Here is a 72,089-nt window from a genome sequence, read left to right as displayed (position 1 = left end):
GTGATTAAGACAGTCTGGTACCATCCCGTGATTTAGTCAGTCTCTGGTACCATCTAGTGATTAAGACAGTCTGGTACCATCTCGTGAATTAGACAGAAGGTACCAGACATCTAGTGAATTAGATGGTCACGTGTCCCTCTTGTTTTCAAATGTCTGGACAAGACCAATGTCAGTCAGCATGCTCTGCTAATGTACTTTATAGTATGAATATATATTGAATAGTATACTTGGCCATTGTATCCCTTCGTAGTTTATACGGTGATATATACAAGTATGTATATTGGGAAACAATTTCACTACAATACCTTATACAGTTAAGTAGTGTCCTAGCAGCAGCTCAAAAACCTCATCAAGGATGCTTGGCTCAGCACGTCTCGCTCAGAGCCACCATGTCACCAGTGTGTGCTGTGCCAGGTCTTTGCTGACCAGGTGACTCCACAAAGGCTCTGATCTGATTTAGACATCAAATGTAATTGGATGCAGGACGTACTCAGCTCTGGTTTCCGTTCAGGGAATACAACTGCGGTGCTACCCAGCTGGTATGGATCTGGATAACAGAACTGTAACTGAGGTGGTAGGGGGGGGGGGGGGGGGGGGTGCTACCCAGCTGGTATGGATCTGGATAACAGAACTGTGACTGAGGTGGTAGGGGGGGGGGGGTGCTACTGTTAACAGTGGTTGTTTGGAAGCAACGGAGGTGGCTTGGTGAGTGGCTTAACCTTACCCAGAGACCCCAAGACTTGTGTTAATGCCTCAAGGCTATAGTTCAGCGGGCTAACAGTCCTGTGGGACCAGGATTCATTATCTGACCTTTGTAATACCCATGTGTGTGTTGTGCTATCTAAAATTACACTGAACATGGGGATGAAAGTAGAAAAATACCATAGGAAGAGAGAATAATTTGAGAACTTTACATGGCTTTTAAATCATTTTCATACAAAAAAAAAGGTCAATTATTCAAAGTCTTCATCATATAACCATACCAACCAAATACCGATCACAATCAAAAACACACATTATCTTCATAGTTCAAAACACAACGGAATTCTTGCACCGAACAAACTAAAACAGCACATGCAAAATAACTAATTCAACAGAACAGCAAACGTAGAATTATAAAATAATTCAGTCCTTACACTTATTTTTGGCATAAAAAAAAAAGGTTTTGTGAAAGTCCAAATGGCACCCTATTCCCTATAGGACCCTGGTCTAAAGTAGTGCACCCTATTCCCTATAGGACCCTGGTCTAAAGTAGTGCACCCTATTCCCTATAGGACCCTGGTCTAAAGTAGTGCACCCTATTCCCTATAGGACCCTGGTCTAAAGTAGTGCACCCTATTCCCTATAGGGCCTTGGTCTAAAGTAGTGCACCCTATTCCCTATAGGACCCTGGTCTAAAGTAGTGCACCCTATTCCCTATAGGACCCTGGTCTAAAGTAGTGCACCCTATTCCCTATAGGACCCTGGTCTAAAGTAGTGCACCCTATTCCCTATAGGGCCTTGGTCTAAAGTAGTGCACCCTATTCCCAATAGGGCCATGGTCTAAAGTAGTGCACCCTATTCCCAATAGGGCCTTGGTCTAAAGTAGTGCACTATATAGGGAATAGGGCTCTGGTCTAAAGTAGTGCACTATATAGGGAATAGGGCTCTGGTCTAAAGTAGTGCACTATATAGGGAATAGGGCTCTGGTCTAAAGTAGTGCACTATATAGGGAATAGGGCTCTGGTCTAAAGTAGTGCACTATATAGGGAATAGGGTTCCATGTGGGACTCATACTAAACGTCAGTGGCGACATCCAAGATCACTAGATAGACAAGCTGGACTGTCAGCACCCCGGGAACGGTCATCATGTTCTCTTGATGGCGTCGTCGATCGCTGACATCTGATCCTTCAGCTGGGTCCACTGCTCCGGGTTTAAGGAGATGCCTGGAGGGGAAAAAATAAAATAAAAAATATTTTTTATAATATCAACAAAAATACACTTTAATAAAAAACCAGCCACAATAAAGACATTAGTCTTTAAGTTTTATTCAAAACCTCCGGAGACACACACAGGGGTTAGAGCACAATCAAATGTATTTATAAAGCCCTTCTTACATCAGCTGATATCTCAAAGTGCTGTACAGAAACCCAGCCTAAAACCCCAAACAGCTAGAATGCAGGTGTAGAAGCACGGTGGCTAGGAAAAACTCCCTAGAAAGACGAAAACCTAGGAAGAAACCTAGAGAGGAACCAGGCTATGAGAGGTGGCCAGTCCTCTTCTGGCTGTGCCGGGTGGAGATTATAACAGAAATGGTAATATTACAGAAGAGGGTGACTAGGACAATGTAATTAAAGGGCTTGAATATCAGTGTGACAGACAGGATGTTGGCATGTACAGTACCTCAGCAGCCTATTAAAAATGACAACAATTCAGTTTCCATGACTACCGTTTGAAGTGAGGGACAGCAGTTCTCTGGGTGTCGTACCTTTTTTGCCGGGCTTCATTTCACCGTCCTGGTTCATCCAGTACTCTCGTATGTCAACTAGACACTTCCCTTTGAACTCCCTCACGCTGACGTATCGCATTCTCCCAATCTGGAAGACACACAAACGGACCAATCAGCTCACTCTTTTCTTCCAGGGACACGTGTTCCGGGAACAGTCGGACTGTACCACAGTGAAGATCGTACCGTAAGTTCACTCCACAGCTTGAAGTGTCTCCAAATCGTTTTGCCGTATTGCTAGCTTTTCGGTGGAGCGACTGGCTAGTACGTTGTCAAGCTAGAAGTCACGTGTGTTTTTGCGAAGGCAGAGGGCTCAGCTGTACAGACAGTGTGTCTAGAAAGGGACGACACTACACTACTAAGGAGGAACAGTGATGACATCACATGTAGCCGTAACAGCATTATCTGCGTCTGTAACAGGCCGATAATGTAGCTGTAACGGCATTGCCCGCGCCCGTAACAGTCCGACCATGTAGCTGTAACAGCATTGCCCGTGCCTGTAACAGTCCGATAATGTAGCTGTAACAGCATTGTCCGTGCCTGTAACAGTCCGATAATGTAACTGTAACAGCATTATCCGCGTATGTAACAGTCCAAGAATGTAGCAGCATTATCTGAATCTGCAACAGTCTGATAATGTAGCCGTAGCAGCCGTAGCGTCGGTAGCAGCAGTAGTATCTGCGTCGGTAGCAGCAGTAGTATCTGCGTCGGTAGCAGCAGTAGTATCTGCGTCGGTAGCAGCAGTAGTATCTGCGTCGGTAGCAGCAGCAGTATCTGCGTCGGTAGCACCAGTAGTATCTGCGTCGGTAGCAGCAGTAGTATCTGCGTCGGTAGCAGCAGTAGTATCTGCGTCGGTAGCAGCAGTAGTATCTGCGTCGGTAGCACCAGTAGTATCTGCGTCGGTAGCAGCAGTAGTATCTGCGTCGGTAGCAGCAGTAGTATCTGCGTCGGTAGCAGCAGTAGTATCTGCGTCGGTAGCAGCAGTAGTATCTGCGTCGGTAGCAGCAGTAGTATCTGCGTCGGTAGCACCAGTAGTATCTGCGTCGGTAGCACCAGTAGTATCTGCGTCGGTAGCACCAGTAGTATCTGCGTCGGTAGCACCAGTAGTATCTGCGTCGGTAGCACCAGTAGTATCTGCGTCGGTAGCACCAGTAGTATCTGCGTCGGTAGCACCAGTAGTATCTGCGTCGGTAGCACCAGTAGTATCTGCGTCGGTAGCAGCAGTAGTATCTGCGTCGGTAGCAGCAGTAGTATCTGCGTCGGTAGCAGCAGTAGTATCTGCGTCGGTAGCAGCAGTAGTATCTGCGTCGGTAGCACCAGTAGTATCTGCGTCGGTAGCAGCAGTAGTATCTGCGTCGGTAGCACCAGTAGTATCTGCGTCGGTAGCACCAGTAGTATCTGCGTCGGTAGCAGCAGCAGTATCTGCGTCGGTAGCAGCAGTAGTATCTGCGTCGGTAGCACCAGTAGTATCTGCGTCGGTAGCACCAGTAGTATCTGCGTCGGTAGCACCAGTAGTATCTGCGTCGGTAGCACCAGTAGTATCTGCGTCGGTAGCACCAGTAGTATCTGCGTCGGTAGCACCAGTAGTATCTGCGTCGGTAGCAGCAGTAGTATCTGCGTCGGTAGCAGCAGCAGTATCTGCGTCGGTAGCACCAGTAGTATCTGCGTCGGTAGCACCAGTAGTATCTGCGTCGGTAGCAGCAGTAGTATCTGCGTCGGTAGCAGCAGCAGTATCTGCGTCGGTAGCAGCAGTAGTATCTGCGTCGGTAGCACCAGTAGTATCTGCGTCGGTAGCACCAGTAGTATCTGCGTCGGTAGCAGCAGCAGTATCTGCGTCGGTAGCACCAGTAGTATCTGCGTCGGTAGCACCAGTAGTATCTGCGTCGGTAGCAGCAGCAGTATCTGCGTCGGTAGCACCAGTAGTATCTGCGTCGGTAGCACCAGTATCTGCGTCGGTAGCAGCATTATCTGCGTCTGTAGCAGCAGTATCTGCGTCTGTAGCAGCATTATCTGCGTCGGTAGCACCAGTAGTATCTGCGTCGGTAGCAGCATTATCTGCGTCGGTAGCAGCAGTATCTGCGTCGGTAGCAGCATTATCTGCGTCGGTAGCAGCAGTATCTGCGTCGGTAGCAGCAGTATCTGCGTCTGTAGCAGCATTATCTGTGTCTGTAGCAGCATTATCTGCGTCGGTGGCAGCAGTATCTGCGTCGGTAGCAGCAGTATCTGCGTCGGTAGCAGCAGTATCTGCGTCTGTAGCAGCATTATCTGTGTCTGTAGCAGCATTATCTGCGTCGGTGGCAGCATTATCTGCGTCGGTGGCAGCATTATCTGCGTCGGTGGCAGCATTATCTGCGTCGGTAGCAGCATTATCTGCGTCTGTAGCAGTATTATCTGACCTGAAACATGCCATCCTCCGTTTTGCTGTCTGCGGCCTTAGAGGACCCTCCTGCGCCAGGTCTAGAGCCCTCTCCACTCAGCTTCGGTTTCTTGGCCTCCGGCTTCTCTGGTGGAGCACTGGACATCTTTCTCTTGGCCTGAAATACATGTTCAGTTAGGGAGAAGGGGCTTCAGCAGTCACAGGACAAGACACCATTTGTTTCACCTCAACCCCCTCCAAGACACACACACACACCTTGGTCTTCTCCACCTCACTGTCAGAGTCACTGCCAGATGTGGATGACACCACTTCCCTTGATTTGGGCATTCTGCTAGGAAACAAAGGACATCACCATTACAGTAGCAGCCACGTCAAGTTCAACACCGCCACATAGAGTACTGTGTATACCAACACTAAAAACACTTCATAGACACAGTGGTCTATAGCAGTATAGTTTGTAATGGGCCGTCCATCAGTACATTACAGACTTATCAATCATATGACCGGCAAAAAGGTTTGGGGTTTTCATGCCATAGGAAGAAGTTAAAATTTCCATTGCCTTGTTACTGCAGGTGAACGCTTCAATCTAGACTAACCTCCAATATATTGGTGTTAAGTGTGACAGACTGGGTTCAGACCCACGTCACCTGAGCACTGCAAACCATTAGCTCCCTGAGCTGAAACCTGAACCCTGAGCACTGCAACCCATCAGCTCCCTGAGCTGAAACCTGAACCCTGAGCACTGCAACCCATCAGCTCCCTGAGCTAAAACCTGAACCCAGGTCACCTGAGCACTGCAACCCATCAGCTCCCTGAGCTGAAACCTGAACCCTGGTCACCTGAGCACTGCAGCCCATCAGCCCCCTGAGCTGAAACCTGAACCCTGGTCACCTGAGCACTGCAACCCATCAGCTCCCTGAGCTGAAACCTGAACCCTGAGCACTGCAACCCATCAGCTCCCTGAGCTGTAGCCTAAACCCTGAGCACTGCAACCCATCAGCTCCCTGAGCTGAAACCTGAACCCTGAGCCCTGCAACCCATCAGCTCCCTGAGCTGAACCCTGAACCCTGCAACCCATCAGCTCCCTGAGCTGTAGCCTGAACCCTGAGCACTGCAACCCATCAGCTCCCTGAGCTGTAGCCTAAACCCTGAGCACTGCAACCCATCAGCTCCCTGAGCTGAAACCTGAACCCTGGTCACCTGAGCACTGCAACCCATCAGCCCCCTGAGCTGAAACCTGAACCCTGAGCACTGCAACCCATCAGCTCCCTGAGCTGAAACTTGAACCCTGAGCACTGCAACCCATCAGCTCCCTGAGCTGAAACCTGAACCCTGAGCACTGCAACCCATCAGCCCCCTGAGCTGTAGCCTGAACCCTGAGCACTGCAACCCATCAGCTCCCTGAGCTGAAACCTGAACCCTGCAACCCATCAGCTCCCTGAGCTGAAACCTAGGCCCAAGTGCCGTGGCTCCATCACAAGCCTTCAGATCCACCTCTACGTCAGATCCACCTCTACGTCAGATCCACCTCTACGTCAGATCCACCTCTACGTCAGATCCACCTCTACGTCAGATCCACCTCTACGTCAGATCCACCTCTACGTCAGATCCACCTCTACGTCAGATCCACCTCTACGTCAGATCCACCTCTACGTCAGATCCACCTCTACGTCAGATCCACCTCTACGTCAGATCCACCTCTACGTCAGATCCACCTCTACGTCAGATCCACCTCTACGTCAGATCCACCTCTACGTCAGATCCACCTCTACGTCAGACACACAAACAAGTGTTGCACCGATATGACATTTTTGGCCAATACTGATATCCAATAAAAACTGATACTGATATTACATTTTAGCGGCCTTTTAATGCATTGCTATTACAGTTAAATAGTTAACACACACACACGGACGCAGCAGTCTAAGGCACTGCATCTCAGTGCAAGAGGCGTCACTACAGTCCCTGGTTCAAATCCAGGCTGTATCATATCCGGCCGTGATTGGGAGTCCCATAGTGCGGCGCACAATTGGCCCAGCGTCGTCCGGGTTTGGCCGTCATTGTAAATAAGAATTTGTTCTTTAACTGACTTGCCTAGTTAAATAAAGGTCACACACACAAAAAAAGTTATTTTTGTTGCCATTTACTTAAAATATCTAAACCTATTTATTTCACTTACTTGCTGTGCAGTTTCGTTGTTTATTTGTTCAGTCGTTTCGTTCTCAACCAGGATTTCATCAAACATGTCAAGCAGTGAAGTTTCCGCTCTGTCTGTCCGTGGCCTCTCTTCTTCGCTGCGCACTGTCACTGTGTCCGTTTCCATCTTGTCCAGCTGTGTCTGTAACCTTTCACGTAAACCCTGTTTCTTGTCTGCATCGTCCTTGTACCTAGCGTCGAACACGGTGGCTACACAGTAGAGAGAGAATGCCCCTGAATTGCTTGTTCACAGCCTGCGTCGGCAGGTTTGTTGAGCAGGCGTTTCAATGCCACGACAGAGGGGTATCCCGTCTGCTGCAGACGCAGTTGATGAGCTTATTTCTCCAGTCAGTTGTTCGAATGGAGTCAGGTAGTGTGTTCATGTTTCCAACATGTTCTCAAATACCGCCATTGAAATGGCAGCAGCGGTATGAGAACCAGCACATTCATGAGAATGCAATACGACTTCCCTCAGTACGAAATCCTCGACGACCCACTGTGCTGTCAGACTCATCATGCTCATGGGGCGGACATCGCTGGTCCAAATGTCAGTCGTGAAGCTAATAGCAGTGATGCTATTACTGTGTAACTCCAGTAGGGCAACATCTGAAAAATAGCGACTACTTGGTAGTGTGTAAGGGTGCTCGACCAGTCGGCGAAAGCCAACGTCAGCCACGACAGAGAACGGTTGATTGTCAAGGGCAATGAATTCCATTATCTTGGCTTTAATGGATTTCACCTTTGAGTTGTCTCTCTGAAATGTTCTTACTCTTTCAAATGACTGCTGGACTTGTTGACTGCTCGGTCCACACAGCAGACATTGTGGGCTAGGTTAGGAATGCTGTGTTGCACGTGTAGGGCAAACTTTAACGTGGCGTCATATAGGTGCGCACGTTAGCTTTGACATCGGTTTTGCAAATCGGCGTTAAACTAGACATTGGGCCAATGCCGATGTTGGCATTTCTGGCTAATGTCGGCCGATTCCCATATGTTCATCGATATATCGTGCACCCCTAACACAAATGCATACAAAGCTCTCCCTCATCTGGCCATTACTACCCTGCTAATTCCTGCTTACAAGCAAAAACAAAACAGGAAGTACCCATATGGAAGTGGTCCGATGAAAGTTAGTTACACCTAAAAGCGAGACCGAGTCAAGACCAAAACCGGCGCAAAATCAAGTCAGAGTCAAGAGCAAGAGCGGAGGGAGGAGGGTGAGACCGAGTCGGGACAAGGGGTTCGAGACAGTCAAGACCAGAAAGATGTGAGTCCAATTCAAGACCAATATTGTAATTTCACCACCATAAGAGTTCAAAATGTCCAGGATTTCAGTGTTCATATTTCAGAACATATGGATTCTTCAGACTTTCAGAATAGTGATAAAAATACACAGAGGTAAAATGGAGCCACTCTATAAAATTATTACTAACCCAAACACAATGGGAAACAATTGGCCTTCAAAACCTTCAGAGAAGTGCTAATGATTTATAAAATAATGATTATAATAATTATAATTAATCTTTTCCGTTTTTGTTGGGAAGTAAAAGGGTTAACACGAAAGCTAAATCGTGATTGGATATATTTTTTAAAATCTTTACTTGTCTCCGGGGAGATAAATCTAGCTAGCGAAGTCAGCCATTGGCTAGGCCATCAGAAGCTAGATAAAAATGAATCTGCTATTCAACTTTTTTTGGGCAACATTTTGGAGTGACAGTGGAATTAACCAATCACACTGACTTAATGAGTGGGACTGTGTTTTTAACAAAAAAAAGTATTGAAACAGGTTACTGCGCAATAGCGAGCACTAGTTTCCCCACAGACTAGCTAGCTTTTGTTGTCGGCTAGCTTGCAGCAGGTGTTATCAACGAGGATTTGTTAGTTTCTCCCTTTTCAAGAATAACTTTCAACAAGAAGCTAAGTTTCAAATGATCATGATCTGGGTAGTGAAACAGTTTATTGCAGTGCACTTCCTGTTGTTAACCATCTCTTTCAAAATAACGTGTGTGTGAAACCTAGTAAACTCATCAGGTCATATTCAGTGGGTGTTGCGCGTTAGTAAACTCATCAGTTCTGCGCTCTGGCACACTCAGACGAGAGTGCTCCGAAACCTTTTCAAAAAGTCACATTTCTGCCCTGCTAGAGCTGCCCCCGGTCAACTGTAAGTGCTGTTATTGTGAGCAACAAAGGCTCAGCCGCTAAGTGGCAGGCCACACAAGCTCACAAAACGGGACCGCCAAGTGCTGAAGCGCGTAAAAAAAAAAATCTGTCCTCAGTTGCAACACTCACTACCGAGTTCCAAACTGCCTCTGGAAGCAACGTCAGCACAAGAACTGTTCATCGGGAGCTTCATAAAACAGGTTTCCATGGCCGAGCAGCCGCACACAAGCCTAAGATCACCATGCGCAATGCCAAGCATCGGCTGGAGTGGTGTAAAGCTCGCCGCCATTGGACTCTGGAGCAGTGGCAACACATTCTCTGGAGTGATGAATCACGCATCACCATCTGGCAGTCCGACTGGGTTTGGCGGATGCCAGGATAACGCTACCTGCCCCAATGCATAGTGCCAACTGTAAAGTTTGGTGGAGGAGGAATAATGGTCTGGGGCTGTTTTTCATGGTTCGGGCGCCTTAGTTCCAGTGAAGGGAAATCTTAACACTACACCATACAATTACATTCTAGATGATTCTGTGCTTCCAACTTTGTGGCAACAGTTTGGGGAAGTCCCTTTCCTGTTTCAGCATGACAAAGCCCCCGTGCACAAAACGAGGTCCATACAGAAATGGTTTGTCGAGATCAGTGTGGAAGAACTTGACTGGCCTGCACAGAGCCCTGACCTCAACCCAATCGAACACCTTTGGGATGAATTGGAATGCTGACTGCGAGCCAGGCCTAACTGCCCCACCTCACTAATGTTCTTGTGGCTGAATGAAAGTCCCCACAGCAATGTTCCAACATCTAGTGGAAAGCCTTCCCAGAAGAATGGAGGCTGTTATACCAGCAAAAGGGGGGAGACCAACTCCATATGAATGCCCATGGTTTTGGAATGAGTTGTATGGCAAGGTGTCCACATACTTTTGGTCATGTAATACATAGAGCTCAATTACCTCGTACTCCTGCACAATGACTCCGTACTGGTACCCCGTGTATATAACCAAGTTATTGATCCTCAGTGTGTATTTATTATTACTTGAGTACTATTTCTCTATTGTATTTCCGAGTTGTTGGATAGGACCGTTAGTAAGCATTTCCCTGTTAGTCTACACCTGTTGTTTCCCAAGCATGTGACGAATACCATTTGATTTCAATATATTAGTTACACTTCCCTCTGAGTTGAATGCATGCATCTAGTTAGTTAGGTCTCAGTAGGGCAGATTACTCATACGTGAAATAACAAGCTAACCTAGTTAGCTTTTTTAATTATCTAACACGCTAACTAGCTAGTTAACGGAATATAACTAAGCAACTCAACACATGCATGAATTACCAGCTAGCTAGAGAACTAACGTTAGTGCCAGCTGCCACCTCGCTTGCGGTTCGCTAGCATAGCTTCCACGACAGGACACGTTAGCTAGCCAAAGACTTGAGCAGGTGTGCCTGTGGATTGTAATTTCTTTACCCAGTACAAAGACAATTTACCTGTTTTTTTTTTTTATGAATTAGAAGGATCAGTTGATACAGGCAGCGTGGAGAGATGCTAAAGATTTATGGTTGTTAATTTAGCAAGCGAGGTCCGGCAGCTTGTGCTTTTGATTAGCGCGAACCGACGCAAATCTGGGAAATGTAGTTTCATTTTTTCCAAAGCACGGACGCATTGACTCTGATCGAAGAGGATTCAATTCTGAATGGTCAAACTCACATCATGTATCTGCACCATATGATCATAAATATATAATATATATATATTAATATTTAAACCGTCAACATAATATATATATTTTTTTCAATCATATTTGGATAGATTGTATGTATGTAGTGCAGTTACATAATATAGAATATAATTGAATATAATACTTTATTGTCAATTTGAAGACAACTTGTCTTCTGCCTTTTCCAAACACACCCAGACACAGACAATGGCTTAAACCAGCACCATTCTGGCTGCTGAACCACCTATTTAGCTGCCTGTTCAAACAATGCCTTGGTTCAAACCTTAGTTTTCCTGAGCTCTACTGAACTAACGCCTTGGCACTCATCACATGAGTTCATGAGTTAGACTTCACCCCCCCCCCCCCCGTTGATCTCCACCTCACAGAGACCCATCAAATTCACAACACTCATGTGACCAAGAGGGGTTGGTGCGTTCAGTTCGATTCAACATTTGCTACAGTGCGTGATAGTTTGTACTGAATGACACGTTTCCCCAAAAACTGTTCACACCGTTCTTCAACCGCTGGTGAGGTATTTTATACCATTCCCACCTATTCCGCTCCAGCCGTTACCACGAGCCCGTCCTCCCCAATTAAGGTGCCACCAACCTCCTGTGCTGTACAAACCATTCTTAGCTGATTTTGTGTAAATTATCCGGGTGTATATATACGTATAGATTGTACAAATTGGATGCAGTCTATCACAGTGCCATCCGTTTCGTCACCAAAGCCCCATATACTACCCACCACTGCAACCTGTATGCTCTCGTTGGCTGGCCCTCGCTTCATATTCGTCGCCAAACCCACTGGCTCCAGGTAATCTATAAGTCTTTGCTAGGTAAAGCCCCGCCTTATCTCATCTCACTGGTCACCATAGCAGCACCCACCCGTAGCACACGCTCCAGCAGGTATATCTCACTGGTCACCCCCAAAGCCAATTCCTACTTTGGTCGCCTTTCCTTCCAGTTCTCTGCTGCCAATGACTGGAACGAATTGCAAAATTACTGAAGCTGGAGACTCATATCTCCCTCACTAACTTTAAGCATCAGCTATCAGAGCAGCTCACAGATCACTGCACCTGTACATAGCCCATCTGTAAATAGCCCATCCAACTACCTCATCCCCATATTGTTATTTATTTTATTTATTTATTTTTTGCTCCTTTGCATCCCAGTATCTCTACTTGCACATTAATCTTCTGCACATCTATCACTCCAGTGTTTAATTGATAAATTGTAATTATTTCACCACTACGGCCTATTTTCCTTACCTCCCCAGTCTTACCTCATTTGCACACACTGTATATAGACTTTTCTATTGTCTTATTGACTGTACGTTTGTTTATTCCATGTGTAACTCTGTGTTGTTGTTGTTTGTGTCGCACTGCTTTGCTTTATCTTGGTCAGGTCACAGTTGTAAATGAGAACTTGTTCTCAACTGGCCTACCTGGTTAAATAAAGGTGTTCTCAACTGGCCTACCTGGTTAAATAAAGGTGTTCTCAACTGGCCTACCTGGTTAAATAAAGGTGTTCTCAACTGGCCTACCTGGTTAAATAAAGGTGTTCTCAACTGGCCTACCTGGTTAAATAAAGGTGTTCTCAACTGGCCTAAATGGTTAAATAAAGGTGTTCTCAACTGGCCTACCTGGTTAAATAAAGGTGTTCTCAACTGTCCTACCTGGTTAAATAAAGGTGTTCTCAACTGGCCTACCTGGTTAAATAAAGGTGTTCTCAACTGTCCTACCTGGTTAAATAAAGGTGTTGTCAACTGGCCTACCTGGTTAAATAAAGGTGTTCTCAACTGGCCTACCTGGTTAAATAAAGGTGTTCTCAACTGGCCTACCTGGTTAAATAAAGGTGTTCTCAACTGGCCTACCTGGTTAAATAAAGGTGTTCTCAACTGGCCTACCTGGTTAAATAAAGGTGTTCTCAACTGGCCTACCTGGTTAAATAAAGGTGTTCTCAACTAGCCTACCTGGTTAAATAAAGGTGTTCTCCACTAGTCTACCTGGTTAAATAAAGGTGTTCTCAACTGGCCTACCTGGTTAAATAAAGGTGTTCTCAACTGGCCTACCTGGTTAAATAAAGGTGTTCTCAACTGGCCTACCTGGTTAAATAAAGGTGTTCTCAACTGGCCTACCTGGTTAAATAAAGGTGTTCTCAACTGGCCTACCTGGTTAAATAAAGGTGTTCTCAACTGGCCTACCTGGTTAAATAAAGGTGTTCTCAACTAGCCTACCTGGTTAAATAAAGGTGTTCTCAACTAGTCTACCTGGTTAAATAAAGGTGTTCTCCACTGGCCTACCTGGTTAAATAAAGGTGTTCTCAACTGGCCTAAATGGTTAAATAAAGGTGTTCTCAACTGGCCTACCTGGTTAAATAAAGGTGTTCTCAACTGTCCTACCTGGTTAAATAAAGGTGTTCTCAACTGGCCTACCTGGTTAAATAAAGGTGTTCTCAACTGGCCTACCTGGTTAAATAAAGGTGTTCTCAACTGGCCTACCTGGTTAAATAAAGGTGTTCTCCACTAGCCTACCTGGTTAAATAAAGGTGTTCTCAACTGGCCTACCTGGTTAAATAAAGGTGTTCTCAACTGTCCTACCTGGTTAAATAAAGGTGAACAAAAAATAAATAATAATAAGGTGCCACCAACCTCCTATGCTGTACATATCATTCTTAGCTGATCTTGTGTAAATGTTTCTGATGTACATATATATATATACGTATAGATTGTACATATGCATTTTCATTACTGCTACATTGCTATTTGTGTTGTTAATTGGATTCGTCCTGATGTTCTGATATATTTTTGTTTTTTTAAAACCTTTTTTACATTTAAATTATTTGCGTACTTGTTTGACATTTTACTACATTGTTAGGAGCCAGTAACAGAAGCATTTCGCTGATCCCGCTATAACTTCTGCTAAACTGTGTACGTGATCAATAAACTTTGATTTGTTTTGATAGGGCTTTAGTGGAGCCGCTTGAGAGCTTCACGCTCCTCGGTGTCCACATCACTATGGATCTATCACGCTCCTCGGTGTCCACATCACTAAGGAACTATCATGCTCCTCGGTGTCCACATCACTATGGAACTATCATGCTCCTCGGTGTCCACATCACTATGGAACTATCACGCTCCTCGGTGTCCACATCACTAAGGATCTATCACGCTCCTCGGTGTCCACATCACTAAGGATCTATCACGCTCCTCGGTGTCCACATCACTAAGGATCTATCACGCTCCTCGGTGTCCACATCACTATGGAACTATCACGCTCCTCGGTGTCCACATCACTAAGGATCTATCGTAGTCCTCTGTGACCATATCACTATGGAACTATCACGCTCCTCGGTGTCCACATCACTAAGGATCTATCGTAGTCCTCTGTGACCACATCACTATGGAACTATCACGCTCCTCGGTGTCCACATCACTAAGGATCTATCACGCTCCTCGGTGTCCACATCACTAAGGATCTATCACGCTCCTCGGTGTCCACATCACTAAGGATCTATCACGCTCCTCGGTGTCCACATCACTAAGGATCTATCACGCTCCTCGGTGTCCACATCACTATGGAACTATCACGCTCCTCGGTGTCCACATCACTAAGGATCTATCACGCTCCTCGGTGTCCACATCACTAAGGATCTATCACGCTCCTCGGTGTCCACATCACTATGGAACTATCACGCTCCTCGGTGTCCACATCACTATGGAACTATCACGCTCCTCGGTGACCATATCACTAAGGAACTATCACGCTCCTCGGTGTCCACATCACTATGGATCTATCACGCTCCTCGGTGTCCACATCACTAAGGAACTATCACGCTCCTCGGTGTCCACATCACTAAGGATCTATCACGCTCCTCGGTGTCCACATCACTATGGAACTATCACGCTCCTCGGTGTCCACATCACTATGGAACTATCACGCTCCTCGGTGTCCACATCACTATGGAACTATCACGCTCCTCGGTGTCCACATCACTATGGAACTATCACGCTCCTCGGTGTCCACATCACTAAGGATCTATCGTAGTCCTCTGTGACCATATCACTATGGAACTATCACGCTCCTCGGTGTCCACATCACTAAGGAACTATCACGCTCCTCGGTGTCCACATCACTAAGGATCTATCGTAGTCCTCTGTGACCATATCACTAAGGACCTATCATGTTCCTCGGTGTCCACATCACTAAGGATCTATCATGCTCCTCGGTGTCCACATCACTATGGAACTATCACGCTCCTCGGTGTCCACATCACTAAGGATCTATCACGCTCCTCGGTGTCCACATCACTAAGGATCTATCGTAGTCCTCTGTGACCATATCACTAAGGATCTATCACGCTCCTCGGTGTCCACATCACTAAGGATCTATCGTAGTCCTCTGTGACCATATCACTAAGGACCTATCATGTTCCTCGGTGTCCACATCACTAAGGATCTATCATGCTCCTCGGTGTCCACATCACTATGGAACTATCACGCTCCTCGGTGTCCACATCACTAAGGAACTATCACGCTCCTCGGTGTCCACATCACTAAGGATCTATCGTAGTCCTCTGTGACCATATCACTAAGGATCTATCACGCTCCTCGGTGTCCACATCACTAAGGATCTATCGTAGTCCTCTGTGACCATATCACTAAGGACCTATCATGTTCCTCGGTGTCCACATCACTAAGGATCTATCATGCTCCTCGGTGTCCACATCACTATGGAACTATCACGCTCCTCGGTGTCCACATCACTATGGAACTATCACGCTCCTCGGTGTCCACATCACTAAGGATCTATCGTAGTCCTCTGTGACCATATCACTAAGGACCTATCATGTTCCTCGGTGTCCACATCACTAAGGATCTATCATGCTCCTCGGTGTCCACATCACTATGGAACTATCATGGTCCTCTGTGTCCACATCAATATGGAACTATCACGCTCCTTGGTGTCCACATCACTATGGAACTATCATTGGTCCACACACACCAACACAGTCGAGGGCACGACAACGCCTCTTCCCCATAGAAGGTTGAAAAGATTTGGCTTGGGCCCTCAGATCCTGAAAAAGATATACAGCTGCACCATCGAGAGCATGTTGACTGGCTGCATCACCGCTTGGTATGACAGCTGCTTAAGCATCCTACCACAAGGCGCTACAGAGGGTAGTGCGTACAGCCCAGTACATCACTGGGGCCGAGCTTCCAACCTTCCACAGTGGACAGGCAGGACTAGACCCAGTGGACAGGCAGGACTAGACCCAGTGGACAGGCAGGACTAGACCCAGTGGACAGGCAGGACTAGACCCAGTGGACAGGCAGGACTAGACCCAGTGGACAGGCAGGACTAGACCCAGTGGACAGGCAGGACTAGACCCAGTGGACAGGCAGGACTAGACCCAGTGGACAGGCAGGACTAGACCCAGTGGAGAAGCAGGACTAGACCCAGTGGACAGGCAGGACTAGACCCAGTGGACAGGCAGGACTAGACCCAGTGGACAGGCAGGACTAGACCCAGTGGACAGGCAGGACTAGACCCAGTGGACAGGCAGGACTAGACCCAAAGGACAGGCAGGACTAGACCCAGTGGACAGCCAGTACATCACTGGGGCCGAGCTTCCAACCTTCCAGAACCTCTACACCAAGTGGGAGTCAGGGGAAGACCCTAAAAATGTTCAAAGACTCCAGCCACCCAAGTCATAGACTGTTCTCTCTGCTACCGCATGGCAAGCGGTACCGATGCACCAAGTTTAGAACCAACAGATTTGACCTCCAAGCCATTAGACTGCTAAATATTTAGTTAAATAGTTAACCAAATAGTTACCCAGACTATCTGCATTGAGCCTTTTTGGACAACATTTTTTTACTCATCACATACGTTGCTGCTACTATTTATTATGTACATATTTAGTTATATGTACATATTTACCTCAATTACCATGTACCCCTGCACATTGACTCAGTACTGGTACTCTGTGTATATAACCAATTTATCATAGACTCAGTACTGGTACTCTGTGTATATAACCAATTTATCATAGACTCAGTACTGGTACTGTATGTATATAACCAAGTTATCGTTACTCATTGTGTATTTATTATTACTTTAATATTTATATTCTCTTTCTCTCTGCATTGTTGGATAGGGCCGTTATTAAGCATTTCCCTGTTAGTCTACACCTGTTGTTTACCAAGCATTTCCCTGTTAGTCTACACCTGTTGTTTACCAAGCATTTCACTGTTAGTCTACACCTGTTGTTTACCAAGCATTTCACTGTTAGTCTACACCTGTTGTTTACCAAGCATTTCACTGTTAGTCTACACCTGTTGTTTAGGAAAGCATTTCACTGTTAGTCTACACCTGTTGTTTACCAAGCATTTCACTGTTAGTCTACACCTGTTGTTTACCAAGCATTTCCCTGTTAGTCTACACCTGATGTTTACCAAGCATTTCACTGTTAGTCTCCACCTGTTGTTTACCAAGCATTTCACTGTTAGTCTACACCTGTTGTTTACCAAGCATTTCACTGGTAGTCTACACCTGTTGTTTACCAAGCATGTGACAAATAACATTTGATTGGATTTTTGACTTGTGCAGCACACACCATACACAGTCTCCCTCTGTGCCACCATAATCACACTGTTCTTCAATCCCAGGGTTTCCTGCTATTCACACGAATCAATCAAATGTATTTTATAAAGCCCTTTTTTACATCATCAGTTGTCACAACAGGGATTTACAGATACCTAGCCTAAAAACCCCAAAGAACAAGCAATGCAGAAGCACAGTGGCTAGGAAAAACTCCCCGACTGTTATCCCACAGGTTAAAGCCGTCTTCAGCTCTCTGGCAAGGTTAATCAAGCATGGCTTCGAACCACCTATGTCATAAATGCATCTGCTATGGCATATTATACTATTCCCGAGAGAAAAATATAACACATGAATGGTGTTACTTTCCTTGTAACGGTTACTTAGACCCAACACATATAGACACATTTCATATAAAGAGTCTATGATTTGATATCATATTGTGCCACAGTCATCTGACCTTGAGGAAAACAAATTAATCGGGCCTAGTAGAACTACAATTCCCATCGTGTCTGTTTGTACGGCGCATGTGCGGATCCATTTCCTGGTCCGACCTCATATAAATACCATACGCAGGGTTATGAGTCAGAGTTCGTAGTCTGAGAAACACCAACCAATGATTCCTATATGTCCAGTGGTCTCCTTCACCTATGGTGAGTAAATATTTATGAAAACAAATAAATACATTTCAAGACTATTCATTATTTATAATGTTTACGGGGAAAGATTGGTTTTGGTCGGTGGGTCTTGAATTGAGGAGCTCTCTTTGCACTAATGCGGGGGTATAGCTGCTAACAGTAACTAGCTAGCCAACCTGTGCTAGCCTACCGTTTACCGTCAATATATCTATTCTGCAGTGCCCAGCCGGCTAGGTGAAGATGCTAAAATGGCTACCGGCAACTACTTTGGATTTACCCACGGTGCTGCTGCGCAGTACAGGTAAGAAACGACGTTTGGGAGATGCGATCCATCACCGTACGAGACCAATTTACTGTTGTGTATCAGTTCTGATACCCCCGTAGCTAGGTTGCTATTGTTTCAGATTGGGGGAGGGGGTGGTAATAGTAAGTATTCTGCGGAGCAGACATCTGCCAGTGGCTGGCCAGTTAAGAACAAGACTCTATTCTCATTGACGAGGATTTCGAGAGGTATCGATTCTCGAGAGAATTGCAAGTTTCCCACGTATCCTACGTTACCGCCAGAGGTTACGCATGACACTCGCCCAGCAGTAGCTAAATTCGGTACTTTTTCCGGTGCTAGAACATTTCGGCAATATAAATTGTTACTTCTGTGAAATGTCTTACGTTATGTACTGATTGAGTGACTCAAGTATGCCTAGTAATTTGTCCGAATCTTCTCAAGGGGGTAGTAAGTAACGTGTATATAAATCCTGGATTGCTGATGCTTTGTATTGGACATGCGAGGATTTGAAGGCCACTGGTCAGCCGTATTGGCACTGTCCGGTAGGAGCAGTCCTCCATAGTAATGAATGAAATTCGACAGTATTACAATTTAAATATTTCAAGGACAAAATGTACATGTATTTTTTGTTTAAGTGGGGATGATAACATTGGTCATCAAATAAATGATACTTGAAGGATAATGTTTTTAGGAATCTTATGTTTTAGCTCACATAATGCAACATGGTGTTTAATAGAATAAATGTCTTAAAATGAATGTAGACATTATATGAATGTATTTCTATAGCCTCTCCACCATTCTAAACAATATTTTGGGAGTGCCAAGATAGAGGCAGCCTGGTCTCATAGACTAGATGTAACATAGTAAATGTGAATCCGGGACACTCGTAATTAGTACGACGTTACGTTTTGGTATGGTTACGTAAGGCAGAAACCCAGGGCGGGTGGGTGGGTGTGTGTGTATAGTGTATATAACGTCTGAGTTAATCTCATCACGCACAACTTTAGCATTTTATCTAATTAGCCATTTTTTGACTACTTCAGCTAAGGTTATCTAACATGCTAACTCCTAAAAGTAACCCTAGCCTAGCTAGAATTCATATCATACATTATTATAATTGGTAACAAATCAAATGTTATTGGTCACATACACATGGTTAGCAGATGTTATTGCGAGTGTAGCGAAATGCTTGTGCTTCTACTTATGACAGTGCACCAATATCTAACAATTATACAACAAATACCTAATGGAGTAAGACTATATCGATGAGCAATGAAAGAGTGGTATAGGCTAAGATGCAATAGATGATATAGAATACAGTATATACATATGAGATGAGTAATGCAAGATATGTAAACATTATTAAAGTGACTAGTGTTTGGCCTTCCTGTGACTTCGGGTGCTGTAGGTGTCCTGGAGGGCAGGTAGTTTGCCCCAGTTGATGCGTTGTGCAGACCGCACCACCCTCGGGAGAGAGCCGTGCAGGTGCCGTACCAGGCGGTGATACAGCCCGACAGGATGCTCTCAATTGTGCCTCTGTAAAAGTTTTTAGGTGACAAGCCAAATTTCTTCACCCTCCCTGAGGTTGAAGAGGCGCTCAGCACACTCTGTGTGGGTGGACCATTTCAGTTTGTCAGTGACGTGTACGCAGAGGAACTTAAAAATGTTCCACCTTCTCCACTGCTGTCCTGTCTGTGGATAGGTGGGGGGGTGCTCCCTCCATGATCCTCTATTTTGTTTTGTTGAGTGGGAGGTTGTTTTCCTGACATTCCACTCCGAGTGCCTCACCTCTTCCCTGTAGACTTGTCTCGTCGTAGTTGGTAATCAAGCCCACTACTGTTGTGTCGTCTGCAAACTTAATGATGGAGTTGGAGGCATCCTTGGCCACGCAGTCATGGGTAAACAAGGAGTACAGGAGGGGGCTGAGCACACACCCTTGTGGGGCCCCAATGTTGAGGATCAGCGAAGTGGAGATGTTGTTTCCTACCTTCACCACCTAGGGGCGGCCCGTCAGGAAGTCCAGGACCCAGTTGCAGAGGGCAGGGTTGAGGCCCAGGGACTCCAGCTTGATGATGAGCTTGGAGGGTACTATGGTGTTGAATGCTGAGCTGTAGTCAAGGAACAGCGTTCTTACATAGGTATTCCTCTTGTCCAGATGGGATGAAGCAATTGCCATCCACAAGCTTCCCACAACACAGTTGGTCCTTGTTTGTACAAATGAACGTGGTACCTTCAGGCATTTGGAAATTGCTCCCAAGGATGAACCAGACTTGTTGAGGTCTACAATGTTTTTTTCTGAGGTCTTGGCTGATTGCTTTTGATTTTCCCATGATGTCAAGCAAAGAGGCACTGAGTTTGAAGGTAGGCCTTGAAAAACATCCACAGACTCAAATGATGTCAATTAGCCTATCAGAAGCTTCTAAAGCCATGACATCAATTTCTGGATTTTTCCAAGGTGTTTAAAGGCACAGTCAACTTAGTGTATGTAAACTTCTGACCCACTGAAATTGTGATACAGTGAAATAATCTGTCTGTTAACAATTGTTGGGAAAATTACTTGTCATGCACAAAGTAGATGTCCTAACCGACTTGACAAAACTATAGTTTGCTAACGAGAAATTTATGTAGTTTGAAAAATGAGTTTTAATGACTCCAACCTGTGCATGTATATTACTAGTGCAAAAATAACAAATTCATTAGTGGGTGATTTTATAACCAAAGTGGGTGGACAAATTTGATAGTGGTAGATGCCTAGTCTCCCTCATGGTCCAGGTGCCTACAGGGTCAGAGGCCGACAGATCCATCCACAGCAGATTTTTAGATTAGAATGAGAAATGTGTGTATGCAACAAGTTAGTGCATTGATTTGTTCCTCTAATCAAACCCACTTGCACAGAATTGTTTCAAACTAAAAACGTATTGTATCAGCGCGCGTGTATCTATTCTGAACAAATATATAAATGTAGACATCCCTGTCATGAGCTAAAATAAAAGATACCAGAAGTGTTCCATGCACATGGTGTATTTCTCTTATTTGTTTACATCCCTGTTAGTGAGCATTTCTCCTTTGCCAAGATAATCCATCCACCTAACAGGTAAATCAAGAAGCTGATTTTAAACCGCATGATCATTACACAGGTGCACCTTGTGCTGGGGACAATAAAAGGTTACTCTAAGATGTGCAGTTTTGTCTCAGACAACGCTACAGATGTCTCAAGGGAGAGGGAGCGTGCAATTGGCATGCTGATGTACGCCAGATTGGCAGCAATGTACGCCAGATAATTAAATGTTCATTTCTCTACCATAAGCTGCCTCCAACATCGTTTTTAGATCATTTGGCAGTATGTCCAACTAGCCACAACCGCAGACCACGGTAGCCCAGGACTTCAACATCTGACTTCTACACTTGCTGGATTGTCTGAGACCAGACACCCGGACAGCTAATGAAACTGTGGGTTTGCACAACTGAAGAATTTCTGCACAAACTGTCTCAGGGAAGCTCATCTGCGTGGTTGTCGTCCTCACCAGGGTCTTGACTGCAGTTCGGCCACAAATGTGCATGTGTCAGCATATGGTCTCACAAGGGGTCTGGGGATCTCATCTCGGTACCTATTGGCAGTCAGGCTACCTCTGGCGAGCACATGGAGGGCTGTGCGGCCCCACAAAGAAATGCCACCCCACACCATGACTGACCCACTGCCAAACCGGTCATGCTGGAGGATGTTGCAGGCAGCAGAACGTTCTCCACGGCGTCTCCAGACTCTGTCACATGTGCTCAGTGTGAACCTGCTTTCATCTGTGAAGAGCACAGGGCGCCAGTGGCGAATTTGCCAATCTTGGTGTTCTCTGGCGAATGCCAAACGTCCTGCACGGTGTTGGGCTGTAAGCACAACCCCCACCTGTGGACGTCGGGCCCTCATACCACCCCCATGGAGTGTGTTTCTGACCGTTTGAGCAGACAAATCCACATTTGTGGGCTGCTGGAGGTCATTTTGCAGGGCTCTGGCAGTGCACCTCCTTGCACAAAGGCAGAGGTAGCGGTCCTGCTGCTGGGTTGTTGCCCTCCTACGGCCTCCTCCACGTCTCCTGATGTACTGGCCTGTCTCCTGGTAGCGCCTCCATGCTCTGGACACTACGCTGACAGACACAGCAAACCTTCTTGCCACAGCTCGCATTGATGTGCCATCCTGGATGAACTGCACTACCTGAGCCACTTGTGTGGGTTGTAGACTCCGTCTCATGCTACCACTAGAGTGAGAGCACCGCCAGCATTCAAAAGTGACCAAAACATCAGCCAGGAAGCATAGGAACTGAGAAGTGGTCTGTGGTCACCACCTGCAGAATCACTCCTTTATTGGGGGTGTCTTGCTAATTGCCTATAATTTCCACCTTTTGTCTATTCCATTTGCACAACAGCATGTGACATTTATTGTCAGTGTTGCTTCCTACGTGGACAGTTTGATTTCACAGAAGTGTGATTGACTTGGAGTAACATTGTGTTGTTTAAGTGTTCCCTTTATTTTTTTGATCAGTGTATATAGCCGCACTGGAGTGCAGGTCATTGTTTTAAATGCGTTATGAAATGTGAGAATCTCCAGGGACTAGAATTATATAGTTAATGACACGTTCCTACACAATTTACTGACTCTTACAAGCGGCCCACTTCGACGCTAAATCACGGCTAACATTTTGTATTTTACCCACTTGATAGAACAGACTTTCACCAAATTGACCGTTTCATGATTTATATTTATGGGGTTGTATTCTGTTGACATTCATTCAATGAGAATAGCCTCTTTAGTGGAGTTGCCATATGATTTTAGCTTATCAAATCAGAAAGGCAAGTTATCCTGCTGACGGTTGGCCACCTTCTTTGCATGCGGTTTGACTTGCGTGAGGTGTTTACCTAGTGTCAGCTGGAAAGATCTATTTGACACTATGTGTTTATAGTAACTAAGCAATCTCTCTTATCTTGCTGTCACCCACTAAGCTCGGTACTTGTCATATTTCCTCTAGTAGTAAACTGTAGTTACTGTAAACAGCTCAATGTTATATGGCCACCTTGAATTAGTTTATTTCCACTTTAATAAACAATGTAATGCCTTGAATTAGTTTATTTCCACTTTAATAAACAATGTAATGCCTTGAATTAGTTTATATCCACTTTAATAAAGAATGTAATGCCTTGAATTTAGTTTATCCCCTTTAATAAACAATTTAATGCCTTGAATTAGTTTATTTCCACTTTAATAAACAATGTAATGCCTTGAATTAGTTTATATCCCCTTTAATAAACAATGTAATGCCTTGAATTAGTTTATTTCCACTTTAATAAACAATGTAATGCCTTGAATTAGTTTATATCCACTTTAATAAAGAATGTAATGCCTTTAGTCCCCCTGGTTGAATATTTCAAGTCGTGTTAAAAGGTTGAATGATTCCCAAATGGATGAGAATTTTTCCTTTATTTTTAGTTCTGTCTTTAAATCAGTCATTTTGGCATTTTCAGACAGAAAAACACAATTTCCTTGTATAATAACCTGTCTCGCGATTACATTTTTGGGTGGATCACCTTGCCAATCGGTCAAGAGGAGTGAAACTGGTAGGACCAACACAGGGGCCAAGTGGATAGATGGTCTAATGCAGGGAGTGAGAACCAGGAATTGAGCACCACAGCCAGCCCCCCCCCCCTCCCCCTATATACAAGGCTTTCAGAAAGTATTCAGACCCCTTGACCTTCACCACATTTTGATACGTTACAGCCTTATTCTAAAGTGGATTATATCAAACATTTTCCTCATTAATCGACACACAATACCCCATAATGACATCACAATACCCCATAATGACATCACAATACCCCATAATGACATCACAATACCCCATAATGACAAAGTGAAAACAGGATTTTAGAAACATCTCTTGTGTAAATCTGAGCTGGGGGAAAAAAATATATTTATAGATATTCTATTTTAACTAGAGCCTATGTGTACGTTGTAATCAAAATGTCAATCTTAATTGGTGCATTTCAAACTGTCTTTTTTTTTTTTTTTTTTTTTTTTTGGTGAGGTGCTGCTGGGAACTAGTTCTGTATGATGTACAGTAGTGAGGTGGATAAACAAGGAGGATTCTCATAGTTTACGTCTCCAGCTAGGGAACATTTTGGCTTCCCAGTAGATTACCATCGGTGACGGACAGAGTATGTCGCCCCTGCTCAACTAGAATAGCCAACGCAGCGGTCAACTCCTCAAACAACATGTTGACATGTTAACGCCAACATCCGTCTTCCCCTTCCGCGTTCAAGCAGCCCTTTGTAGCTGATTCTTAGCGGGCCAGAGAAATGACTATTTGATCATAGGCGCAGATATGCGCCCGTTCTCGGTGTTTAAGAATAATCGGTGGTTTCAGCGCCGTGTGAAAGTCCGAGCCATATTTAACATTGATTTCACATCCATATTGCAATGTGTATTTTAGTGTTTCGATAATCATGTTTTTTTTTTTTTTTTTTTTTTAATAATGTCTTATTCCTGATGGTGCGCTCATGATTTTATATGGAAGCAGGAAAACCAACACTTAATTTATTCATTTTTTTTTCTTCTTAAATTAACCACAGCAACAGTTGGCATTTTTGTGTTCCTGCTGTACCGAACCGTGACACCCAAAACCACAGTATATCCTGAACTGGGGTTCACAGCTGTTGCACCCCTAGTACAATACTGTTTTATTTATTGTTTTTTTTAACATCACAAAACAGACGGCTCTTTGTCATACGCTCCGGCATTCAACGTACTTTTGTGCCACTTGAGACACCGTATCATTCCTTGCGGAGTCCTGGGGGGGGCAGGGTTGTTGCCATAGAATTAGGAATCAGAAGACTAGAATGGACCTCAAGATCAGCCATGTTGGTCATGGAGTTGGTCGACCATGGGTTTGCCAGTGTTGTGATTGTGTAAAACAATCAATGTGAAGAATGTCTGCACTGTTAGTTAGCCAGCTAGTTTTGGATGAATTGTTCAAATTAACTGCTAATATGCTGACGTTTCATTCAAACAATGCAGTCAATTCAACAGCCATACACTGGCTGAAATCAGTTGTACATATAGGACTTGGACAAGTGGGTTTCACAGAAGTGTGATTGACATTCAGTAGTTGCTTAGTGAAAAGGTTTGGGAATGCTAGCGATCGTTAAGATTACAGCGTTGTCTGCTTGGTGCAGTCAGGGCTAGTTAAAACTGAGCAAAAAAAGAAAAATATCCCTTTTTCAGGACCCTGTCTTTCAAGGGTAAGTCGTAAAAATCCCCCCAAAATTTCACAAATCTTCATTGTAAAGGGTTTAAAAAACACTGTTTCCCATGGTCATCGGAGCAAACGGCAAATGATTTTTCCTGAAATATTGCCTCTGTCTCTCTCTCTCTCTCTAATATGTCCAACCACCTGGTTCCTCATTTTGATGCAGTGATGTCTCGTCTGCAGTCAGATGATGACGAGTTCCTGCTGAATGAGTGTTGACAAAGATTCTTGTTGAAATTGTTCCCCCTCTTAATAATAAACACACAATGGCCTGCCGTCACTACAGTCTTCTATTAGAATCTATGGAAGCATATAGGCTAGCTGTCATATGAATATTTGGGGTTTTTAAAGTTGGATATTGAATGGTGGCTTTGCTTCGATACCCATCTAGATATTGATTCATATTTGACTTTTTTTTGTTCTCAATTCGTATTTGATACCGATGGTGTTCAGGAGCTGAGCTGCATCTGTCTCGTTTGTGTGCGCCTCTGGTACATCCATAGCCTTGAGTCCAGTCTGAAATCCACAGAGAAATGATTTAGTACTTGACTTTACATCTCAGATGTTTGAGTTGTGGTATTGAGTAGAAAAACATGACTCTACAATATACATGACTGACAGTATTAATACGTTGCGTTGGTAGTTTTGGTTATCGCCTTGGCCAGGGTTTCCGTTAGACGGGAATAGCCGGCTCGCCTTGGCCAGGGTTTCCGTTAGACGGGAATAGCCGGCGTTTGGATGATTTAAAATATTTGTAAAACTGCCGTTGGCTAATTTTGTCTGGGAGAAGGGGGGGGGGAATCCAACTGCAAGTGATTGCTGTTTAGCTTATTCATTGATGGAAATACCAGTCAATAAAAATGCATTTGACCAGTCATGCTTATCGGTCAATAGGTTACTTTTGCATAACTTGGTCGAATTAAATTGCTGTGTGGATTTTTGTTTATCTTTGATAAACGACTATGATCTGAATCTCAGTGGTGGTGCTCCTCAAACAGTGGTGCTGCGCCTCACGCCACAATGGTAGGCAGGCTTCACGCCACAAGGGTAGTCAGGCCTCACGCCACAATGGTCATTCAGTACATCGCACTGAATGACAATTGTGGCGTGAGGCCTGACTACCATTGTGGCGTGAGGCCTGACTACCATTGTGGCGTGAGGCCTGACTACCATTGTGGCGTGAGGCCTGACTACCATTGTGGCGTGAGGCCTGACTACCATTGTGGCGTGAGGCCTGACTACCATTGTGGCGTGAGGCCTGACTACCATTGTGGCGTGAGGCCTGACTACCATTGTGGCGTGAGGCCTGACTACCATTGTGGCGTGAGGCCTGACTACCATTGTGGCGTATCACAATGAGCTGAAGGCAGAATGTGTATTCAGAACCCTTGACTTTTAACACTTTATGTTACAGCCTTAACTATTTAAATACATTAACAAATGTCTAAAATGTATTTAAATAGTTTTCTCATCAATCTTCACAAAATACCCCATAATGACAAAGCGAAAACAGGTTTATAGAAATTTTTGCAAATGTATAAAAAAGAAACATTATTTACATAAGTATTCAGACCCTTTGCTATAAGATTCGGGTGCATTTTGTTTCCATTGATGTTTCTACAACTTGATTGGAGTCCACCTGTGGTAAATTCAATTGATTGAAAATGATTTGGAAAGGCACACACATGTCTATATAAGTTGACAGTGTATGTCAGAGCAAAAACCAAGCCATGAGGTCAAAGGAATTGTCTGTTGAGCTCCGAGACTGGACTGTGAGGCACAGATCTGGGGAAGGATACCAACAAATGTCGGCCGCATTGAAAGTCCCCAAGAACACAGTGGCCTCCATCATTCTTAAATGGAAGAAGTTTGGAGCCACCAAGACTCTTCCTAGAGCTGGCCGCCTGGCCAAACTGAGGAATCGGGGAGAAGGACCTTGGTCAGGGAGGTGACCAAGAATCCGATGTTTACTCTGACAGAGCTCCAGAGTTCCTCTGTGGAGATGGGAGAACCTTCTAGAAGGACAACCATCTCTGCAGCACTCCACCAAGCAGGCCTTTATGATAGTTGCCAGACAGAAGCCACTCCTCAGTAAAAGGCACATGACAGCCCGCTTGGAGTTTGCCAAAAGGCACCTAAAGGACTCTGACCATGAGAAACAAGATTCTCTGTTCTGATGAAACCAAGATTGAACTCTTTGGCCTGAATGCCAAGCGTCACGTCTGGTGGAAACCCGGCACCATCCCTACAGTGAAGCATGGTGGTGGCAGAATCATGCTGTGGGAATGTTTTTCAGGGACTGGGAGACCAGTGAGAATCAAGGGAAAGATGAACAGAGGAAAGTTCAGAGATCCTTCATGAAAACCTGCTCAGGACCTCCGACTGGGGTCAAAGGTTCACCTTCCAACAGGACAACGACTTTAAGCACACAGCCAAGACAACGTAGGAGTGGCTTTGGGACATGTCATTGTGTGGCCCGGACGTGAACCCAATCAAACTTCTCTGGAGAGACCTGAAAATAGCTGTGCAGCAACACTCCCCATCCAACCCAAAAGAACTTGAGAGGATCTGCAGAGAAGAATGGGAGAAACTCCCCAAATACAGGTGTGCCAAGCTGGTAGCGTCAAACCCCAAAAAGACTTGAGGCTGTAATTGCTGCCGAAGGTGCTTAAACAAAGTACTGAGTAAAAGGGTCTGAATACTTATGTAAATGTCATATTTAAGTAATTTTCTAAACATTTTTACAAATTTCCTTTGTAATTATGGGGTATTGTGTGTATGGGAAACTTTTAATCCGTTTTAGAAGATAACTGTGGAAAAAGTGACGGGTTCTGAATACTTTTCGAATGTATTTAATTGAGACTTTAATGTTTTACTACTTTGTATTGAGGTATGTCTTAAGGACTTTAAAGTAAAATCTGACCATAGAAACACAGAGGCAATTATTTTTTAGACTTTCATTGCCCAGTATCCAAAGGCACAATCCCAGTCATATCAGTAACCCAGGTAGCTAGTTGTTGCATCTTTAGATCTCCCTTCTAATGTTCTTTTTAATCTAATGGATATTTTCATCTGTTGCATAAAACCACTTGCATTTGCATGTTTGGCAAATGGTTTGCCACTAATCCGTTATGGAACGATCGCGCAGCCTACCCATCTGATCTGTTGCCTTACATGCTGACCAGACCGGACACGTCGCGTGCGTCGCAAAATAAATTTAGAAATCCATGTTATTCAATTATTGCTCGCGCGAGCCAACGAGCGTCTGCGACGCCAAGGGCTAAAATAGAACTCATTCCTATTTCTGACGCAGATCGCGCTGCAAGTCCTGCCTCTCCCATCTCATTGGTTTATAGAAGCAGGTACCCACGTGCCATCTCCTCATTGGTTACTCCCACGTGGGTGATAGAAAGACGAACTGTTTTGCCGGTAGTCGTGGTAATACAAAGTTTAGATTCGATCACCATATAATTTAAACGATGAAAAAGCCTGGAAGGAGGAGAGATGACTAGAAACGATTCGGTTGGCCGTTTTATGTGTGGATTGATTGTTGGAGTAGAGATCCTTGTGCATTTCAGGTAAAATAACAACTCAATGTTGATATTCCAGGACAAATTAGCTAGCTACTGCAAGCTAGATAAATAGGACAAATTAACGTTAGCTAGCAAGTGCAAGCTAACTAGTTAAATTACCATACATGTTTTAATGCTTTTTGACCTGTCCCCAAATTAATGTCATTGGTTCAGAGTTTTTTTATGATATTTTAACCTGCGTGTCATGATCGCTTTTGGTGTGGGGGGGCAAAATACATTTATGCACGATGGCGCTTGCGCGCAGCCGGTTTGGGCAAGGTGTTAGCCTCATTTAAAGTAAAACATTTATTTTTTATGTAGCCTAGTTGTATGTATTTGGGCTCTTGTCCCAGAGTCTGTTTTGGAATAGGCTATTTCTTTCTCACACAGAATAACAAGCTGACCAATAATTGGCCAACTTTTTTTTATGGGGGATATTAAATTGACAGCCTAGTGATTTTTGCTGTTCGTTACTTGTCTTGTTGGCTGAAGTGGGGGCGGAGCTAGCAGTTATTCTAACAGCTTCAAAGTGTGCATTGAAATTCGGTAAGAAGGACTCACGCCATTGCATCCTGTTAAGTAAACCATCTAAATGGGATTTCTGTCATTCTGGATACCTTAATCGGGTTACTCACTCAGTGCATATGGGTCCGCTAAATTTCTGTCTGAAATGTTAAATCTTGCTGGTCAAATGTACATTGGCACTTTTTCTTAACGGAAACCCTATCCTAAGCCTATGATAAGAACTATTTTCTAAATAAGACAAACCGTTTTTACCATCAAACCCGGTCTTCTCTTGAGATTAAAGTCCATATTTGGTTTTACTGCAAGGTACACTAGATGGCCAAAAGTATGTGGACTCCTTGCCATACAACTCATTCCAAAATCATGGGCATTAATATGGACTTGGTCCCCCCCATTTTCTGCTATAACAGCCTCCACTCTTCTGGGAAGACTTTCCACTGAATTTTGGAACATGGCTGCTGGGTCTTGCTTCCATTCAGCCACAAACATGGATTTTTGGGGGTTTAGGCCTGGCTCGCAGTCGGTGTTCCTATTTATCCCAATGGGGTTGAGGTCGGGGCTCTGTGCAGGCCAGTCAAGTTCTCCACACCGATCTTGACAAACCATTTCTGTATGGACCTTGCTTTGTGCACGGGGGCTTTGTCATGCTGAAACAGGAAAGGGACTTCCCCAAACTGTTACCACAAAGTTGGAAGCACAGAATCGTCTAGAATGTCATTGAATGCTGTAGTGTTAAGATTTGCCTTCACTGGAACTAAGGGGCCTGAACCATGAAAAACAGCCCCAGACCATTATTCCTCCTCCACCAAACCTTACAGTTGGCACTATGCATTGGGGCAGGTAGCGTTATCCTGGCATCCGCCAAACCCAGATTTGTCCGTCAGACTGCCAGATGGTGATGCGTGATTCATCACTCCAGAGAACGCGTTTTCACTGCTCCAGAGTCCAATGGCAGCGAGCTTTACACCACTCCAGCCGACACTTGGCATTGCGCATTGTGATCTTAGGCTTGTGTGTGGCTGCTCGGCCATGGAAACCTGTTTTATGAAGCTCCTAAACAAACAGTTATTGTGCTGATGTTGCTTCCAGAGGCCGTTTGCAATCTCTGAGTATTGCAACCGAGGACAGACTTTATGTGCATCGGCGGTCATGTTCTTTTGAGCTTGTGTGGCCTACCACTTCACAGCTGAGCCATTGTTGCTCCTAGACGTTTCCACTTCACAATAATGGCACAGTTGACCGGGGCAGTTCTAGCAGGACAGAAATTTGACGAACTGATTTGTTTCGAAAGGTGGCAATCGTATGATGGTTAACCCTTACGGCCATTCTACTGCCAACGTTTGACTATGGAGATTGCATGACTGTGAGCTCGTGTTTTATACACCTGTCAGCAAACTTGTGTGTCTGAAATAGCCGAATCTACACTTTTTTTTTTTTTTTTATCCCCTTTTCTCCCCAATTTTCGTGGTATCCAATCGCTAGTAATTACTATCTTGTCTCATCGCTACATCTCCCGTACGGGCTCGGGAGAGACGAAGGTCGAAAGTCATGCGTCCTCCGAAGCACAACCCAACCAAGCCGCACTGCTTTAACACAGCGCGCCTCCAACCCGGAAGCCAGCCGCACCAATGTGTCGGAGGAAACACCGTGCACCTGGCCCCCTTGGTTAGCGCGCACTGCGCCCGGCCCGCCACAGGAGTCGCTGGAGCGCGATGAGACAAGGAAATCCCTACCGGCCAAACCCTCCCTTACCCGGACGACGCTAGCCCAATTGTGCGTCGCCCCACGGACCTCCCGGTCGCGACCGAACCCAGAGACTCTGGTGGCGCAGTTAGCACTGCGATGCAGTGCTCTAGACCACTGCGCCACCCGGGAGGCCCCCGAATCTACACATTTTGAAAGGGTGTCCACATACTATTTGTGTGTATGACTTGCCACAATGATGATCTTCAAATTTGTGCATTTTATTGTCTCTGCTGCGCTGGACACTTTCTAGAGTAAAGAAACCAATGTGTCATTTAAACTATGTTGGTCTGTCAATCACTGTTGGTGGGATTGTCAGGGGAGGGGGCTGTTTGCGTCACAGTTGATAGGGTTTTAGACCTGTCCGTCAATCACTGTGGGTGGGACTTTGAAGGAAGTTTGCGGATTCTATTTACATTTTGAGGCAAAAACCTAAGATTCTGTCCAAATGGATTTCCTGTTTAGAAAGCATATAGAATAGCAGGAAAATGGTTTTAAAAATGCATACATTTTCAGGGGGAGGACCCCCCCACCAGATTATGCACCCCCACTTTTATACAACGTCAGGCGCCCATTCATTTACCAACAGGTGTGATTGGAGAATGAGGCAGGTGTTAAACACGGGCTTTGAACAGACCTCTGTGATGGATATAGGATAGACTTTATTCAGGTCGACACCATTTCTTATATAATCCACACTCGCTGTTCAGTCATCAAAACACAGTCGATCGCCTTGGTGCCCAACTCAGTGGCTGTATAGGCCAATGAAAAATGCAAAAGAAAATGAGTGTGCCACCAAAAACAGTGGATTTCAACTCATCGTTACCATTTACATGAGACGTAAGTTCACTCACAGGAGATGTAGCTGAAGCATAATGCTCTGTGTAAAGAAATTTGACTGCGGCCAGCCACAGCGGACAACAAATAACACTGGTACCGAGGAGGCGGGGCAGACTGACAAATCAGCAGTGTTTCCCTGTCATCGGTAGGCTTTGACTGACAGGCGCCTGTCCTATCACTGGATCACTAGAAGATGCATGTCGTTCGTTCGAAGCGGGAGAAGGTTATACAGACTTTTTCTGACCCGGCGAATTGAAAGTCAAATGTAAAAGAAGCCTAGTTCATTTATAAAGTGGAAAAAAGAAGCTTATGGAAAATACTGCAGGTCATAACCTGCAATCAGAACTCTGACCTATTGACACGCAGTCATACCGCTCTCCCTTTTTCCTCCAGTCAGCAGCCGGGCGCGGTGGCCTACACCCACCCTACCACCGTGGCCAGCTACACAGTACACCAGGCACCGGTGGCGGCCCACTCCGTGGCAGCAGCCTACGCTCCCACTGCTGCCACGGTTGCTGTAGCCAGGCCCGCCCCAGTTGCCGTGGCAGCCGCAGCCACCGCCGCAGCCTACGGCGGGTACCAGCCGGCGCACGCCACCGCAGACTACGGCTACGCGCAACGCCAGCCGGATGTCCCGCCGCCGCCTCCCCCGGTCACCTCCCAGAACTACCAGGTGGGTTACCAGGTAACTAACGGCTTTAATTCAACACAATGTTTTGAGTGTTCATGAATTTTTAGGCTAAAGGCATTCTGAAATGTACCCTAGGTATTAACAAACAAGGAAACGGCTGGTAAAGTAATAGTTAGACAGCTTTCCCCTTAACTTCCTTTTGTTTTGCTAAGGGTTCGCATTTCAATACTTATTTTGGAGTTTTTAGGCTTATTTTCTTCTCCAGACCGATTAGAAATTGTTATACCTCATATTATTTTAAAGTCTGTTTTTTTGATTCTGTTTGGTTTTTAATCACACTAGTAACCAGCAGGTAACCTAGTGGTTAGAGCGTTGGACTAGTAACCAGCAGGTAGCCTAGCGGTTAGAGCTGTTGGACTAGTAACCAGCAGGTAGCCTAGCGGTTAGAGTGTTGGACTAGTAACCAGCAGGTAGCCTAGTGGTTAGAGCGTTGGACTAGTAACCAGCAGGTAGCCTAGCGGTTAGAGCTGTTGGACTAGTAACCAGCAGGTAGCCTAGTGGTTAGAGTGTTGGACTAGTAACCAGCAGGTAGCCTAGTGGTTAGAGCGTTGGACTAGTAACCAGCAGGTAGCCTAGTGGTTAGAGCGTTGGACTAGTAACCAGCAGGTAGCCTAGTGGTTAGAGCGTTGGACTAGTAACCAGCAGGAAGCCTAGTGGTTAGAGCGTTGGACTAGTAACCAGCAGGTAGCCTAGTGGTTAGAGCGTTAGACTAGTAACCAGCAGGTAGGCTAGTGGTTAGTGTTGGGCCAGTAACCAGCAGGTAGCCTAGTGGTTAGAGCGTTGGACTAGTAACCAGCAGGTAGCCTAGTGGTTAGTGTTGGACTAGTAACCAGCAGGTAGCCTAGTGGTTAGAGCGTTGGACTAGTAACCAGCAGGTAGCCTAGTGGTTAGTGTTGGACTAGTAACCAGCAGGTAGCCTAGTGGTTAGAGCGTTGGACTAGTAACCAGCAGGTAGCCTAGTGGTTAGAGCGTTGGACTAGTAACCAGCAGGTAGCCTAGTGGTTAGAGCGTTGGACTAGTAACCAGCAGGTAGCCTAGTGGTTAGAGCGTTGGACTAGTAACCAGCAGGTAGCCTAGTGGTTAGTGTTGGACTGGTAACCAGCAGGTAGCCTAGTGGTTAGAGCGTTGGACTAGTAACCAGCAGGTAGCCTAGTGGTTAGAGCGTTGGACTAGTAACCAGCAGGTAGCCTAGTGGTTAGAGCGTTGGACTAGTAACCAGCAGGTAGCCTAGTGGTTAGAGCGTTGGACTAGTAACCAGCAGGTAGCCTAGTGGTTAGAGCGTTGGACTAGTAACCAGCAGGTAGCCTAGTGGTTAGAGCGTTGGACTAGTAACCAGCAGGTAGCCTAGTGGTTAGAGCGTTGGACTAGTAACCAGCAGGTAGCCTAGTGGTTAGAGCGTTGGACTAGTAACCAGCAGGTAGCCTAGTGGTTAGAGCGTTGGACTAGTAACCAGCAGGTAGCCTAGTGGTTAGAGCGTTGGACTAGTAACCAGCAGGTAGCCTAGTGGTTAGAGTGTTGGACTAGTAACCAGCAGGTAGCCTAGTGGTTAGAGTGTTGGACTAGTAACCAGCAGGTAGCCTAGTGGTTAGAGTGGGGAGGCAGGTAACCTAGTGGTTAGAGTGTTGGACTAGTAACCAGCAGGTAGCCTAGTGGTTAGAGCGTTGGATTAGTAACCAGCAGGTAGCCTAGTGGTTAGAGTGTTGGACTAGTAACCAGCAGGTAGCCTAGCGGTTAGAGCGTTGGATTAGTAACCGGCAGGTAGCCTAGTGGTTAGAGAGTTGCACTAGTAACCGGCAGGTAGCCTAGCGGTTAGAGAGTTGCACTAGTAACCGGCAGGTAGCCTAGCGGTTAGAGAGTTGCACTAGTAACCGGCAGGTAGCCTAGCGGTTAGAGCGCTGGACTAGTAACCGGCAGGTAGCCTAGCGGTTAGAGCGTTGGACTAGTAACCGGCAGGTAGCCTAGCGGTTAGAGCGTTGGACTAGTAACCGGCAGGTAGCCTAGCGGTTAGAGCGTTGGACTAGTAACCGGCAGGTAGCCTAGCGGTTAGAGCGTTGGACTAGTAACCGGCAGGTAGCCTAGCGGTTAGAGCGTTGGACTAGTAACCGGCAGGTAGCCTAGCGGTTAGAGCGTTGGACTAGTAACCGGCAGGTAGCCTAGCGGTTAGAGCGTTGGACTAGTAACCGGCAGGTAGCCTAGCGGTTAGAGCGTTGGACTAGTAACCGGCAGGTAGCCTAGTGGTTAGAGCGTTGGACTAGTAACCGGCAGGTAGCCTAGTGGTTAGTGTTGGACTAGTAACCAGCAGGTAGCCTAGTGGTTAGAGCGTTGGACTAGTAACCAGCAGGTAGCCTGGTGGTTAGTGTTGGACTAGTAACCAGCAGGTAGCCTAGCGGTTAGAGCGTTGGACTAGTAACCAGCAGGTAGCCTAGCGGTTAGAGCGTTGGACTAGTAACCGGCAGGTAGCCTAGCGGTTAGAGCGTTGGACTAGTAACCGGCAGGTAGCCTAGCGGTTAGAGCGTTGGACTAGTAACCGGCAGGTAGCCTAGCGGTTAGAGCGTTGGACTAGTAACCGGCAGGTAGCCTAGCGGTTAGAGCGTTGGACTAGTAACCGGCAGGTAGCCTAGCGGTTAGAGCGTTGGACTAGTAACCGGCAGGTAGCCTAGTGGTTAGAGCGTTGGACTAGTAACCGGCAGGTAGCCTAGTGGTTAGAGCGTTGGACTAGTAACCGGCAGGTAGCCTAGTGGTTAGTGTTGGACTAGTAACCGGCAGGTAGCCTAGTGGTTAGAGCGTTGGACTAGTAACCAGCAGGTAGCCTGGTGGTTAGTGTTGGACTAGTAACCAGCAGGTAGCCTAGCGGTTAGAGCGTTGGACTAGTAACCAGCAGGTAGCCTAGCGGTTAGAGCGTTGGACTAGTAACCAGCAGGTAGCCTAGCGGTTAGAGCGTTGGACTAGTAACCGGCAGGTAGCCTAGCGGTTAGAGCGTTGGACTAGTAACCGGCAGGTAGCCTAGTGGTTAGAGCGTTGGACTAGTATCCGAAAGGTTGCAAGATCGAATCCCTGAGCTGACAAGGTAAAAATCTGTCCTTCTGCCCCTGAATAAGGAAGTTTACCCACTGTTCCTAGGCCGTCATCGAACAAAATTAGAATTTGTTCTTAACTGACTTGCCTAGTTAAACAAAGTTAAAAAAAAATGTTTTTAATCCATTAACGTAGCATTAGCTAGCTCCACAATTTGGGAGAAGGTGAATCAGGTTGCCGTACTGAATCACCCCACCTTGTTTGACATCTTTCATTAAAACAAATATGGGATGTGAAATTATTATTTTGTTTATCCTGACACTCCCCTGTGCTCTCCTCGTTCAGGACTCCTACTCCTACGTACGGTCCACGGCCCCGGCGGTGACCTACGACCCTAAGCAGTACTACCAGCAACCCGTAGCTAGCGCTGCGGTAGCCGTACAGCCCCAACCCACCGCCGAGTCCTACTACCAGGCCGCCTCCCTCAACACATCCTGGGACGCCACGTGGAAGAAAACGCTACCAGGTGATGGCGACTTTACATTTCTACTAGATATAGTCATTCCTGTTTTGATTTTTGGACACCTCATTTCCACCTCATTTCTAAACGTTGCTATGGACACAGCCAAACAATGTAAGTGATGGATTAGACTTCCACTCAGAGTCATTTAATAGAGCATAAAAGCCACGTAAACAAGTAATTTAATTTTAATTAGTTCCCAAACGTTGGCTAGTAGACTAGTTCTGTTGTGATGAGGTTAGTTGTGGTTAGTTAAGGCCTGGGCCTTCCACCGAGCCGATAACTGACTATGATGAGGAAGCTGTAGGTGGCGTGACTGTGGGGCGAGGGAGCCCTAGGCGGCGTGACTGTGGGGCGAGGGAGCCCTAGGCGGCGTGACTGTGGGGCGAGGGAGCCCTAGGCGGCGTGACTGTGGGGCGAGGGAGCCCTAGGCGGCGTGACTGTGGGGCGAGGGAGCCCTAGGCGGCGTGACTGTGGGGCGAGGGAGCCCTAGGCGGCGTGACTGTGGGGCGAGGGAGCCCTAGGCGGCGTGACTGTGGGGCGAGGGAGCCGGTTTCATAAACCAGGTTTCCAGCCAAACTTTTTGCAAGTAAAGTAAATCTTAGATTAAAAAATTCTCACAACAGGCCTAATGGAAACAGCTAATTTGTCAGTAAACTTTTTAAATATCATAATAAAAATCCAAGGTGGGATTTTTTTTGTGAATGTAAAATTAATTCTGTGTGAAATGGCATTGGAAATGACAATGGGCAAATACTGATATAATAATCATCGTATAGAAGTGAGCTTGGAGTCACAAGATATTGTGTGGTCCTCCCACTACGACTCAGGAAACCATGCAGTTTATTAGACTACAGATCTGTTGTGAGGTCCTCCCACTACGACTCAGGAAACCATGCAGTTTATTAGACTACAGATCTGTTGTGAGGTCCTCCCACTACGACTCAGGAAACCATGCAGTTTATTAGACTACAGATCTGTTGTGAGGTCCTCCCACTACGACTCAGGAAACCATGCAGTTTATTAGACTACAGATCTGTTGTGTGGTCCTCCCACTACGACTCAGGAAACCATGCAGTTTATTAGACTACAGATCTGTTGTGTGGTCCTCCCACTACGACTCAGGAAACCATGCAGTTTATTAGACTACAGATCTGTTGTGTGGTCCTCCCACTACGACTCAGGAAACCATGCAGTTTATTAGACTACAGATCTGTTGTGAGGTCCTCCCACTACGACTCAGGAAACCATGCAGTTTATTAGACTACAGATCTGTTGTGAGGTCCTCCCACTACGACTCAGGAAACCATACAGTTTATTAGACTACAGATCTGTTGTGAGGTCCTCCCACTACGACTCAGGAAACCATGCAGTTTATTAGGCTACAGATCTGTTGTGTGGTCCTCCCACTACGACTCAGGAAACCATGCAGTTTATTAGACTACAGATCTGTTGTGTGGTCCTCCCACTACGACTCAGGAAACCATACAGTTTATTAGACTACAGATCTGTTGTGAGGTCCTCCCACTACGACTCAGGAAACCATGCAGTTTATTAGGCTACAGATCTGTTGTGTGGTCCTCCCACTACGACTCAGGAAACCATGCAGTTTATTAGGCTACAGATCTGTTGTGTGGTCCTCCCACTACGACTCAGGAAACCATGCAGTTTATTAGACTACAGATCTGTTGTGTGGTCCTCCCACTACGACTCAGGAAACCATGCAGTTTATTAGACTACAGATCTGTTGTGTGGTCCTCCCACTACGACTCAGGAAACCATGCAGTTTATTAGACTACAGATCTGTTGTGAGGTCCTCCCACTACGACTCAGGAAACCATGCAGTTTATTAGACTACAGATCTGTTGTGTGGTCCTCCCACTACGACTCAGGAAACCATACAGTTTATTAGACTACAGATCTGTTGTGAGGTCCTCCCACTACGACTCAGGAAACCATGCAGTTTATTAGACTACAGATCTGTTGTGAGGTCCTCCCACTACGACTCAGGAAACCATGCAGTTTATTAGACTACAGATCTGTTGTGAGGTCCTCCCACTACGACTCAGGAAACCATACAGTTTATTAGGCTACAGATCTGTTGTGTGGTCCTCCCACTACGACTCAGGAAACCATACAGTTTATTGCACATTCTTCTCTACCCTACAACTCTTTCTTTGGTCTTTGGTGTAAAATGAGTTTTCTGTCAATATATTTTGTCAAATAAAAGTTAATTACTAAGACACCCCCAATAAAGGAGTGGTTCTGCAGGTGGTGACCACAGACCACTTCTCAGTTCCTATGCTTCCTGGCTGATGTTTTGGTCACTTTTGAATGCTGGCGGTGCTTTCACTCGAGAGGTAGCATGAGACGGAGTCAACAACCCACACAAGTGGCTCAGGTAGTGCAGTTCATCCAGGATGGCACATCATGCTACCACTAGAGTGAGAGCACCGCCAGCATTCAAAAGTGACCAAAACATCAGCCAGGAAGCATAGGCAGATATTGTGTTACGTTTTGGCTTTTTTTTTTTAAGCCAATAGTGGCTAACCAGGGGTGGGATCATATCTGTCTGATTGGATAGTAGCTTGGAGCTTTATGACAGTCTACGATGGAACTCCATACAATCTATATGGTTTCAGAATTGATTGGAGCTTCTCATAGGTGGGCTGGTAGACACTGGATCAGTCTGTTGGGGACCTCTGGTGTAGACACTGGATCAGCCTGTTGGGGACCTCTGGTGTAGACACTGGATCAGCCTGTTGGAGACCTCTGGTGTAGACACTGGATCAGTCTGTTGGGGACCTCTGGTGTAGACACTGGATCAGCCTGTTGGGGACCTCTGGTGTAGACACTGGATCAGCCTGTTGGGGACCTCTGGTGTAGACACTGGATCAGTCTGTTGGGGACCTCTGGTGTAGACACTGGATCAGCCTGTTGGGGACCTCTGGTGTAGACACTGGATCAGCCTGTTGGGGACCTCTGGTGTAGACACTGGATCAGTCTGTTGGGGACCTCTGGTGTAGACACTGGATCAGTCTGTTGGAGACCTCTGGTGTAGACACCTTTTTATTTATTTGTATTCATTATTTTATCAGTAGAGTTGACTGAACTATTTAACTTGCGTTATTATCTGCACTGTCATCACGCACAGACTTATCTTGCAAAAAGTCAATTTGATGGAAACGTATCTGTTGGGAAAAATGTGCCATTTTTATTTTTGCATGGAAACCTAGCTATGCATCGTGTCGGCATACAAATATTCACGTCTCTGCTTCTGCAGCTTCTAAAACAGGCTACAGCCAGGCCAGTCTGACCCCCTACACCCAGACCCAGCAGACCAGGCAGGTGACGGCCATCAAGCCTGCCGCGCCCTTCTCCATCTACCCGGTCTCCTCCGCCGTTCAGCCCGTAGCCGCCGCCTCTGTGGTCCCCTCTTACTCCCAGAGCCCTACCTACTCCACCAACGCGGTCACGTACTCTGGTAAGCACGACATGCAAGCCGTAACCAGCATGCACTACCTGCCAACTACCTACTCGACCAACGCTGTCACGTACTCCCAGAGCCCCACGTATAGTACCAACCCCGTCGCCTACTCTGGTAAGCATTCAAATACACCTAGGGGTTGCAAAGATTGGGGAAACTTTTTCCACCCCCCAAAATTCCCTCCCAGGATTCCAGAAATCGCGGTTGGAGGATTCCTAGAGTCTGAAGGGAATAAGCAAGGAGGAAGTCCTCCAACCAAGGTTTCTGGAAAACCTCTCTGAATTTTGGGATTGTTACTGTAATTTTGTAACCAACTTCACTACTGCCTACCCAACTGTCTGGCTTCTGGCCTGTCCTCTTCTAAACCTCCTCTCCTCTGATCCCTGTGTCCTCTCCTAAACCTCTCTTCTCTCCTCTGATCCCTGTGTCCTCTCCTAAACCTCTGATCCCTGTCTCCTCTCCTCTTATCCATGTGTCCTCTCCTAAACCTCTCCTCTCTCCTCTTGTCCCCGTGTCCCCCCCCCCCCCCCCCCCCCCCAAGGCACCTCGTATTCTGGCTATGAAGCAGCGGTGTACTCGGCTGCCTCTACCTACTACCAGCAGCAGCAGCAGCAGCAGAAACAGGCCGTGGCGGCAGTAGCAGCTTCAGCAGGCTGGACAGGAAGCTCCTTCACCAAGAAACCTCCCTTCCAGGTCTTATTTCTATTAGTATTTTCTTACTATGTACTGTTTTTTTTTTTTTTTTTAAGTAATATATGTTTTGTCTATCTTAACTGCTTTTATTGTTAAGATTAAAATTAATTTGACCCCGTTCCAGAGCAAGCAGCTGAAACCCAAGCAGCCCCCCAAACCACCACAGATCCACTACTGTGACGTCTGCAAGATCAGCTGTGCTGGACCCCAGGTGAGCTTAGAGAACACCTCTGTCCCTCTCTCTCTAGTCAGGACCCCCAGGTGAGCTTAGAGAACACCTCTGTCCCTCTCTCTAGTCAGGACCCCCAGGTGAGCTTAGAGAACACCTCTGTCCCTCTCTCTCTCTAGTCAGGACCCCCAGGTGAGCTTAGAGAACACCTCTGTCCCTCTCTCTCTAACCAGGACCCCCAGGTGAGCTTAGAGAACACCTCTGTCCCTCTCTCTAGTCAGGACCCCCAGGTGAGCTTAGAGAACACCTCTGTCCCTCTCTCTCTAGTCAGGACCCCCAGGTGAGCTTAGAGAACACCTCTGTCCCTCTCTCTAGTCAGGACCCCCAGGTGAGCTTAGAGAACACCTCTGTCCCTCTCTCTCTAGTCAGGACCCCCAGGTGAGCTTAGAGAACACCTCTGTCCCTCTCTCTCTAGTCAGGACCCCGAGGTGAGCTTAGAGAACACCTCTGTCCCTCTCTCTCTAGTCAGGACCCCCAGGTGAGCTTAGAACACCTCTGTCCCTCTCTCTCTAGTCAGGACCCCCAGGTGAGCTTAGAGAACACCTCTGTCCCTCTCTCTCTAACCAGGACCCCCAGGTGAGCTTAGAGAACACCTCTGTCCCTCTCTCTAGTCAGGAGCCCCAGGTGAGCTTAGAGAACACCTCTGTCCCTCTCTCTAACCAGGACCCCCAGGTGAGCTTAGAACACCTCTGTCCCTCTCTCTCTAGTCAGGACCCCCAGGTGAGCTTAGAGAACACCTCTGTCCCTCTCTCTCTAGTCAGGAGCCCCAGGTGAGCTTAGAGAACACCTCTGTCCCTCTCTCTCTAGTCAGGAGCCCCAGGTGAGCTTAGAGAACACCTCTGTCCCTCTCTCTCTAGTCAGGACCCCCAGGTGAGCTTAGAGAACACCTCTGTCCCTCTCTCTCTCTAGTCAGGACCCCCAGGTGAGCTTAGAACACCTCTGTCCCTCTCTCTCTAGTCAGGACCCCCAGGTGAGCTTAGAGAACACCTCTGTCCCTCTCTCTCTAGTCAGGACCCCCAGGTGAGACACCTCTGTCCCTCTCTCTCTAGTCAGGACCCCCAGGTGAGCTTAGAGAACACCTCTGTCCCTCTCTCTCTAGTCAGGACCCCCAGGTGAGCTTAGAGAACACCTCTGTCCCTCTCTCTCTCGTCAGGACCCCCAGGTGAGCTTAGAGAACACCTCTGTCCCTCTCTCTCTAACCAGGACCCCCAGGTGAGCTTAGAGAACACCTCTGTCCCTCTCCCTCTAGTCAGGACCCCCAGGTGAGCTTAGAGAACACCTCTGTCCCTCTCTCTCTAACCAGGACCCCCAGGTGAGCTTAGAGAACACCTCTGTCCCTCTCTCTCGTCAGGACCCCCAGGTGAGCTTAGAGAACACCTCTGTCCCTCTCTCTCTAACCAGGACCCCCAGGTGAGCTTAGAGAACACCTCTGTCCCTCTCTCTCTCTAGTCAGGACCCCCAGGTGAGCTTAGAGAACACCTCTGTCCCTCTCTCTCTAGTCAGGACCCCCGAGGTGAGCTTAGAGAACACCTCTGTCCCTCTCTCTCTAGTCAGGACCCTCAGGTGAGCTTAGAGAACACCTCTGTCCCTCTCTCTCTAGTCAGGACCCCCAGGTGAGCTTAGAGAACACCTCTGTCCCTCTCTCTAGCTATAATTTACTTCTTAAAGTATCATTATTTAGTTACATTGTCTCAATGAGGCCACTAGGATAGAAATATGATCTAAGTGCAATGGTCAGGTCACTCTGAGGGAGACGTTAGCTTTATGTCCAAACGCCAGTCACCTGTTGACATCCTGTAACAGTGGATTAAAGTGAGCTAAAATAAATCCATCTACTTATTTTCTACTTCAAATGTAGTCCTTTAAAAAAAGTTCTCAGTAAGCCCTTCATGATTTTTGTCATTGTTAAACACCCCCCTCCTTTTCCATTGTGTGCTGAAGTGTGAAGGCTCCACTTGAACTCTGAGCTAAAAAAAACAAAACGATCTAGAGAACATGATTTTTATACGTCTCCCTGTTCTCCACCCAGACCTACAAGGAACACCTGGAGGGTCAAAAGCACAAGAAGAAAGAGGTGGCCCTGAAGGCCTCCCAGAACAGCAGCAGCAGCAGTAGTGGAGGAAGCTCAGCCCGGGGGACTCAGAACCAGCTACGCTGTGAGCTCTGTGACGTCTCCTGCACCGGGGCAGATGCATATGCTGCACACATCAGAGGGGCCAAGCACCAGAAGGTAAGGCTACCCGGGCTTTTAAAAATGCTTGTAATAAGCAGTTATCACAGTGCTTTACTTTTTACCTGGACCTAAAGAACCCGACTCTGAGGGGAGATCCACAATTACTGAGTCCTAGTCAAACCAAATGTATTTATAAAACCCTTCGTACATCAGCTGATATCTCAAAGTGCTGTACAGAAACCCAGCCTAAAACCCCAAACAGCAAGCAATGCAGGTGTAGAAGCACGGTGGCTAGGAAAAACTCCCTAGAAAGGCCGGGACCTAGGAAGAAACCTAGAGAGGAACCAGGCTATGAGAGGTGGCTAGTCCTCTTCTGGCTGTGCAGGGTGGAGATTATAACAGAACATGTCCAAGATGTTCAAACGTTCATAGATGACCAGCATGGTCAAATAATAATAATCACAGTGGTTGTAGAGGGTGCAACAGGTCAGCACCTCAGGAGTAAATGTCAGTTGGCTTTTCATAGCCAATCATTAAGAGTATCTCTACTCTTAGTACTTGGCTTTACTTAGACGCCAACAATACCAGACAGCGATCTGCATAATGGGGCAAAACCTCCTATCAAATACTTCCAGACCTCATGGCCAGTCTGGGGGGGGGGGGCTTAGGGGATAAGGAACCACATGCTGTTTGGTCACCCAATCAGCACTCAGTCTATGAAGACATCACTCCTCTGGTCACGTTCCCCCTGCTCAGACGTTGCATTGTTTCAACCAATGGTTGCGTGCCACGCCTGTCGACTGCGCGGTCTGGCACCATGTTGCTGAAACGTGACGCGCTCCATTTAAAATACCTGTCCAGGCGTTGGAGGATCTGGCATGTTTTCAGACACGTCCCGGGCAGCAGACCACCTCCATCTGCCGTTTCGGTCTTCTAATATATATTCATCCTGATCCAGTCGAACATTTTATTTTTAAATTTTACCCCCTTTTCTCCCCAATTTTCATGGTATCCAATCGCTAGTAATTACTATCTTGTCTCATCGCTACAACTCCCGTACGGGCTCGGGAGAGACGAAGGTCGAAAGCCATGCGTCCTCCGAAGCACAACCCAACCAAGCCGCACTGCTTCTTTAACACAGCGCGCCTCCAACCCGGAAGTCAGCCGCACCAATGTGTCGGAGGAAACACCGTGTACCTGGCCCCCTTGGTTAGCGCGCACTGCGCCCGGCCCGCCACAGGAGTCGCTGGGGAACGTTTTTAGTTTTTAGACTGCTGGGGTTTCATATCATCAGGTTGTTTGGTGCTGAAGCCCACTGAAAAGCTTGACATTTAAAAAAATATATATATTTTCCCGGACTTTCTGAAACATTTAAGGCCCACTGATTGAGAAGTACCGCTAAAAATGTCTCTTGTTCCCCGTGTCCTCTCCTCGTGTCCCCGTGTCCTGTCCCCGTGTCCTGTCCCCGTGTCCTCTCCCCGTGTCCCCTCCCCGTGTCCCCGTGTCCTCTCCCCGTGTCCCCGTGTCCTCTCCCCGTGTCCCGTCCCCGTGTCCCGTCCCCGTGTCCCCTCCCCGTGTCCCCTCCCCGTGTCCCCTCCCCGTGTCCCCTCCCCGTGTCCCCTCCCCGTGTCCCCTCCCCGTGTCCCCTCCCCGTGTCCCCTCCCCGTGTCCCCTCCCCGTGTCCTCTCCCCGTGTCCCCGTGTCCTCTCCCCGTGTCCCCGTGTCCTCTCCCCGTGTCCTCTCCCCGTGTCCCCGTGTCCTCTCCCCGTGTCCTCTCCCCGTGTCCCCGTGTCCTCTCCCCGTGTCCTCTCCCCGTGTCCCCGTGTCCTCTCCCCGTGTCCCCGTGTCCCCTCCCCGTGTCCCCTCCCCGTGTCCTCGTCCCCGTGTCCCCGTGTCGTGTCCCCGTGTCCTCTCCCCGTGTCCCCTCCCCGTGTCCTCGTCCCCGTGTCCCCGTGTCGTGTCCCCGTGTCCTCTCCCCGTGTCCTCTCCCCGTGTCCCCGTGTCCTCTCCCCGTGTCCTCTCCCCGTGTCCCCGTGTCCTCTCCCCGTGTCCCCGTGTCCTCTCCCCGTGTCCCCGTGTCCTCTCCCCGTGTCCCCGTGTCCTCTCCCCGTGTCCCCGTGTCCTCTCCCCGTGTCCCCTCCCCGTGTCCCCGTGTCGTGTCCCCGTGTCCTCTCCCCGTGTCCCCTCCCCGTGTCCCCTCCCCGTGTCCTCGTCCCCGTGTCCTCGTCCCCGTGTCCTCTCCCCGTGTCCCCGTGTCCTGTCCCCGTGTCCTCTCCCCGTGTCCCCGTGTCCTCTCCCCGTCTCCCCGTGTCCTCTCCCCGTGTCCTCTCCCCGTGTCCCCGTGTCCTCTCCCCGTGTCCTCTCCCCGTGTCCCCGTGTCCTCTCCCCGTCTCCCCGTGTCCTGTCCCCGTGTCCTCTCCCCGTGTCCTCTCCTCGTGTCCCCGTGTCCTCTCCTCGTGTCCCCGTGTGTAAAGGTGGTGAAGCTGCACACCAAGCTGGGGAAGCCCATCCCCTCGACAGAACCCAGTGTGGTGACACAGACCCCTACGTCGACCACGGCCGCCCCCTCCAAGACCCCTGCTTCCTCTTCCTCCACCCTCACATCTAACTCTTCCTACCTGAAATCGGTCAACATCGTCAGCCAGGGTGGGGCTGGGATAGGAAAGGGTCCAGCCGTCAACAGCCTATCAGCAGCCACCACAGCCGTCAACAGCCTATCAGCAGCCACCACAGCCGTCAAGAAGGTCAACGCCCCCAAGATCAACTTTGTTGGTAAGAAGGGGCTGTCGGGTTTTATATTTCTTTGTTCCATATCTTTAAAAAAAAGAATAATAATCAAACTACTGAAAGACTTGGAGAATCTTTTCCCTTCCTAAAAATCATAGGTTAAATATGTTTATGACTGTTTTGCCCCCTACTGAAATAAGCTTTGCAATGTGGAACATGGTCCCTGATGAAATTCTAATGACAAGGGGCTCTGCACTAGGTTAGTCTGCTGCTGTGTTGGCAGTAGGGCTTCCCTGACAATCAAAAAATAAATATTGGTCGACCGAGAGTCTGTTCTTTTGACCAATTGATTTGGCCTACGTTTTTTTTAAACGTCTATTTTTCCATAGACGCACACCCTATGTTTTAATAAAATCAACTATATGTAGGCCACTGAGCTTGTCTGATGCTTTAAGCGCTTTGATCAAATCATTAAGACATACAAATTACTAACGGGGGAAGCCCTCCCCTCCTCCCTCCGCTGCTGGCCAGATTCTACCGTTATCCTCCTGACGTTACCGGTAACGGGCTGCACCAGCGGTCGGAAACCTTTTCCATTCGGATTGCCACAGTTATCTTACCGTTTCTACTGATCTGCGTGCCCGGTGTGATTTTATTTATGTTTTTTATTTTTGTAGAATAGTTTTAATTTAAGTCTTCATATCTCAATCATTGTCATGTGTTTTAATCAAAATTATATGAAAATTATACTTTTAGATTTGTAGCTTCCATTGCCAATATGTCAAAATGGCTGACACAAAGCCAACCAATAAATACATTGCAGCCTGCAGGTAGAAAATATCCTGATTAAAAAAAAAATAATAATAATAATAATAATAATATCCTATACATCACATTGTATATGCGTGGCCTGTCTGCAAGGAACTGAACTTTGTATCAACTATTAGCTTGGTTCCGAACTGAAATGTGTTCTAGTACAAGCTTGCACCATTGTATAGAATATTCTAGGCCCTCGGGTTTCCCTCACCAGTAATCTCCAGACAGCTGCACAAGGGGTAAGAAGTACTCAGGTAGAACCTATTTTATGACATTTTCACCAGATCAGAGTGTGACATTCCTCCCCTCTCTTTCATGCTGAGTGTTTATCGAACAGGAGCTGTACAGATTAAGCTACGTTGAGGAACTGTTGTCATTCTTAAATGGATGTTTAAAAATTTTAAAAAAATAAATAAATAAACACTTAGTTTACTTCCTGTTTTGAGGCAAAGAAATAATTACTTTGAGAAGCTCCACGGTGGTGAGTTAAGAGAGTCAGAATTAGTTTAACACCCCCAAGGGGAACATTTATAGGACTACATTAACATGCAGGCCAATCGGGTAATCAAACTCAAGATTGACAGAACAAAAGACGATTAATAAATTGACGACACGTAAATGGAACATAACTATTTTGTGTAGCCTAGGTAGTGCGCTCTGCGACCAGCGTGTCCACTCTGACAACGACAAGACTGATTATAATAATAATATATATAATATATTGAATGTATTAACAGAAATCACCGTAAACATTGTAGATTATAAATGATGGTAATTAAATTACCGTAAACATTGTAGATTATAAATGATGGTAATTAAATTACTGTAAACATTGTAGATTATAAATGGTGGTAATTAAATTACCGTAAACATTGTAGATTATAAATGGTGGTAATTAAATTACTGTAAACATTGTAGATTATAAATGGTGGTAATTAAATTACTGTAAACATTGTAGATTATAAATGGTGGTAATTAAATTACCGTAAACATTGTAGATTATAAATGATGGTAATTAAATTACCGTAAACATTGTAGATTATAAATGATGGTAATTAAATTACTGTAAACATTGTAGATTATAAATGATGGTAATTAAATTACCGTAAACATTGTAGATTATAAATGATGGTAATTAAATTACTGTAAACATTGTACATTATAAATGATGGTAATTAAATTACTGTAAACATTGTAGATTATAAATGATGGTAATTAAATTACCATAAACATTGTAGATTATAAATGATGGTAATTAAATTACTGTAAACATTGTAGATTATAAATGGTGGTAATTAATGTTAAATGTACTACTGGTGTCATCCTCGCGGCCTCGGCAATGGATTAGTCCAATCAGACGGGTGTCTCTGGCCTCAGCAATGGATTAGTCCAATCAGACGGGTGTCTCGTGTGCCATTTTTTAAATTATTTGCATATTTACCACTTCTCGATTAGGTCGACCAACAGCCCATCGACCAAACGGTCGGCTAAATTGAGGTTAGCCATAGTTGGCAGTCCACGCTAATGAGGAGATTAATCACTGCTAGTCTGAGGTTAAAGACAGGCCAAACTGAGGCCGGATCAACTAAGGCCAGAATTCGGACAGATTGTTCTGACGGGAGTTCTCCTTTTGTTTCACTCTGATTATCTCTGTCTGTTTATCATCATCGTTGGTCGGTCTCTGTCTGTCTTTATAATCATGTTATTACAACCTTGTTTGTTAATTTGATGCAGTTTCACAATGTTTTCTCTCTTATTCTTGGATTTATGACCATTTCAGACTGAGTTGTGGGTAAGAGTCCTATCAGATGTACCAAAAATACATATAATTGAATTCTCATGCTGTCTATTGGATGAGTTTATAAGCTATTTGTATGAAATGACTGGACATCAAATATCTTGCTACATCTGTCAGGTGGATGGATTATCTTGGCAAAGGAGAAATACTCACTAACAAGGATGTAAAGAAATGTTGTGAATTTCACTTTTTTGTGGAAAAATTCGTTTTTTTTATTTTTTATTTCAGCTCATTATTCATTGGACCGTCATTATATGTTGTGTTTTTTATATATTTCTTCAGTGTAGAACATGCTATTACTTAGTTTGAATGACGATTACATTTTTGTTTTCAGATAATCGTGCATTTATATTCCAATAGGGCCTCTTTTGAAACCGCTCTTGACCCGAACTAAACTCAGCAAAAAAAAGAAACGTCCTCTCACTGTCAACTGCGTTTATTTTCAGCAAACATAACATGTGTAAATATTTGTATGAACATAACAAGATTCAACAACTGAGAGATAAACTGAACAAGTTGAAATGGAATAATGTGTCCCTGAACAAAGGGGGGGGGGTCAAAATCAAAAATAACAGTCAGTATCTGGTGTGGCCACCAGCTGCATTAAGTACTGCAGTGCATCTCCTCCTCGTGGACTGCACCAGATTTGCCAGTTCTTGCTGTGAGATGTTACCCCACTCTTACACCAAGGCACCTGCAAGTTCCTGGACATTTCTGGGGGGGGATGGCCCTAGCCCTTACCCTCCAATCCAACAGGTCCCAGACGTGCTCAATGAGATCCGGGCTCTTCGCTGGCCATGGCAGAACACAGACATTCCTGTCTTGCAGGAAATCACGCGCAGTATGGATGGTGGCATTGTCATGCTGGAGGATCATGTCAGGATGAGCCTGCAGGAAGGGTACCACATGAGGGAGGAGGATGTCTTCCCTGTAACACACAGAGTTGAGATTGCCTGCAATGACAACAAGCTCAGTCCGATGATGCTGTGACACACCGCCCCAGGCCATGACAGTCCCTCCACCTCCATATCGATGCCGCTCCAGAGTACAGGCCTCGGTGTAAAGCACATTCCGTCAAAAATAAACGTGAATCCGACCATCACCCCTGGTGAGACAAAACCGCGACTCGTCAGTGAAGAGCACTTTTTGCCAGTCCTGTCTGGTCCAGTGACGGTGGGTTTGTGCCCATAGGCGACGTTGTTGCCGGGGATGTCTGGTGAGGACCTGCCTTACAACAGGCCTACAAGCCCTCAGTCCAGCCTCTCTCAGCCTATTGCAGACAGTCTGAGCACTGATGGAGGGATTGTGCGTTCCTGGTGTAACTCGGGCAGTTGTTGTTGCCATCCTGTACCCGTTCCGCAGGTGTGATGTTCGGATGTACCGATCCTGTGCAGGTGTTGTTAAACGTGGTCTGCCACTGCGAGGATGATCAGCTGTCCGTCTTGTCTCCCTGTAGCGCTGTCTTAGGCGTCTCACAGTACAGACATTGCAATTTATTGCCTGGCCACATCTGCAGTCCTCATGCCTCCTTGCAGCATGCCTAAGGCACGTTCACACAGATGAGCAGGGACCCTGGGCATCTTTCTTTTGATGTTTTTCAGTCTGTAGAAAGGCCTCTTTAGTGTCCTAAGTTTTCATAACTGTGACCTTAATTGCCTACCTTCTGTCAGCTGTTAGTGTCTTAACGACCGTTCCACGTTCATTAATTGTTTATGGTTCATTGAACAAGCATGGGAAACAGTGTTTTTTAAACCCTTTACAATGAAGATTTGTGAAATTTTTGGGGGATTTTTACGACTTACCCTTGAAAGACAGGGTCCTGAAAAAGGGATATTTTTCTTTTTTTGCTCAGTTTTAACTAGCCCTGACTGCACCAAGCAGACAACGCTGTAATCTTAACGATCGCTAGCATTCCCAAACCTTTTCACTAAGCAACTACTGAATCTGCTCTGTGGCTGAAAAGCCACATGTTCTGGTAGAGGATAGCTCTCTGACAGGAATAGATTACAATTTACGATCTAGTTACGTCTTAATAAACAACGTAGGCTTTCATCTTTGACGCTCTAGACTCTTTGACATCTGGGTCATTCAACTTCAAAGCACCAGAAAGAGGTTTTTTGTTGTCAATCTCAAATTATTCTGAAATCGTTTCTGTATTTAGTAACCAACACGATTTAACATTCTTGAAATATCATTTGATCTCCGAGAAATTAAGCTAATTGATTGCACCCAAATTGGCTTTTTGTTTATTTTTTTTGTTATAGGCTGTAGATAAAATGTAGTACCCAACATCTGATTGTTTGGTCCAAATCGAATATTGGGTGAAGTATTTATTGAATACCTGAATCATATTAATTAAAATAGCCAATTTGGGTGCAATCAATTAGCTTACGTTAACCTAATTTAACAAAGCGTTTCAGGAAAGCCAATCCTACAGGTTTCTAACTACAAATGATTTCAAAACAATCTGAGATAGTGGGTGTCATGGTATTGCTGAAATTGATATGGAATTGACATCTGTTCCCTGTTTTTAAAAGCTACAAGTCATTGGTTGTTCTCATTCTGGATTTCTTCTTCTTCCAGGAGGAAGCAAGCTTCAGACTACTGGGAAAGTGACCGAGGAAGCCAAGGTGGAGGTATCCAAACCTCCTCTGCCCTCATTGGTCCCCCAGGTTCAGGAGTCCAAGAACGAGTCCTCTGATTCTCTGTCTGCGTCCACCCTGGCTGCCCTGCAGAGTGATGTGCAGCCTGTTGGACATGACTATGTGGAAGAGGTACGGTTGACATCTAGAACACACAGGACACCTGAATGACTGACAGGTGTAGTGGAATGTCCTATTTTAAAAACACAACAGGCTTCTATTTCTCTAATGCACACACCTTTTGCTCATTTGCATAATTAATTGTTAAATTCCAGCATTCACTTTTATAGCAGTTGTTATAGCAACTGTTATAGCAGCAATGTTCCATCATCTAGTGGAAAGCCTTCCTAGAAGAGTGGAGGCTGTCATAGCAGCAATGTGTGTTTTATATACAAGGCACATTTTTTAAAGAGTCCTAGGTCTTCACTGTTGAATAATGAAAGCAGTATCTGAAACATGACTGACTTTTTTTATAGCCATCTTTTTAAAAAACAAATGTATTTTACTATCTGTAGGTGCGTAACGATGAAGGCAAGGTAATCCGGTTCCACTGTAAGCTGTGTGAATGCAGCTTCAACGATCCCAACGCCAAAGAGATGCATCTGAAGGGCAGGAGACACCGCCTGCAGTACAAGGTTAGTGGAGTCACTGAAGGGCAGGAGACACCGCCTGCAGTACAAGGTTAGTGGAGTCACTGAAGGGTAGTAGACACCGCCTGCAGTACAAGGTTAGTGGAGTCACTGAAGGGCAGGAGACACCGCCTGCAGTACAAGGTTAGTGGAGTCACTGAAAGGGTAGGAGACACCGCCTGCAGTACAAGGTTAGTGGAGTCACTGAAGGGTAGTAGACACCGCCTGCAGTACAAGGTTAGTGGAGTCACTGGAAGGGTAGGAGACACCGCCTACAGTACAAGGTTAGTGGAGTCACTGGAAGGGTAGGAGACACCGCCTGCAGTACAAGGTTAGTGGAGTCACTGGAAGGGTAGGAGACACCGCCTGCAGTACAAGGTTAGTGGAGTCACTGGAAGGGTAGGAGACACCGCCTGCAGTACAAGGTTAGTGGAGTCACTGGAAGGGTAGGAGACACCGCCTGCAGTACAAGGTTAGTGGAGTCACTGGAAGGGTAGGAGACACCGCCTGCAGTACAAGGTTAGTGGAGTCACTGGAAGGGTAGGAGACACCGCCTGCAGTACAAGGTTAGTGGAGTCACTGAAGGGCAGGAGACACCGCCTGCAGTACAAGGTTAGTGGAGTCACTGAAGGGCAGGAGACACCGCCTGCAGTACAAGGTTAGTGGAGTCACTGAAGGGTAGTAGACACCGCCTGCAGTACAAGGTTAGTGGAGTCACTGAAGGGCAGGAGACACCGCCTGCAGTACAAGGTTAGTGGAGTCACTGAAAGGGTAGGAGACACCGCCTGCAGTACAAGGTTAGTGGAGTCACTGAAGGGTAGTAGACACCGCCTGCAGTACAAGGTTAGTGGAGTCACTGGAAGGGTAGGAGACACCGCCTACAGTACAAGGTTAGTGGAGTCACTGGAAGGGTAGGAGACACCGCCTGCAGTACAAGGTTAGTGGAGTCACTGGAAGGGTAGGAGACACCGCCTACAGTACAAGGTTAGTGGAGTCACTGAAGGGCAGGAGACACCGCCTGCAGTACAAGGTCAGTGGAGTCACTGAAGGGCAGGAGACACCGCCTGCAGTACAAGGTTAGTGGAGTCACTGAAGGGCAGGAGACACCGCCTGCAGTACAAGGTTAGTGGAGTCACTGAAGGGCAGGAGACACCGCCTGCAGTACAAGGTTAGTGGAGTCACTGAAAGGGTAGGAGACACCGCTTGCAGTACAAGGTTAGTGGAGTCACTGGAAGGGTAGGAGACACCGCCTGCAGTACAAGGTTAGTGGAGTCACTGGAAGGGTAGGAGACACCGCCTGCAGTACAAGGTTAGTGGAGTCACTGGAAGGGTAGGAGACACCGCCTGCAGTACAAGGTTAGTGGAGTCACTGAAAGGGTAGGAGACACCGCCTGCAGTACAAGGTCAGTGGAGCCACTTATTTTAACAGGTCGACTCTGTCATGAAACCACCACGTGTTTGGATATACAGTCAGTCACATGGGTATTTGAAGGTGTGCCCGTCTGTCCAGGTCATTTCTGGACAGTTCTGACCATTTTCGGGTTACCCCTTTTGGCTAGAGTCCTTTTAATGTCTCATTTGAGGGCTTCACCTGTATCAGAGATGAGATCAAATACAATATTATTCGTCACATGTTTACAGTGCATTCGAAAAGTATAAATACAATTTTAAAAAATCCAACAAAAAACACCCTTCTTGAACTTATCTGCTGTTCTGTCCTGAAAACCCCCCCAGCTAGATGTATTGTCCTCGTTCAGCCACGACTCTGTAAAACAGGACATTACAGTTCTTCAGATCCCGTTGCTACGATAGTCTCGAACGGAGCTCATTAATTGGTCAAGAGCCCCTTAAATGGTTGCTATGCAACGCACCGCCATTCTCAACAGCACGTCCCCCCCCCCCCCCGTCCCCCCCCCCTTTCTCCCTGTAGAAAAAGGTGAACCCGGAGCTGCAGGTGGAGGTGAAGCCCTCTATCAGAGCCAGGAAGATCCAGGAAGACAAGATGAGGAAGCAGATGCAGAAGGAGGAGTACTGGAGGAGGAGAGAGGAGGAGGAGAGATGGAGGATGGAGATGAGGTACGGGGTGGGGGGGGGGGGGGGGCACGTCGCTTCCCTGTTCAAACCGTTCAAATGTATATTATGACAAAATTGTGCCTTTTTTTTCGGTCTGTTTGTGCACAATTTTTTTCAAGTCAAAGTTCGTTAGCTGAAGTATACACTCCTTCGGTGATTAGTCAACACTACTACTTTTGTCATTCAACGAGACATGACTAGTTTTCACTTGAGAAATACTGCAATCAACATCTTAATGTAAAATTGCACAAAATATCTATTTATTCTGATTATTTAGCAGGAAGTGATACTGGGTATGTTGCTACGGCGTCTCAAGAGGGACCAACAGTACTATTGCAGCCTTCTCGTTTTTTCCAGCGCCGGTCTTTAGAAAGTATGTGAGACGCGGACGTTTGCGTTGCCTAGCCCAGTTCCGCTAGGAGCCCCAACCTGGTGTACGGGGGCCCTTATGTTAACTGAGTGAACACTAAAGAGGGAAAGGCAGAGCAACTGACTCTTTCTCTCTCTCTCTCCTGTGTGTGTGTGTCGCTCTAGACGCTATGAGGAGGAGATGTATTGGCGTCGTATGGAGGGGCAGCACCACTGGGACGAGAGACGTGGGGGGCCCAGGATGCCAGGGGACGGACCATACCTCCAGGGGCCCCCTGGTCCACCTGGACTACTGGGCGTTCGGCCTGGCATGCCCATCCCTCAGCCACAGGGACCTGTGGTAGCATATCTACCAGTCCCCACACACACACACATACACACACACACACGCAGATCCACACGCAATCCACCATGCCCATCTCTCAGCCACAAGGACCTGTGGTAGCATATCTACCAGTCCACACACACACACACACACACACACACACACACACACACACACACACACACACACAGATACACACGCAATCCACCATGCCCATCTCTCAGCCACAAGGACCTGTGGTAGCATATCTACCAGTCCCCACACACAGATACACACACACACACACACGCAGATCCACACGCAATCCACCATGCCCATCTCTCAGCCACAGCGACCTGTGTTAGGAGAAAAACCCCATGTATAAACACCACACTAGATGTAATCTCTGCATGATCTAATGAAAATGCACTGGGGACTATAAAAGAGCCATCAATCCAGTCAGAAATGCACACTTGTTGGTGGTAATAGTAGTAGTAGTTCGTTTCTTCTTGTTTTGTTTGGCCCACACCCCGTATACAGACTATTTGACCCGTTTTTTTGTATTCTCTTGACAGCCTCCCCGTCGCCCGGACTCGTCAGACGATCGCTACGTGATGACGAAGCACACGGCCATCTACCCCTCTGAGGACGAGCTGCAGGCCGTCCAGAAGATTGTCTCCATCACAGAGAGAGCCCTCAAACTGGTCTCCGACATCACCGATCAGGAGAAGACTAACGAGACGACTGGGGAGGAGAAAGAGAAGGAGGTCCCGAAGACTGCCCAAGACAGGTGAGGAGGAGGGTTCACCCATTTTGAATGTTATATTGTGTTTTTTTTGTCCATCTCTGAGCCATGTTCTATCGATTTCCCGGGGTGTCATTTTTCTTTTTTCCATGTGATTTTCGAGCTGTTGCCTTTCGAGACCCTGCGGCGCTGCATAGTGGAACGTCTACCCAAGCATAGAACTCTGAAGGGGCTGGTGGGGGTGCTGGCTAAAGGACTGCTGCTCTGTTTCAGTCTGTTTTCTAACGTTAGATACCTAATGAACACCCCCCTCCTGTAGAGCGCTGAAGGGAGTGATGCGGGTGGGGGTGCTGCTCTGTTTCAGTCTGTTTTCTAACGTTAGATACCTAATGAACACCCCCCTCCTGTAGAGCGCTGAAGGGGGTGATGCTCTGTTTCAGTCTGTTTTCTAACGTTAGATACCTAATGAACACCCCCCTCCTGTAGAGCGCTGAAGGGGGTGATGCGGGTGGGGGTGCTGCTCTGTTTCAGTCTGTTTTCTAACGTTAGATACCTAATGAACACCCCCCTCCTGTAGAGCGCTGAAGGGGGTGATGCGGGTGGGGGTGCTGCTCTGTTTCAGTCTGTTTTCTAACGTTAGATACCTAATGAACACCTCCCTCCTGTAGAGCGCTGAAGGGGGTGATGAGGGTGGGGGTGCTGCTCTGTTTCAGTCTGTTTTCTAACGTTAGATACCTAATGAACACCCCCCTCCTGTAGAGCGCTGAAGGGGGTGATGCGGGTGGGGGTGCTGCTCTGTTTCAGTCTGTTTTCTAACGTTAGATACCTAATGAACACCCCCCTCCTGTAGAGCGCTGAAGGGGGTGATGAGGGTGGGGGTGCTGGCTAAAGGACTGCTGCTCCGCGGAGACAAGAACGTCAACCTGGTCCTGCTCTGTTCAGAGAAGCCCACCAAGACCCTGCTGAGCTGCATAGTGGAACACCTACCCAAGCAGCTGGTGGTACGGCACAGTCCACTCTGCACAGCGTCTCACACACACACACACACACACACACACACACACACAGTGCACTCTGCACAGCGTCTCACACACACACACACACACACACACACAGTGCACTCTGCACAGCGTCACACACACACACACACACACACAGTGCACTCTGCACAGCGTCTCACACACACACACACACACACACACACACACACAGTGCACTCTGCACAGCGTCACACACACACACACACACACACAGTGCACTCTGCACAGCGTCTCACACACACACACACACAGTCCACTCTGCACAGCGTCTCACACACACACACACACAGTGCACTCTGCACAGCGTCACACACACACACACACACACAGTCCACTCTGCACAGCGTCACACACACACACGCAGTGCACTCTGCACAGCGTCACACACACACACACACACACAGTGCACTCTGCACAGCGTCACACACACACACACACACACAGTGCACTCTGCACAGCGTCACACACACACACACACAGTGCACTCTGCACAGCGTCACACACACACACACACAGTGCACTCTGCACAGCGTCACACACACACACACACAGTGCACTCTGCACAGCGTCACACACACACACACACACACACACGCACTCTGCACAGCGTCTCACACACACACACACACAGTGCACTCTGCACAGCGTCACACACACACACACACACACACACACACACACACACACAGTCCACTCTGCACAGCGTCACACACACACACACACACACACACACACACACACACACACACACAGTCCACTCTGCACAGCGTCACACACACACACACACACACACACACAGTGCACTCTGCACAGCGTCTCACACACACACACACACAGTTTACTCTGCACAGCGTCTCTCACACACACACACACAGTTTACTCTGCACAGCGTCTCTCACACACACACACACACACGCACTCTGCACAGCGTCTCACACACACACACACACAGTGCACTCTGCACAGCGTCACACACACACACACACACACACACACACACACACACACACACACACACAGTCCACTCTGCACAGCGTCACACACACACACACACACACACACACACACACACAGTCCACTCTGCACAGCGTCACACACACACACACACACACACACAGTGCACTCTGCACAGCGTCTCACACACACACACACACAGTTTACTCTGCACAGCGTCTCTCACACACACACACACACACTGCACTCTGCACAGCGTCACACACACACACACACACACACACACACACACACACACACACACACACACACACACACACACACACACTCCACTCTGCACAGCGCCACACACACACACACACACACACACACAGTGCACTCTGCACAGCGTCTCTCACACACACACACACACAGTTTACTCTGCACAGCGTCACACACAGTGCACTCTGCACAGTCTCACACAAACACACACACACACACACAGTTTACTCTGCACAGCGTCTCTCTCACACACACACACAGTGCACTCTGCACAGCGTCCCACACACACACACACACAGTGCACTCTGCACAGCGTCTCTCACACACACACACTCCACTCTGCACAGCGCCACACACTCCACCCTGCACAGCGTCACACACACACACAGTCCCCTCTGCACAGCATCTCACACTTCCTTCCTGTGTGCCAGCTGTTGATTGTTTTGTTTGATTGACAGCTGGTGACCCCAGAGAAGTACGAGGTGAAGGGTTCCATCGAGGACTGTTCCATCATCCTGACGTCTGGAGCCGACCCCAAAATGACAGTCACTGTCACCTTGACCTCCCCCAGCATCCGAGAAGAGGAGACTCCTGCCACACCCCCGCCACGGGACGGAGGTTGGAAAGACATCGCCCTTCTCTCCTCCTCTCTCTCAGCCCTTCTCTGCTCCTCTCTCTCAGCCCTTCTCTGCTCCTCTCTCTCAGCCCTTCTCTGCTCCTCTCTCTCAGCCCTTCTCTGCTCCTCTCTCTCAGCCCTTCTCTGCTCCTCTCTCTCAGCCCTTCTCTGCTCCTCTCTCTCAGCCCTTCTCTGCTCCTCTCTCAGCCCTTCTCTGCTCCTCTCTCTCAGCCCTTCTCTGCTCCTCCATCTCTCTGCCACCTAGCTATGGGTGCATTAGTTTAGTTTGTCCAGGAGCACTGGATGGGTGGAGTTAACATGTTTTGGGCTATTTCAATGGTCCTAATGTGAAATCTCTGCTCACCTGGGGCCACTGGACAAGCACAAATGAATGTACCCTGTAAGATATAAATTCCTATATATTGATTGATCCTGAAGAGACCTACCCTGGTGGCACTTTTTTAAATGTGACTTTCTAGATTGCCCCGGCCACCTAAGTTTGATTTAATCTATTGGGTATCCAAAGTCTCTCGCTCAAGATTGTTTTTTGTTTGTATTTTAGAAACGCTAGTTGTTGTTAAACTTCAACCAAGGAGGTGCTGTAGCATGTCATGACAAGAGAATCTGGTTGGTTCATTCTAAAAACAGTTCTCGTGCCGTCTCTAAAGCCTTGGGGTAGGCCTTCTAATTTAGCTCAGTGTTTTGAAACTCACGATACGAAAAAATTTATACGAAGAACTACGTTTTGGTCAAGCATTCAGATTGTCCAACAAACTTATTTTTTTTTTAAGTCTGAGAAGCCATCTTTTTAAATCTGTGCCGTAAAGGAAAATCTGCATCAAAGGCTCGTCATTGGAGGAGAAAAACCTCCTTCTAGTCATGGTTAGCTCGGCACTCCTGGTGAAGTTAGGGTCCTGTTGTATAGTGCCAGCAGAGTAGATCTTAGGTCTCCGACTCGGCTTCAGTGCTCTCTTGAAAAGCTGTCCCTTTACAAAGCATGATCAGTGTTTGACAACGCAGTCTAGATTTTATACTTTTTTTTGTTCCCAGGTAAGAAACATTTTTTGTTTCGGGGGTTGTTTTTCCAGTTACATCGCTACGTTAAACCAATTTTCCTACCGGGTCGATCGTTATTTAGCTCAGAACTACACGTCGGAGAAACGTTGTTCTCTACAGAGATACCATTGGGCAGGGAAGTGGTGGGCTGCTCACTAAAACAACTCAAATCGTTGATGTCACCGGGAAGATTTTCTGCAAAAAAAGTTTGTTTATTTAGTCAATTTGGGATTTGACGAAAAGACTAGTATAGAAAGAAAAGGCTAGTATAGAAAGAAAAGGCTAGTATAGAAAGAAAAGGCTAGTATAGAAAGAAAAGGCTTCTAGAACAGATGGTTTTCAAACACAGGAAGTAGGCTCTCACGTCCCCACACAGGAAACAAAATCTTACTTTTTGTCTGGGCAGTGAGGTATTCCGTTGTAAGATTACTCCCCGAGTGAACTGGTGTCCCCCTTCATACCAAAGCCTAGTGCACAGAACGATCGGGCTCCGTTTCCTCACTGTAGCTAATCATTCTGTCAGATATGACTCGAAAGGCCTCTTCGATCACATTTATTGTCCGTTGTCTTTTGCATTCGTTGACAATGGAGGGTAGTAGTGAGTGTTGCCAGACTGAAATGGACCCTTTTTTTTGGGGGGGGGGGTCGTCTATGTCCGTCTCAACAATGGAACGCACCTTTTTATGTTTTGTTGTGCCAAATGTTCCACCCGTTCCAGAAGTGTGGACTTGTGCACTCTGCCAATGGATTTGAAAGCATTGGATTGGTGTAGAGCCGGAGAGTATTGGCCTGACTATCCACCAGTGGTAAATCCAGTGTCCAGAGACATTGAGCAAGTACACACTTCACGAGAAAAGTGGCACATCCGGTAGGTTCCAGGGATGAAGGCTTTGGCAGAGGACTCTGTGGTTGGACCTGAGTTAATATCAGTAGGCTAGTATCTGCCAACCGATCAGCCAGGTATGACTCACGCCAGCCATGCATGTAGTGATGTCCAATCTAATCATTTATTTTTGCTGCTGGGGGAGCATGTTTTCTTTTGTTGTTGTTGCTTTCCAACACGCAACGCTGCTTGTCCACATAATTGATATCTTTCTATCTGGTCCAGCCCCAAAGCCCTCTGAAATTCATCTCCAATATACAGGAGAGGGTTTTAACCCCAACCAGCTTCTGCGGAAGGATTTTTGACCAAGGTCCCCCCCCCCCCCCCCAACGGGCAAAACACTCTGCCACACCTACCATCGCCACGCCACTCATTGTTAGTAGCAACTCCGTTCACACGCCAAGCAACAAGTCATTACGGTTCACCGATAGACTTCAGATCCTCTCTCTGTTTGTTATACTTATACACCATGACCCATTGGAATCCACCTACGTTATCAACTTCCAGGACAGTAAGACTGAAATTGACTAATGATTGGCGTAACATTGCTTACATAAACAAGTAAACTTCTCAGCTTTTCAGAGATTTTAAACTTCTCTGTCAGGTGTTGCATTTCAACACGTTACCAATACATTACAGTTTAGTTGTTTTTTATTTTGGACTATATATGAAATGGATCGCTGTTGGGACAACGGGCAGCCTTCACGCCAGACCTAAGCAAGAGTTTGATAATTCTCTGTTGTAGCTCTGTGGTTGAACCATCAGTCATCCTGCTTGTATTCGGTCAGCATTTTACGCCAGTCCCATAATTCACAATCCCCCTAACATATATATAACCAAACAGCTCACACCAATGTGAACCTAATGTTACATTCATGACGCTACATCTCCAAACACTAGTAATATCGAGGTGAGGTCGGGTTGCTGGTCGTTCATTGGTTTAATTTGGCAGGAAATAAATCAGAGTAGTTCAATTCCTGGTTCCTTCCTGAACCCCCGAAACTTGGTATGTGTGGCAATGTGTTTTGTGTCTTCAAGCCAATGAGTCTTGCTTTACCTGGTCAAACACCCGTTCCTCCTCCTCCCTCCTCGTCCTCCTCACCACCTCAACCAACCAACCAACCGACCACCATTTTGACAATTCGACTCATCCGTTTTTAGATGTAACCTGGGGCTTGGTGCGAGACCCAGCGGACGTCTTGGACAGGCAAAAATGCCTCGCTGCTCTGGCAGCCCTCCGCCACGCTAAGTGGTTCCAGGTTCGGACACATCCTCTTACTTTCTTAGTGGAGCCTTATGAGATGCATTTTTTAATTTCCTTTGTTTTAGAATTATTATTTTTTTTTTTGTGAAGGAATTAATAATGAATTTTAAGCAACAACAAAACAGATTTTTATATATTTATGGGGGGGGGGGGGGGGATATAAATACAAAAATATTCAAGGATGCCACCCCTTGTAATGGTAATGATTTGACCCAGATTGAATATTCAATCTTTATGATATTTATTCAGCTGAACTTTAGAATGTTAATTTTATAGAAAAAATGGCATTCCTTGTAATTCCTTATTGTATTGTTTTCTTCGTGTTAAAACATGATTCCATAAGGCTGCAGAGATATCTTTGTCATCCGATAAGAGCTTCCATGTTGATCATTTGTAGCTTTTTAATTTCTGTTTAGTCGAATGATAGGGATTGAGAGAAGGACAATCTGATTAGTTTACTGTGTCGCTGCGATGTCCGAAAAGCAAAACACACAGGCAAAGTAAAGCAGATTCCCTCTACCAGTTCCCTTTTATCTTCTTTAGTACCGGACTGTCTGAAACACACCTGGAACAACCTGAGAAGTCAGGGTTTATAAGATGACAAGGAAACTAAAACCTAAACTTTTCTTGTTTCATGTTGTAAACTGTGAACTCTTTTCACTAACGTTACGACGAGGTGAAATACTCCTGGAAATGGCAGCTGATTCCAAACCAATTACGGCCATTTTAACAATACTTCAATCAACCAATCACAAGCTTCCATTGTGTCCAGTAGTATTTGGACCTCTGACAGACCTGTTGTATATATTATGTACTATGATCCCTGTTGTCTACGCCAGTCTCTTACTGTCACTAAACTAAACGTGTTATTGCACCGCAAGGCTAGGGCCAACGGACTCCAATCCTGTGTGATTGTTATCCGTATCCTGCGTGACCTCTGTCAGAGGGTCCCAACGTGGTCCGCCTTCCCCAGCTGGGTGAGTTGATCGTCAGGCTGACACACCCGGTTGATATTACACTTTCTTATCTTCAACGTTTATAAAGTGGTGGTGGTGGTTCTCGATAATGTTTTGAAGAAGAGGGAGCGTAATAGAAATGACTTCTCTTGCGTCCCTAGTCTTTCCAGAAGGACCTGGAAATGTGCCCCTCCCTTTTTATTAACCTTTTACGTGCTCCCTTCCTGTGATTGGTGTCTTCCTCCAGGCTATGGAGCTGCTGGTAGAGAAGGCCATTAGCAGTGCCTCTGGCCCCCTGAGCCCAGGCGACGCACTGAGACGGGTCTTGGAATGTATTTCCTCCGGAATCCTGCTCCCCGGTAAGACTAACCATGACAATGTCGTATTTTTTAACTGATTGTGATAAGACTATTTTGACCAGGTCCTAACATGTACTTTCTGGTCCACTAAGTCACTGTGGCAGGTTAGATTTAAAACATCTACTAGCCAGATTTTGTTTCTGCCATAATTGCATAAAATGTGCTTTTGTAATGTTTCTAAAAATCAAGAAATGTATTAGTGGGATGTTGCTACATTTCATAATCATTCTTTGTGACCTCAAGTCTTTTCAAACAAAAAAATATCAGAGACAAAAATGTTCAGCTGTCCCCTTTAAGGGCGGGAGGTTGCCGTGGTAACGGAGCCACTTGAGTCCCGTCGACCTGTGGGATCCGACTAAGGCGTGTCTTCGCTATCGGTCGACGGAGCAGACTCAAACTAACGTTGAAAAACAAAACAAGCGAACGAAACGATGTAAATAGCCAAGAAATATGAGGACAATCTCATTTTGTTGTTGTAGACTTTAGTGTAAATTAGACTGTTATGCCTGTGTGCAACTCCGCCACTATTTTACGCTGTGCAGGCAGTGTTACTGCGTCAGGCTGGATATAGGACTCGTATTTCTTTGTGCAAATTAGCAGCGATGAAACAGAGCCGCAGAAACACTTTGAAAACAGCTACTGTAACGTTCGTCTAGCCTTAATGTGCTCATACTTGACTTTTGACTATTATTCTCCAATGTAATGCTCTCACTGTAGATCCCGCACTGGACCACCCGCCGACGTGGCTGGTGATATAGACATTCTTACCCGCTAATACCAGCGGTTCATTTTTAGACCTTGATGTTTGACCACCATGGCTGGCTCTTTTCGACGATCCTGATAGACACCCCCCCCCCCCCCCCCCTGATGTTGTGGGGTTAGCAGAATGCTCATAGGTGTTGGTCTGTCCTCCTAGGTGGTCCGGGATTGGTCGACCCGTGTGAGAAGAACCCCACGGACACCCTGACAACCATGGAGGAGCAGCACAGAGAAGACATCACCTCGAGTGCCCAGGTACTGACGGGATACGTCATATATAATATACAGGACCGGGTACTGACGGGATACGTCATATATAATATACAGGACCGGGTACTGACGGGATACGTCATATATATATAATATACAGGACGGGATACGTCATATATAATATACAGGACCGGGTACTGACGGGATACGTCATGTATAATATACTGGACCAGGTACTGACGGGATACGTCATATATAATATACAGGACCGGGTACTGACAGACACATGTATAGAATATACAGGACCGGGTACTGACGGGATACGTCATATATAATATACAGGACCGGGTACTGACGGGATACGTCATATATATATAATATACAGGACGGGATACGTCATATATAATATACAGGACCGGGTACTGACGGGATACGTCATGTATAATATACAGGACCGGGTACTGACGGGATACGTCATATATAATATACTGGACCGGGTACTGACGGGATACGTCATATATAATATACAGGACCGGGTACTGACGGGATACGTCATATATAATATACAGGACCGGGTACTGACGGGATACGTCATATATAATATACAGGACCGGGTACTGACGGGATACGTCATATATAATATACAGGACCGGGTACTGACGGACACATGTATAGAATATACAGGACCGGGTCATTTGAGCTAATCAATAGAAGGTACTGGCCGTCAACATGCGTTGTAATGGTTTTACCTTAAAGGTTTTCAGACTTGTTGAAAGAAGTATAAACTGATTGGAATCGTCTGTAAATAAAATGGAGGAAATGGTAGTACTTGATACCGCTGCCAAATCATTTTATATAAACCGTAACCACCCAGTAACTGATAGCCATGAATACAGTCTTTATTTATCCTTTATTTAACTAGGCAAGTCAGTTAAGAACAAATTGTTATTTACAATGACGGCCTGCGGGGGATGTGGGCTGGGGATTAAAAATACAATAAGATAAAAGTGTCTGATTTGCAATCCTGTGGTACTGGTCCTCCAGAGATCTCTACATACATGATAATGGCGCAACAACACATCCTTGAGGTACACCATAAATATTTTTTTATTTTTTTTATTTCACCTTTATTTAACCAGGTAGGCTAGTTGAGAACAAGTTCTCATTTGCAACTGCGACCTGGCCAAGATAAAGCATAGCAGTGTGAACAGACAACAACACAGAGTTACACATGGAGTAAACAATAAACAAGTCAATAACATGGTAGAAAAAAGAGAATCTATATACAATGTGTGCAAAAGGCATGAGGTAGGCAATAAATCGAGTAATTACAATTTAGCAGATTAACACTGGAGTGATATATAATGTATATGTAATGTATAATGTGTATATATATATATATAATGTATATATAATATAATGTACTGTGTGTAGTTATTAGGCTGACTCTCGCTGTGTCTCTGTCCAGTTTGCTCTGCGGCTGCTGGCGTTCCGTCAGATCCACAAGGTGCTGGGAATGGACCCACTTCCCCAGATAAACCCTCGCTTCAACGTCCACAACAACCGCAAGCGTCGCCGCGACATCGACGGGGCGGACGGCTTCGAGGGCGAAGGGAAGAAGGACAAGAAAGATTTCGACTAGTAGTTACTAGGGTCTGTCCCACCAGTCACCTTTTTTTTTTTTTTTCATTTAAAGTAGTCTGTGGACACGTTCCAGGCAGACTACATTGCAGTCGTCTGCCAGAGCTCACAACACCTGGATAAGGTGTTTTTAAGATGTGAGCTAACCGCATCGTATGATAAAATGATGTTCTGATGCCAGTTTGCGCAGTTATATACGTGGCACACCACCATTGGTTGATTCCCGTAGCGAGACTGCAATGTAGTCGGCCTGAAACGCTGCCTATATGTACCTTTTTCTTTTTTTTACATTTTCTGTTGTCTCTGATTATTAACAATGGGGTTTGTTTAGAATCTAAAGACCACATCGGATAGGGCCTGGTCCTGTAAGCCATATAGACTAGCGCTGCGTTCATTAGGGCAAACGTTTCGCAACAAAAAAAATTGAAAATAAGTTCTTATTCGTACAATTCCAAAATAATGTCAGTCTATTTTCTTCCATTTGTTGCCTAAATAAATGAGACCCTATTTTGACTGCAGCTCATTGTATAGGCTTACCGCAGCACCCAGTTTGTCCACGATGTTTTGGCTAGCGATTTGATATGACCTGTGGTCGGGACAAACTTCTCCTTCCTAGCTGATTCTACTTGTACCCCCCCCTCTGCTTCTCCATGACAACGGGGCTTCCTCAACATCTCCTCCTTTAAGACCCCCCCCCCCCCCCCTTCGGGACCGACTTTCCAGGTTGAAGTTACGAAAACGCGAAAAAGGACCGATCTAATTGTTAATCCGGAGGATTATAATACATGTCAATGCCTAACATGCATGTTATTTCTAGTTGCTTACATTCAGTGTTGGTTGTTTTAGTGAGAAAGTTTAATACCTCCATCGTGAAGCCTATAATTCGATCAGTCGCCAGTAAATGTTTTATTTTCCTATAAACTGTCATTTTGAATATGGTTTCTTTTTTTTAAAGTGGTGTAAAATCTATCGTCTTGTCCCCAATATGGCCAGACTGCAATGTCTTCTAATGTTTAACGCAGGCCCCTTAACTGTGGATTTGTCATACTACATTTTCTGAAGAAAACACTTTCTTATTGGTTGTTAGTAGTGCAGTTTTTCCTCTAATATATGAAAATATACCTTTAATAATCTTGCAATGGATCAAAAAAGTGTTTGGTTTGTTGAAGAGTGTGCATGGCTGTGTTTTCAGATTCTTTTTTTTGTTGTTATTTTATGGCTTTTAACATGTTTTGGTTTTACAGATTAATTATAATGGGAAATGTAATGGCTTGCCCCTAATCTTGGTTTAATGTTGTATACATATAGTTAATTTGAATAATCTATAGAAAATGAAAAACAGTTGAGTAAAAAAAGGTGTAACATTGATGTTGTAATTGAGGTTTAAATGTAGAGCCACTCTCTGATGCCTGACTTGTCAGCCCCTCTGTCTCAGTACCTGCTTTACCATGGGCAGAATAAAGACATTTCCTCAATGAAGGACTCGTAGTGGAGTTTTTTTTTTTTTTTTTTGCTCTCTAGTCAACTATCCAAGTCACAGCAGGTCTCGTTTAGTACACGGACTTGAGAATAAAGGTAAGTTCTGAGACGATAACCTAAATTGTTTCTCCTCGATTTACTTCGTCAGGGTTAAGGCCTTCTCTAGTAAACCGTGCTAGTGGGGCTTCCTTTTGACTGATTGGTCAGATCCTACAAACCTTAGTTTTGTCCCACCTTGACTACTGTTTAGTCGTGTGGTCAGGTGCCACAAAAAAAGGACTTAGGGTAATTACAATTGGCTCAGAACAGGGCAGCACGGCTGGCCCTTGGATTTACACAGAGAGCTAATATTAATAATATGCATGTCAATCTCTCCTGGCTGAAAGTGGAGGAGAGATTGACTTCATCACTACTTGTATTTATGAGAGGAATTGACATGTTCAATGCACTGAGCTGTCTGTTTAAACTACTGGCACACAGCTCCGACACCCATGCATACCCCACAAGACATGCCACAACAGTCCAGAACAGACTACGTGAGGTGCACAGTACTACATAGAACCATGACTACATGGAACTCTATTCCACATCAGGTAACTCATGCACCTTATGGGACGGAAGCAACACAAAGGCACAGACACATGCATAAATACACACATGATAACATACGCACTATACACACATGATAACATACGCACTATACACACACGATAACATAAACACACACACACATGATAACATACGCACTATACACACACGATAACATAAACACACACACACACGATAACATAAACACACACACACGATAACATAAACACACACACACGATAACATACGCACTATACACACACGATAACATACGCACTATACACACACGATAACATACGCACTATACACACACGATAACATAAACACACACACACATGATAACATACGCACTATACACACACGATAACATAAACACACACACACATGATAACATACGCACTATACACACACGATAACATAAACACACACACACACGATAACATACGCACTATACACACATGATAACATACGCACTATACACACACGATAACATAAACACACACACACATGATAACATACGCACTATACACACACGATAACATACGCACTATACACACATGATAACATACGCACTATACACACACGATAACATAAACACACACACACACACATGATAACATAAACACACACACACATGATAACATACGCACTATACACACATGATAACATAAACACACACACACACGATAACATAAACACTATACACACACGATAACATACGCACTATACACACACGATAACATAAACACACACACACATGATAACATAAACACACACACACACACATGATAACATACGCACTATACACACATGATAACATACGCACTATACACACACGATAACATAAACACTATACACACACGATAACATAAACACACACACACACACGATAACATAAACACACACACACACGATAACATACGCACTATACACACATAACATAAACACTATACACACACGATAACATACGCACTATACACACATGATAACATAAACACACACACACACGATAACATACGCACTATACACACATGATAACATACGCACTATACACACACGATAACATACGCACTATACACACACGATAACATAAACACACACACATGATAACATAAACACACACACACACACACGATAACATAAACACACACACACACACACACGATAACATAAACACACACACACGATAACATAAACACACACACACACGATAACATAAACACACACACACGATAACATAAACACACACACACACACACACGATAACATAAACACACACACACACATAACACTATACACACACGATAACATAAACACACACACACATGATAACATAACACTATACACACACGATAACATAACACTATACACACACGATAACATACGCACTATACACACACGGCTTCAGAACTGTAGCTGTGGTGTAGTAGGGGCCTGAGGGCAAACAGTGTGTTGTAAAATCTGCATGAATTGTAACGTTTTTATAATTGTATAATAATTGTATAATTTTATAATTGCCTTAATTTTCCTGGGCCCCAGGAAGAGTGCTGATTTGGGATCCATAACAAATACAAACTCATATAGGCTGGTTGTTTAGCAACACAACCTACAGACGGGTTGGTTGTTTAGCAACACAACCTACAGACGGGTTGGTTGTTTAGCAACACAACCTACAGACGGGCTGGTTGTTTAGCAACACAACCTACAGACGGGTTGGTTGTTTAGCAACGAAACCTACAGACGAGATGGTTGTTTAGCAGCACAACCTACAGACGGGTTGGTTGTTTAGCAACACAACCTACAGACGGGTTGGTTGTTTAGCAACACAACCTACAGACGAGTTGGTTGTTTAGCAACAAAACCTACAGACGGGTTGGTTGTTTAGCAACACAACCTACAGACGGGTTGGTTGTTTAGCAACACAACCTACAGACGGGTTGGTTGTTTAGCAACACAACCTACAGACGGGTTGGTTGTTTAGCAACACAACCTACAGACGGGTTGGTTGTTTAGCAACACAACCTACAGACGGGTTGGTTGTTTAGCAACAAAACCTACAGACGGGTTGGTTGTTTAGCAACAAAACCTACAGACGGGTATGAAAGTGTAATAGTATTGACTGGACTGTATTACTCTGGACTTGATGACTGTAAAGCTCTGGGCTTGATGACTGTAATGCTCTGGGCTTGATGACTGTAAAGCTCTGGGCTTGATGACTGTAAAGCTTTGGGCTTGATGACTGTATTGCTCTGGGCTTGATGACTGTAATGCTCTGGGCTTGATGACTGTAATGCTCTGGGCTTGATGACTGTATTGCTCTGGGCTTGATGACTGTATTGCTCTGGGCTTGATGACTGTAATGCTCTGGGCTTGATGACTGTATTGCTCTGGGCTTGATGACTGTATTGCTCTGGGCTTGATGACTGTATTGCTCTGGGCTTGATGACTGTATTGCTCTGGGCTTGATGACTGTATTGCTCTGGGCTTGATGACTGTATTGCTCTGGGTTTGATGACTGTAATGCTCTGGGCTTGATGACTGTATTGCTCTGGGCTTGATGACTGTATTACTCTGGGCTTGATGACTGTAATGCTCTGGGCTTGACTGTATTACTCTGAGCTTGATGACTGTAATGCTCTGGGCTTGACTGTATTACTCTGAGCTTGATGACTGTATTGCTCTGGGCTTGATGACTGTATTGCTCTGGGCTTGATGACTGTATTGCTCTGGGCTTGATGACTGTATTGCTCTGGGCTTGATGACTGTATTGCTCTGGGCTTGATGACTCTATTGCTCTGGGTTTGATGACTGTATTGCTCTGGGCTTGATGACTGTAATGGTCTGGGCTTGATGACTGTATTGCTCTGGGCTTGATGACTGTAATGCTCTGGGCTTGATGACTGTATTGTTCTCGGCTTGATGACTGTAATGCTCTGGGCTTGATGACTGTATTGCTCTGGGCTTGATGACTGTATTGCTCTGGGCTTGATGACTGTAATGCTCTGGGCTTGATGACTGTATTGCTCTGGGCTTGATGACTGTATTGCTCTGGGCTTGATGACTGTATTGCTCTGGGCTTGATGACTGTATTGCTCTGGGCTTGATGACTGTAATGCTCTGGGCTTGACTGTAATGCTCTGGGCTTGACTGTATTACTCTGGGCTTGATGACTGTATTGCTCTGGGCTTGATGACTGTATTGCTCTGGGCTTGATGACTGTATTGCTCTGGGCTTGATGACTGTAATGCTCTGGGCTTGATGACTGTATTGCTCTGGGCTTGATGACTGTAATGCTCTGGGCTTGATGACTGTATTGCTCTGGGCTTGATGACTGTATTGCTCTGGGTTTGATGACTGTATTGCTCTGGGCTTGATGACTGTATTGCTCTGGGTTTGATGACTGTATTTCTCTGGGCTTGATGACTGTATTGTTCTGGGCTTGATCACTGTAATGCTCTGGGCTTGATGACTGTATTGCTCTGGGTTTGATGACTGTATTGCTCTGGGCTTGATGACTGTATTGCTCTGGGCTTGATGACTGTATTGCTCTGGGCTTGATGACTGTATTGCTCTGGGCTTGATGACTGTATTGCTCTGGGCTTGATGACTGTATTGCTCTGGGCTTGATGACTGTATTGCTCTGGGCTTGATGACTGTATTGCTCTGGGCTTGATGACTGTATTGCTCTGGGCTTGATGACTGTATTGCTCTGGGCTTGATGACTGTAATGCTCTGGGCTTGATGACTGTAATGCTCTGGGTTTGATGACTGTATTGCTCTGGGCTTGATGACTGTAATGCTCTGGGCTTGACTGTATTACTCTGGGCTTGACTGTATTACTCTGGGCTTGATGACTGTAATGCTCTGGGCTTGATGACTGTATTGTTCTCGGCTTGATGACTGTATTGCTCTGTGCTTGATGACTGTAATGCTCTGGGCTTGATGACTGTAATGCTCTGGGCTTGATGAGTGTATTGTTCTCGGCTTGATGACTGTAATGCTCTGGGTTTGATGACTGTATTGCTCTGGGCTTGATGACTGTAATGCTCTGGGCTTGACTGTATTACTCTGGGCTTGATGACTGTATTGCTCTGGGCTTGATGACTGTATCGCTCTGGGCTTGATGACTGTATCGCTCTGGGCTTGATGACTGTATCGCTCTGGGCTTGATGACTGTATCGCTCTGGGCTTGATGACTAATGCTCTGGGCTTGATGACTGTAATGCTTTGGGCTTGATGACTGTATTTCTCTGGGCTTGATGACTGTAATGCTCTGGGCTTGATGACTGTAATGTTCTGGGCTTGATGACTGTAATGCTCTGGGCTTGATGACTGTAATGCTCTGGGCTTGATGACTGTACTTCTCTGGGCTTGATGACTGTAATGCTCTGGGCTTGATGACTGTAATGTTCTGGGCTTGATGACTGTAATACTCTGGGTTTGATGACTGTAATGCTCTGGGCTTGATGACTGTAATGCTCTGGGCTTGATGACTGTAAAGCTCTGGGCTTGATGACTGTAATGCTCTGGGCTTGATGACTGTATTGCTCTGGGCTTGATGACTGTATTGCTCTGGGCTTGATGACTGTAATGCTCTGGGCTTGACTGTATTACTCTGGGCTTGATGACTGTATTACTCTGGGATTGATGACTGTATCGCTCTGGGCTTGATGACTGTATCGCTCTGGGCTTG

At 46.1% G+C, this 72,089-nt stretch overlaps 2 protein-coding genes across 7 annotated transcripts; one reads left to right on the top strand and one right to left on the bottom strand.

The window, feature by feature from the left end:
• Positions 1-897: 897 nt before the first annotated feature.
• On the bottom strand, positions 898-10,849 carry LOC129826809 (activated RNA polymerase II transcriptional coactivator p15-like). Of its 6 annotated transcripts, none has more exons than XM_055887898.1 (5): positions 10,696-10,849; positions 5,119-5,194; positions 4,883-5,020; positions 2,469-2,577; positions 898-1,926 (listed from the first exon to the last, which is right to left on the bottom strand). In XM_055887898.1, exons 2-5 carry the CDS (start codon positions 5,188-5,190, stop codon positions 1,847-1,849), a joined length of 399 nt encoding a protein of 132 aa, XP_055743873.1. In that variant the 5' UTR covers positions 5,191-5,194; positions 10,696-10,849; the 3' UTR covers positions 898-1,846. The 6 variants fall into 6 exon arrangements, with proteins under 6 accessions (XP_055743873.1, XP_055743870.1, XP_055743872.1 ...); XM_055887895.1 differs by having other exon boundaries at positions 5,119-5,191; XM_055887897.1 differs by having other exon boundaries at positions 10,700-10,849.
• A 7,238-nt stretch (positions 10,850-18,087) lies between these two features.
• On the top strand, positions 18,088-66,808 carry LOC129826808 (zinc finger RNA-binding protein-like). Its single transcript, XM_055887894.1, has 21 exons — positions 18,088-18,182; positions 18,387-18,468; positions 32,813-33,104; positions 36,471-36,651; positions 39,929-40,129; positions 40,674-40,825; positions 40,950-41,036; positions 43,084-43,284; positions 45,702-45,999; positions 51,152-51,342; positions 51,726-51,845; positions 53,770-53,915; positions 54,447-54,621; positions 55,161-55,375; positions 56,181-56,331; positions 58,044-58,203; positions 61,302-61,399; positions 62,286-62,381; positions 62,608-62,719; positions 63,636-63,733; positions 65,157-66,808. The coding sequence occupies exons 1-21, from the start codon at positions 18,146-18,148 to the stop codon at positions 65,328-65,330; spliced, it is 3,267 nt and encodes a 1,088-aa protein (XP_055743869.1). The 5' UTR covers positions 18,088-18,145; the 3' UTR covers positions 65,331-66,808.
• The last annotated feature ends 5,281 nt before the right edge of the window (positions 66,809-72,089 follow it).

The sequence above is a fragment of the Salvelinus fontinalis genome, chromosome 28 (genome assembly GCF_029448725.1).
Source record: "Salvelinus fontinalis isolate EN_2023a chromosome 28, ASM2944872v1, whole genome shotgun sequence".
Classification (NCBI taxonomy): domain Eukaryota; kingdom Metazoa; phylum Chordata; class Actinopteri; order Salmoniformes; family Salmonidae; genus Salvelinus; species Salvelinus fontinalis.
Note: the sequence above shows the minus strand (reverse complement) of the source record. Positions and strands in the feature narration are given on the sequence as shown.

What these genes read in the sequence shown, in the direction of transcription:
- LOC129826809 (XM_055887898.1), bottom strand. Translation starts at nt 5,190, where the DNA reads ATGCCCAAATCAAGGGAAGTGGTGTCATCCACATCTGGCAGTGACTCT. An exon ending in CGGAGGATGGCATGTTTCAG is followed by an intron (nt 2,578 to 4,882) that starts GTCAGATAATAC and finishes TGTGTCTTCCAG; the next exon opens with ATTGGGAGAATGCGATACGT. An exon ending in AATGAAGCCCGGCAAAAAAG is followed by an intron (nt 1,927 to 2,468) that starts GTACGACACCCA and finishes TTTCCCCTCCAG; the next exon opens with GCATCTCCTTAAACCCGGAG.
- LOC129826808 (XM_055887894.1), top strand. Translation starts at nt 18,146, where the DNA reads ATGATTCCTATATGTCCAGTGGTCTCCTTCACCTATG. An exon ending in CCCCAAGATCAACTTTGTTG is followed by an intron (nt 46,000 to 51,151) that starts GTAAGAAGGGGC and finishes TTCTTCTTCCAG; the next exon opens with GAGGAAGCAAGCTTCAGACT. An exon ending in ACATCACCTCGAGTGCCCAG is followed by an intron (nt 63,734 to 65,156) that starts GTACTGACGGGA and finishes GTCTCTGTCCAG; the next exon opens with TTTGCTCTGCGGCTGCTGGC.